Source organism: Maniola hyperantus, chromosome 8, assembly GCF_902806685.2.
Source record: "Maniola hyperantus chromosome 8, iAphHyp1.2, whole genome shotgun sequence".
Classification (NCBI taxonomy): Eukaryota; Metazoa; Arthropoda; class Insecta; order Lepidoptera; family Nymphalidae; genus Maniola; species Maniola hyperantus.
In genome coordinates, this window is record NC_048543.1 from 521364 (window position 1) to 593452 (window position 72089).

Consider the following 72089-nt stretch of genomic DNA (forward strand, 5'->3'; position numbering starts at 1 on the left):
ATGCCAAACTTTTATGACGTCACATCTATGTATTTCACACAAGCTCCCTTACAAAGCAAGTGTTTTGACATTTGACAAAAAGTACGTCGCCCGCGTCCCATCCTTCGCCTCGTCCACTGTGTCCTCTGCCAGTCAGAGGGACACGCGGAGAAACCTTCCCCCTGCCAGGCCATTAGCCATAGCCAACAATGTCTCCCCGAAGAGAGATTATTAGCCATGTTACCGGGGTGCACCGGCCCGAATACTGCTCTTCCCCTCGGACGCATCCAAAAGGGACCAGCAGCACCCAGGCACACTGGGAGGTTACCTGGCTGGCACCCCGTTAGGTTGAGCTCCTGAACTATAGACAGTGTCGACATGCCGCGCAAATGAACTAACTGCAATTAACTAATTTAGGCGACAATAATACTTCTCTTATTTAAAGTTAAGATTTGGTTGTTGTTTTTAAGCATTAAGGCAAATTGACAGACTTAAGATAAAAATATCTCACTTATGGACTATAAGAGCCAGCGTGTCTGGTACACCTTCGTTACTTTATAAAACCTGTAAGTTTCTCTGCGTATTGTCCCCAAGACAGGGAGGAACGTTTATTTGGATGTTTGTTTGGATGCTGGTCAAAACACAACTCCTCCTTTTTGAAAGTCGGTTTAAAAGTAGGTAGGTATCTTAAGTTTCTCCTTGGTAAATTCTCTACTTGTCTGTGAAAGTGCCGTCAAAATAGGTTCAGCCGTTCCAAAGATTAGCCCGTTCAAACAGACAGACAGACTGTCAATTTTTTAAAAAACGTTTGATTCAGTTATGGTACAGTTCAATTGACCATATGAGCTTAATTTGAGGTAGTTATTTCAAATTACAGACAGACACTTCAATTTTATTTAATACTAGCTAATGCTCGCGACTTCGTCCGCGTGGACTACACAAATTTCAAACCCCTGTTTCACCCCTTTAGTGGTTGAATTTTCAAAAATCCTTTCTTAGCGGATGCCTACGTCATAATAGCTATTCTGCATGCCAAATTTCATCCCGATCCGTCCAGTAGTTTAAGCTGTGCGTTGATAGATCAGTCAGTCAGTCAGTCATTCAGTCAGTTAGTCAGTCAGTCAGTCACCTTTTCCTTTTATATATTTAGATTACTTAAAGATATGTAGGTACCTATAGTTCGCAACAGGTCGACATGACAATCGGGGTGGGGACGCCCCGCAAGCTCCGCGCTAACCCAGTGCGGGATAGCGCGGGTGACGTGCGGGTGTGCGGGGCGTCCACCCGTCTCATACCCAGATCGCCACGTTGACCTGTCGCCAATATACATGAATCCTGAAAACATTGCACTACTTTTTTTGGGCAGTCGTATAAAAAAGGCTACCTTGTTACATCCGTAGGGCGGGCGGGGGAGGGCGGGGAGAAGATTAGATTGTATGTCTGGAGGGCGGCTCGTCAATCACTCGATCTCCGACTCATGCTGCAGGCCTGATTTACAAACACTGTTAGGCGCAACGCTCACCGGCAGAACGGAGCGGAACCTAGGCGCTGCGTTTTTCTTGACTCAAACTAATCCTTATTTACTTAGACCGATTATGCACGGTCGACCAGTCGCCCATGCGTAATGCATAGATGTGTGGCCTATAATACAAGACAGGTGAGACGGTAATGGCAGGCGGGGGGACGCCCTGCACACCCACACGTCACCCACGCTATCCCGCACCGAGTTAGTGCGGGGACTGTGCGGGTAAAGTAAAGTAAAATATTATTTATTGTACACCAAAACCAAAACAATAGCAATATAACAAAGGTGTTTAGAAAGGGTGTGCGGGGCGTTCCCACCCCGACTGTCACGTACTATGTGTACTGTACCCGTAGTACAAGATTTTACGTCTCACCAAACGAAACCAAATTCGATAGTCGAAATACTTCCGCGTTACAGTAAAATGGACCTAAACAGCTTTGAATTGAAGTCAAATATTGATGAGCGGGTCTTCTCCGTTTGGCCGGAACGGCCAAGCGGGGGTACGGGCCTCGAGGCATGGCCTCCTTACCCGGGTGGGGCGCAGGGCAACTTTGTGCCCTGGTGACTGTTTTTAAGTCGGAATTACACCGACTTGGGCCTGCCAATCTTGGCTTATGGCCCTAGGGGACTTGTTCTGTTTGTTTGTTCTCCGCGCGCGGGCGGCGGCGTTCGCACTGTCGCGCGCGGAGATGTTTTCGGTCCAGGGTCGTCAATCCGAGGTCGGTCTCCGCGCGACGGCGTTAAGTTCGCCGTCGAGCGCGGAGACGAGGTCAAGTCCGGTGGGTCTCGCGTCGTCGTAATCGTCGTCGCTTGGATCATTTGCGTTCTGCGACAATGATGGCGATCGCAGGAGCTCACGAGGTAGTTGACGCCCGGTCGGCGGTCTAGGGATAAGTGGAGCGATGCCGTGGAGGTGCTCGTACGGTCCGTTGTCCGCGCGCGCAAACATGCGCCGCGCGAGTGTGCGGACGTACTCCTCCACGGTGGGCGTCTTGAGGTCGCGGTGGATGACGTCGTTCCTCACGTACCTCGGAGCTTCCACGATTAGGCGCAGGCACTTGTTTTGTTGGACCTGTAGGCGGCGTCTCTGGTACTCTGAGCAGAATGAGTACCAGGCTGGGGCCGCATACGTCAACCGTGAGCGGACATAGGCTCCGTAAATTCGGAGCTTGGTCTTCGGTGAAAGGCTTGAGGCGAGGACCTGGCGCAACATCGACGTGGCTGCACGTGCCTGGTTGACGGCGTGGTTCACCATGGGAACCATGTGCAGGCTTACGTCGATATGACACCCCAAGTAGCGCACCGAAGTCTGCCACTCTATGTCCTGCCCTCGTAGACGGAGTTGACGGTAAGGCTGTCGGGCGCCGAACAGGATGGCGGCTGTCTTCCCCACGTTGACGGCCATCCTCCATTTGTCCAGCCACTCCGGTAGCAGGTCCAACAAACGTTGCAGCCGGTTGATTGCGACGATCTGGTGGTATGACGACGTGAGATACGCGCTGTCGTCGGCGTAGAGTGACAACAGCACGTCTTCCTCCCCCTCGCGCAGATGTTCGGCGAGGGTAGGGATGTCGTCCGTGTACACCGCATAGAGACACGGGGACAGGCAGCTGCCCTGTGGTACTCCTGCCCGTATCGGGCGCAGCTGGGAGTCCACGCCTTCCACGGACACTCGGAAGGACCTGCCCTCTAGGAACGATGCTACCAGCCGCACGATCGCGGGTGGCAGGTTGGTCGAGAGAAGCTTCGCCAGGAGGCCGGCATGCCACACGCGGTCGAAGGCCTTCTCAATATCGAGAAAGACCCCGACGGTGCAATATCCTCTATTCTTCTCACTGGCGATGAAGTTTAGTCCTCTCGCCAGCTGGAGCGTCGTGGAGTGGTTGCTGCGGAAGCCAAATTGTTCGGCCCGCGGGCTTGTATGCGGGGCAAGCCTTCGCAGCAAGAGACGCTCAAACAGCTTGGCGATGTGTGGCAGAAGGGTGATGGGTCGATAGCTTCCTGGAAGGCGGCGGTCCTTTCCCGGTTTGGGGATGGTGATCACCTTCCCCGACTTCCATGAGTCCGGGAAGTGGGCCGTGCGGAGGATACCATTAAAGAGCCTCGTCAGCGCAACGAGGCCTCTTTTGGGCAGCTGCTGTATTGCGGCGATCGGGATCCCGTCGTAGCCTGGCGCCTTCCTTTTGGGGAGTCGGAAGACGGCCTTCCTCAGCTCTAATGGGGAGATATAGTCATCTCCCTGAAGCGGAGGAGTCTGGGCCGACAGGAAGTTCTCTATTTGATGTTGGATCGCCGCGTGGTGTCTGTACACGGTGTCGTCTTGGGCCGGTGGGTTTGGGGTAAACTGGTCTTCCATATACTCCGCCATAATCTCTGCGCGATCTTTGGCGGAGTATCTTCGCGTACCCTGACTGTCTAGTAAAGGGTAGATGGGTGAGTCTGATCCGGTGAGCGTCTTGCACAGGTGGTATAGCGTGGTCTCAGACTCAGTTGCCGCGTCAATGGTCTTCTCCCAGTCTTCATCTTCACGGGCGATGACTGCCAGTGACACCTCCTGTGCGAGACGGTTGAGGTCTCGCTTAACTCGTGGACAGCGAGTGCGCGCCCATAGCTTGCGTAGGGCGCGCTTCTTCTCGAGCTTGTCCCGGAGCGGGCTCGGTAGCAGGTCCCGTCTTCGAGTGTAAGGCCTGGTAGTGGTGGCCTCCCTCTTGGCCTGTTGTATCGCCGATGTAATGGTGCATGCGGCCCGGTCAACGTCGGCTGCGGTCGAGATAGGTCCTACGAGCTCCAGCTCCGACAACGCGATCGCGTACTTCTCCCAGTTCGTTTTATTGCTGGGAGGCCGCGGGATGGTGAAATCGCGCTGGAGGTTGAGCGTGACCAATATGGGAAGGTGCTCTGTATTGAGGTCGTATAGAGGCTCGACACTGATAGGATGGTCCAGCCGGTAATGCAGTACGATGTCCAACACGTCTGGTTGGTGGAGGTGCGTTGTTGGTATATTGGTCGGCGCGCCCGGGCCCAATACTCCATAATTGTAGCGCTCGCTGTCCTCGAGTAACATCCTTCCGGCCGCGGAGTTGACACGCGAGCCCCAGGCTTGGTGCTTCGCGTTTAAGTCCCCCACGACTAGTGTAGGGATCTGCGACTCGAGGAGGGTGTGGACATCAGTACCGCAGAAGGTCTCGTTCGGTGGTCGGTAGGCGGCATATATGTTGAGCTCCTTGTCGCCGGCTTGAACACGCACTCCCTGTGTGCGTAGAGAAGTGTAGGGTGCGTGTTCAAGTTCCTCGTGTACTAGGTCCCTCCGCACCAGGGCCGCAGTACCTCTGTATGCGAAGCCCCGGGGAGAGACTTCGTCGCGCCGATAGACGAAGAAGTTCGGTACTCGGAGCTCTAGGTGGTTCGCGAGCTTCGTTTCGCCCAGGAGGATAACGTGTACATCCTGCGACTGGGCGAGTGTTGTGAGCTCGCGAACGTGTCCTCTGATGCCGCCAGGGTTCCAATAGATAATTCTTAGCAGGAATGGAGTCGAGTGAGAGCTGCCATTCCTGCTATTATGGCTGGTATTATTCCTTGGCCCTGGTGGTATGCCGTTAGCCCGGTCATTATTGCTTCCATTACAACCCGGACTATGGCCATGAAGTCCGGGTTAGTCTGCGCTTCCCCCTGGGTCTGTTGTGTAGCCGAGGAGGCGGAGGGTGGAGCTTGAGCAGGCTGACCAGCAGCACGTGGGACTGTCATCGGCGGCGCGGGTCGAGATAAATGTGGCTGGGTGAATCTCGGAGCAGTACGTTGGAAGCGCATTTGCTCCGAATTTCCCGCAGGCATTTCATTTCTTGTCTCGATGTTCGGCGCTTCGGGTCTTTGTGTAGATGGCATCTGCACTGACTCAACGGTAGGCTGTTGTGCGGTGGCGGTCGTCACTCTCGTCTGCCTTGGTTGTGGCGTCGAGGCGGCCGTTGGTTCGGTGTGACGTGGGCGGGGTATGCGGTTTCTTTTCCGCATCCTCCTGCCCTGTAGCGGTTGGCCTCTTTGTGTTGGTGGATTGGCCTCCGCCGTCAAGGTAGTTGGGTGGGTAGTGCTCTGAGTTGTGGTCGGCGCAGCATTAGTCGTCGATGGCGCGGTGGTAGTGGCTGACGGCGCAGTAGTCGCTGGCGGTGCTGTGGCCGAGGCTGGTGGAACTGTGGTCACACGTCGCTGTTGTGGATGACCGGCAGTAGCGCGCGGGGGTGGTGGAGGGAGGATAATGCCTCTCCTTCTTGCTTCTCGCTTATAGTAACTGCACCTGCGGTCATTGGCGGCATGGCTTTGTCCACAGTTTGCACAAGTAGGCGGGTCGTCTCGGGATCTTGTGCAGTCCCGGACAGGGTGCGGGCCGGCACAGCGAACGCACCGGAAAGGGCGGTGGCAGTTCACGGAATTATGGGAAAACGTTTGACATCTGTGACATTGCGGGGGCTTGGTTCCCCCTCTCCAAGCCTCCACTGTGACTTGCGGCATGTACAATAATTCCGTGACTTCATAAAGATCTTTTAGTTCATCTTGAGTCATGTGCGCCAGCCGCACATAGTATGTGCAGCCATGCTTGCCACGGGGCGGCGGAATCGCTCTCGCCGCTTCGGCCGGAAAGCCAAGCACGCGGAGCGCGGCGACAACTTCTTCCGTCGGTGTCTCTAGTGGAAGTCCGCGGATTGCCACCTTTGTTGGGATTTCAGAAGCCGGGCTATAGCAGTACCATGAAATAGTACTGTCTTGGGCAGCGGCCTGTGTGAGATAGCGCTGTACAGCCCGGAACTCTTCTGCAGACTTGGGCAGGAAGCGCATTCCACGCCCAAGCGGCCTTGCGTTGGGAGCGTGCCCCAAGACCCCGCGCAGCGCCTCGAAGTGTCTCGTCCAATTTGGGAGACACTCCACGACTAACGGTGGGTAGGAGGAGAGTGGCGCAGGTTGCGATGAATCCATGGCGGCGGCAGGTACAGTGGTTGGTGACGAACGTTGCGGCGCGGTTGGTGCGGCGGGTGGTGGTGAATGGCATGGTGTGCGAGGTGCCGCGGCGGCCGCAGCATAAGACGTGCTGGGCTGAGGCGACAGCATCGGCACGTCACGGCTCGTCGGTGAAGCGAGTCCAGCGTAGCTAGTCGAGTCTTTCGGCCAGCTCGCAGACTCGAGTGACTGTGCCGAGTGCGAGTGAATTCCATGCATCGCTGCCTCGGCGGAGTGCGAGTAGGATGGTGAGTGCGACTGCATTATGGGTATATTGCAGTGCGTGGCGTCAGGGGCGAGGGCCTCTTGTCGCGCGAGGTATGCAGGACTGGGTGGCTGGGGGAGTGCCTCCGGTGGTGGGGAGTGACTGGCCGGACTCGGCGAACACAGCGAGATGGAATGTACGGGCTGTGGTGTGGGCAGAGCTAAGCTAAGCTTAACCCTCTTGTCCTCTTGGTCTTCGGAGGAACCAGAGGATGATGTGTAGGGACGAGCGCGTTTGGCTGATTCGGGGCCAGGGGTAAACATTTCGCCATGACTTCCACTTTCCTCGGGCTCGGAGGAAGACGATGGCCGATTGCTGGTGGAAAGACATTGTATCACCTTCTTTGGTGCCGCTACGTATGTTTTGAGCGGCTGTGAAGGTGGTGGTAGGGAGCTTCTCGGTGGTGGTGGAAGAATCGCTGACGGTGATTGTGTCCGTTGGTATCTGTCACCATAAGCCGATGGGTCGGAGGTCGCAGGCCTGGAGCGCTCATCAACTTCTGCGCACGATGTAGGCACAGCTACATCTGCAGCGAAGGCATCGTCGGCTTCCGTGCGTACCTCTACGGTCAGGGGGGCAGCTGTCGGCGGTAAATCAGCGACCGGTTGATTAGTCGTCTCACGCCGAACAATCGACCGGGGAATTCCGGTCCGAGCTAGCCTTCTCCTGCTTCTTGGGTCTAAGGGAGGTGGATCGCTCTTATCTGACATGTTAAGTCGGTCGTAATGGACGTATAGTAAGTAAGTGCTACCCTAATTGTAAATGCGGTAAGTATGTTATTCTCTCGGCGCGTGCAGCCCTAGCCAGGTGAGACCCAGGTGGGAGGCCCAGCACGAGTCAAATATTCAATGCCACTGATTTTAATTTCACAATGTTTCCGCTTGGAGCGCTGGCTGTAGAAGTGTAGACAAACTTGAGCTTTAAAACAAGGCATTTAAGATCCAGTTTACTGTAACGCGGAATAATTTCGACTCTCGAATTTGGTTTGGTTTGGTGAGACGTAAAATCTTGTACTACGGGTACTGTTACGTGTACTGTCACGTGTATTGTGTCAGCACATACGAAAAGATCGCGCAGGCTAAGCAACCCCGGTCGGCAACTGCATAGTTGGGAACTTTGGGTATCCGAACTTGGCCTTTTTGTTCCCGGTTATTGTCACTAACAATAATAAGTTAAAACAGTAACGCAGCGGCGGGACTCAGTTTGAGTCTCCTATTCGTGTTTTGTTTTCAGTATGTACCTATACCAATTTCAATCGTAGGTCTATATGCAAAAAGCTGAGATTACGTTTATATAAAAAATAACCTCAACTTTTAATGACTCAATTCCACTCTGTCTGTGTGCGCTGACCCTTAGCGAAACCCGCCTTGCCTTGATGGAATAACAACGTCGAGGGGAAGCTTGATCATATTTCTTAAGAATATGAGAGTAAAAGTTAGATAAACTGTTTATTTAGGTCCGCAATGGTTAAAAGCTCATCATAAATATCATATTTTACTAGCTGATGCACGCTACTTTGTCCGCGCGGAATTAGGTTTTTTAAAAATCCCGTGGGAACTCTTTGATTTTCCGGGATAAAAGTAGCCTATGTCACTCTCCAGGTCTTTCAAATCGGTTGAACTGTTTGACTGTGAAAAACTAGCAGACACATTTTCGCATTTATAATATTAAGTATGGATAGGTAAATCTGTAGGTTGATTTCGTAAAATCTGCATCAATCATTATTAAAATCTCAATTGTTCTAATTGGCTGAATTTGTGCAGTTCTTGTTGCAACAATGCATTGTAGCCAATAGTGAGCGAGCGTCAACCAATCAGAGGTGTTTGCGATTGTGACAATGGAGCTGTCATTCTACCGCAATCGAGCTACCGATCTCAATAAATAAAAAAGATAAATTAGTATAACCGTGCAAAAAATCACGTCAATCCGTTGCACCGTTGCGACGTGATTGAAGGACAAACCAACAAACAAACACACTTTCGCATTTATAATAAGGGTACTGAACTACTGACTAGATGATAGCTGTATCAATAAGCAGTGAAAGCCGCGTCGATTTAACTTTTTCTAAACCTATTTTATCTCTGTGACAAATTTTATCAAAATCAGTTAATCCGATAGACTTTGGAAAGGTAACAGCCAGACAAACACACATTTAAATTATTTTTTTATTGATCAAAAACATACATAGGTTACAAGTACATCTGCATATTTAAAAGTAACAAATACATGCTTATAATAAGATACCAATTTTGTTAAGTATACAGAAATACCGACTGTCCCTAAGCTAGGTATATACCTGTGTTTTAGGCGACAGCACTCTCCTTAAAATTCATGACTCATTTTATAATAGAAAGGAAATGAAATCGGCATGTAAGGTAGATATAAAATTAAACATATTTACACTAATAAACATTTATTATGTTTGTACGGATTTATTATTTTTCTTTTATTGTACTGAGTTGGTTCATTTAGTGGTAAATGTGCATGTTTTCACCGCATTCGTTTCATTTCATATCGCATACAGCATTACATTTACTTCCTCACTGCATATTTCCCCTGGGAAGCTTTCTCGTCGCCGGGAATTCTCCATTTTCATACTATTAATTAGAGTTTCATCACCGTCTTTTCTGAATTAGAAAATTGAACTTATTAAAAAAAAAGCTAGCCTTATCTAATTACTGTACAAATCATGCCCTATAGCTACATTTCCGCACTGGATAGCCAGACTAATCCTTTGCGCAAATAATGAGGCAGGCCTTCTGTCACGATGAGGCTAGAAATGTCTCGTAAATCTTTTACGTACCAACCGCCGTACTCAGAGTCGCTTAATCGTTACTTAAGTTTAAATAAAACGAGACTGAGCTATATATCTCACATAAATCTGTCTCGTTTTAACTCAATCTTAAGTAACGATTAGCGACTCTGAGTGCGGCTGCAAGACTCCATGGCCCCAGGGTAAACCGGAAAACGGAACAAAAATGTACCTAACCTAACTCTCGATAAAAGAGGCATACTTGCGCCCCTTAAAGGTGTCAGTCAGTACACCACTACGCCACTGAGGTCATTATGGTATTCATCATCATCATCAACTACCGATAGACGTCCACTGCTAGACATAGGTCTCTTGTAAGGATTTCCACAAGCCATTAAGGCATTAATCATCCCTAAAAAGGAATTAAATAAATATTAAATTATTTTACAGAATTTCTGTTTTAATAAATATGAAATCCTGTGACGAGATTAATCAGGTAAATGGAGTTGTCGTCCCGAATAATATTCCTTGATGCAATTAACGAGGGATCAGTGAATCGAAAGCCGTGGAATCTAAATTTACTTAATTAATTATATTTTAATACAAAAGAGAATGTAAACATTCACTCGAATACGGAAGGATATTATTTGTGTTTGTTGGTCCTACGCGGACAAGGTCGCGGGCATCAGCTAGTACCTAATAATTAAGAAACATAATACCTATACTATAAAATTGTAAGTTTGTTTGTAGGAAGTAATCTCTGGAACTACTAAACCGGTTTTGAAAATTCTTTCACCAGTAGAAAGCTATATATTTTTTTTTAAATTAGAGATCGTTACGAAAATTGTAATAAACTACCCTAGTTAGGTATTTATGACCCTAGGATCGTTAGTTAATTATATGGTCGAAAATGTATTATATTTTCTATTATTATACATAATTATACACAAATATTTTTCTATTATACGTCTACAATTATACATTTTCTAGCGCATTTCCCCAAAGATAACTTAAGTAGGTATTGGCTTAGAGTAGATTAACAGGGTGCATAAAGTTGGGGATTAATCACAAAATGGCTGCTCTTAGCGCAAGTGCACACTAGCGATATGTCGCTAGACAATAAGTTACGATATTTCTGAAATACTAAAAATAACTAATCGTATCGAATTACTCGCTAGACTGCACAATAAATAAATAGAAATAGAAAAATATTTATTCGTGGTATCATAGAGGTACATGAAGCAATATCGTCTTGTGCAGCAGTGCAACACTTCGATCAGGTAGGCCACTCAGCTTGTGTTGAAACGTAGGGCTTCTCAGACCTCTATGGCGAATATCTGAAGTACTTAGACGCCCTAATGCTGACTTTCATACAACATTATAACACTATCAGGCAACTTCAGAGCCACGACATTGGATGAGACTGATTGTCTTGTTGTGATGCTAAACACGTAATGAATGGAGATCTGTAGTCTACTGAAATCTGACTTGACTGTAGCTCTCGTCGCCTCGAAGAATTACGAATTAGTTCTAAATTCAAATCTTGTATCGAACCAGCCAGCTTATATATTCCTTACTGGCGGATGTCCGCGTGGATTTAGGTCTTAAAAATCCCTTGGGAACTCTTTGATTTTCCTGGATAAAAAGTAGCCAATAAACAAATAGGGACAAACCAATAAACCAACAAACAAACACATTTTCGCTTATTCATATATTAAGTATGGGTAGGTAGTGATTATTTGCGGTCATCAACACGTGAGCAGCGAATACAGGTGGTGTATCACCCCTATAAAACGACGCTGACAAGTTAGAAATGTTGTAACAAAAGTCTATAGTGTGCATTAACCCTTAGTCGTAAGCAGTGAGGAGTCCCAGCTTTCTCGTTAGGTTAGCGGTTATTGAAATTTACGAGGAGGGTTATGTGAAGGGATTAGTCTGTCAAGTATCGCCCTGATACCTATATTTTGATCGCATTTCCCACGTTACCGCGATTTTCATCTTATATGCCTTAATTTCAATCCCCTTAGCTTACGTGCGTTTAATTATCCATTCATTGCAAGGGTAATGTTAACTACCTAACTAGCTTGTGCCCGCGACTTCGTGTGTGGACTACACTCTAACACGTGTTTAATTTTTAGCGGATGCCTACGTCATAATTGCTACCTGCATGCCAAATTTCAGCCCGATCCGCCCAGTAGAACTGTGCATTGATAGATCAGTCAGTCAGTCAGTCAGCTTTTCCTTTTATATACGTAGAAGATTCCGGACTTAACACGACAACTTCGGCACAAGAAGAAGGATTTGCCTGCGACTGTGTATACTTACTTGGGGAAAGACCAAAAGGCAGACCAAAAAAGCGTTGGGTGGAAGCCTAGAAAAACTGACGAGAGTGGGTAAGTCCAAAAACTGGAGACGGCAGACGAAGTACCGCGTTAAATGGAAGAAGACACAGACTGGATGATAAAATAAATTAGACTTTAGGTACTCTGAACTCTTTGGTTCATCGAATTAGGATTTCTTAATAACTCTACATTTTTAATTGATTTAAATGAAAATGAAGCTTAGTTAAGACGTCCTCCTCTCGTCCACCTCTAACTATAAAACAATATCACTCGCCTTAACGGTAAAGAAAAATATCGTGAAGAAACCTGCAAGCCTGAGACTAGTTTTCCATAATAACTATAAAACTTTGCTGTTTATGATTGCAAGTATTATAGTGCGACAAGGCTACCTTAGCGCGTGGCGAAAATCGGAACTAACGTTGCCGTCAAGTGTCCCCTTTGTTCTTGTTTGAATAAGCCTTTGTTCTCCAACAGCGCCCCCCTGTCAATGTCATTCAAGTGCCAACAGAGCCTTGTCGCACTGTATAGGTAAAGCCAAAAAATTTTGGGACACGATGTGTAAAGATTTGACAATCAGCGAGAAATGTAAAGATGCATTTTGCATGCAAATTCTTATTTGACAACAGACAGACAAAAACTGGCGCTCGGAGCTATAACGAGCGTTAGGCGGGGGCGGGGTGAGGTGGGGTGGCAGTGCACGCGGGGAAAATAGAATTAATATTATTATTTCACTTCTCATACTCTTCTTTAGGTGCACGTGAGTCGGTGTTTTATCGACCTCCATGCAGGCCCTGATGCTTAGAGGACTGTCGGTGACACCTACAACGAAGCATTTCATATCCAATTTTAGTATGATATATAGCTAGCTGAAGCCCGCGTGAATTTACGTTTTTAAAATCCCGTGGGAACTCTTTGATTTTCCGGGATATTAAAAATATTAACATATAAAAAAATATCCTTCAATCACGTCGCAACAGTGCAACGGATTGATGTGATTTTTTGCATGGGTAGGTATAGATAAAGTCCTGGAGAGTGACATAGGCTACTTTTTCTCCCGGAAAATCAAAGAGTTCCCACGGGATTTTAAAAACGTAAATTCACGCGGACGAAGTCGCGGGCATCAGCTAGTTTCTAATAAGGGTAGTGATAGTATGATATATGTATGATAATGAAAAAAAAAATGGCAATTAAAATCTCAAGTAGGTATAGGTAAAATATATCAGCCCCGCTTACAAAGGCGCGTTGGTGCGACGGTAATCTAATCCCTTGGTGAAATTTTAATATTATAATATAAAAGAGGCGCCCGATGGCTGCCTCGTCACGCCTCGGACGGTTTACACTCACAATGGCGTTTTGTTTAGTGCCTACTTTGTCGCCATAATATCCTGCTCCAGAAAACGTATAAAGCTTTCCGCCGCTAAATTAAAAACACTAAAACGAGAAAGTTAACAAGTAAATTAATAGAAAACCTTTTTACTTTGTTTTATTTTACCCAGAATATCTATTCTATCTTCTGTTTATACCTATGTATAACAGGAAAGGCTGACTGAATGACTGATCTATCAACGCAAAGGTAAAGGAGTGGACTGAAAACGGAAAGGTCGACGGTTCAAACCCCGCCCGTTGCACTATTGTCGTACCTACTCCTAGCACAAGCTTGACGCTTAGTTGGAGAGGAAAGGGGGATATTAGTCATTTAACATGGCTAATATTCTTTAAAAAAAAAAACGCAGAGCTCAAACGGAAGGCTCGGGCTGAAATTCGCCACGACGCGACGCGGACGTACACTGGAATTCATAGTCAAGATAGGGGCTTCTTTAGAGGACGGTTCAAACGATATGTGTCATATTTAACCTCTATTGCAATGCATTAAGGTTGTGAATGACACGTGTCGTCTGAATCGTCCTCTAAAGAAGCTCCTATCTTGACTATGAATTCCAGTGGTGGACATTTTGAAATTTGTGTAATCCACGCCGACGAAGTCATGGGCAAAATTTAGTCGATCTATAAATAAATATTATAGTGAGCGCTGATAGCTTAGTCGTTACCTACATTCTGTTTGGCAGGTTCGATTCCGGACATATCACTAGCGTTCCAGAAGCAGGCTGCTTTTTATTCCGGAAAATCAAAGAGTTTGGACGGGATTTTTAAAAACCTAAATCCACGCGGACAAAGTAGCGGGCATCATCTAGTTTGTAACTAAAGCAATCGATAAACCCTTCAAGTCAACTTTACTGGCAATAAGAAGTTTATGAAGGGGTTTCTTAGATGAAAATGAAGACGCCCCTTCGCTGAAATGTTCCCCGGAGCGGTCGGCTCCTTTAATGAGGTACTTCTCAAAGTTTTATTATTCAAAGTTGGGGGACAGTTTTAAAAGACGGACGGAGGTGATTTTTTATGTTGGTTAGCTGAACTGCTTCGGCTTTGGTCAGGTGAAGTTTCTGAAAATGACCTTAAGAAATGTGTAGATACTAACTTATCGGTGAAAACTTTACTGGCCCATGTAATAATCTCGTCGAATTAACTTTAGTTTTATGGTTATGCCGTATATTTACTTTTTGTAATAAAAAAAAAATAGGTACTGTCTTCGGAGGTCAGGAGGGAGTCATTAACTGCAAGTTAATGACGGACTCGGTCTAGAAGTGATTTAGTAAATTAATTTTTTCGTGACCATTTAATTTTTTTGTGATTTAGTATACCACAAATTCACGGTTTTCGGATTTTCCCTCTACCTACTTGTGCTATAAGATTTACCTACCTACTATTTCATGATTCTAGGTCAACGGGAAGTACACAATAGGTTTTTTCGACTGACAGACAGACAACGTCAACGTAGCGATCCTATAAGGATTACGTTTTTCCTTTAAGGTACGGAACCCCAGAAATGTACCTATATCTATGTACACGCATAACTACCAACTTGGTTAATTCTCTTTTTGTTGTGTTTATAATTTCATTATTGTCAGGACAAGGTTCGTATGAAAGAAAATTTTCGGAAAATCCACGGGAAATAGTATATTTCATTACAAGTGTGGAAAGGCTGTTATTGCAAAGAGTTCCGACAAATTCCGGTTGACAGTCGGAACAAGTTGCAATGACAGTTCCGCACGTGTACTGAACGACTATTTTTAATACAGTTGCGAAAAAATGAAGCAATTTAATAAAATAATAAAAACACAATAAACTCACCTAACTTAACATGATATGAAATGAAAATGAAATTTAATGAGATGAAAAGAAATGAAACCTAACCAAACTCATTCAATCAAATCATTAAATCTGATATTGAAACAAATTAGTGCTTCTTTTTATAAATATACATACTTGCATGAATCAAAAAAACTTCTATGATTTTTTTTAGTAAAAACTTCATGGTTGGTTTTTCTTTATAATGGACATTATTTTGACAGTAATTGGGAAAGAGAACGCACGAGTTCGGGAAAGGTAAAAAGCACGAGTATGTAATAGCCCACATCCCGAACGCTATACATCCCTGCAATACGCCACTTTTTGAGCAACTGTATTAAAAAGACAGTTTCCGCATGACGTGAACGAAGTCGCGAGCATCAGTATAGTGTTTGAGATATTTTGTCAAGAATTGCTGTTCTTTCTGATCACTGGTCCCCGATTACAGGATGCTCATCGCGGCTCATCAATCAAAGCGTATGATTAATGAGCTCGCCCACTCTTGGAAACTTTCTTCCGGCGCCGCTTACCTTCGCCTTAAATGATTCACATCGAATTGCCCAAGTTTCCTCCCATTTCGAAAAACTGGAACGATTTATCATCACACTGGAGGAAATTTGCTTAGAGTTTTATTTGCATTCATTTCTCACGACAAAATGACGTTTACAATGAACCAAAAGCTTAATCCTACTAATATTATGAACTAGATGATGCCCGCGATTTTTTAAAAATCCCATGGGAACTCTTTGACTTTCCGGGATAAAAAGTAGCCTATGTCCTTCCCCGGGATGCAAGTTATCTCTGTACCTACCAAATTTCGTCAAAATCGGTTGAACGGATGGGCCGTGAAAGGCTAGCAGCCAGACATACAAACAGACACACTTTCGCATTTATAATGTGGCGGTTGCCACACTAGAAACTAGATGGCGCTGTTCAATCGATGACGTTGTCCCGAACAACCGCCGACAGTACTCGCACCAACAGAGTGTTCGGCAATCGGCTGAACGGATTTGGAATGGAGATAAATTATACCCTGGATTAACTATATACTTTTTATCCCGAAAAATCAAAGAATTCCCACGGGATTTTGAAAACGTAAATCCACGCGGACGAAGTCGCGGGCATCAGCTAGTTTGCTGTAATCTGTCCAATCTGTATGGTGCAGCATGCAGCATGCGAAATTCACCGCCCACCCTCCCACTGCTAAACATGCAGGAAGAAGCAGCCACAAGGCAGGCAATATGCACCACCACACAAATCCCAAAACATACTCGACGCACGTTTCGCTCCGACACTGGAGCATCCTCAGACATGTCCTGAGGATGAAATGAGAGATCTCTATTATCTACCAGTGACCCGTGGGTGACCAGTGCGAGAGGTTGTAAAGGGAGTAGAATATAGGTACAAAAAGAAGATAGAAAGATTTTATAGAGATTTTGTTTTCATGCAAAACCTTGTATTGGTATGCGTATACTCTTGAGGTTGAATTCTCTTTGCCATTTCTATAGCTATTGAAGTGTGTGATATCGATATGTAGGGCAGTAAGTCACCGCAACTCGTCATTTCCCATTCCGATGTTTGCCCTCGCTCAATCTGTTGTCGGCTTGATTGTGTTCCCAAGCCGCTGTTTGTGATTGCATCCTGTCTTAGATTACGCTCAGATCGACATAGTTTAACATAATATTTATTTGATAAGAAAACGGCCGGACTTTTAAAACTTCTTCACTTTATAATCCACTAGCTGGTGCCCGCGACTTCGTCCGCGTGGAATGAGGTTTTTAAAAATCCCGTGGGAACTTTGAATTTCCGGGATAAAAAGTAGCCTATGTCACTCTCCAGGTCTTTAGCTATACAAATGAAAAAAATCGCGTTAATCCAATGCATCGTTGCGACGTGATTGAAGGACAAACCAACAAACCAACAAACAAACACACTTTCGCATTTATAATAAGGGTACTGATAGTCCATACTATTCATACTGATATCATAGGTCACGACAGTTAGGGAACTTCTAACAAAATGTCGATGCTTCAACATCACTGGCAGGCGTCAAAATGTTAGTACATTCGATGCACCTGCACCCCTCAAGTAACCCAATTTTTCGCCGATTTTAGAATTTTACGTCTAATATTTGACAGAATATCATCGTCGATTCAGGGTCAAACCGAGAGTTCCCTCACACTAGTTCTCCTATCTGTCTGTCTGTTATATTTTCATGGCCCATTCATTTAACCAATTCTGACTAAAGGTGCAGAGATAGCTTGCATCCAGATTCCCGAGGCAAAGGTTATTTTTGGTCCTGGAAAATCAAAGAGGTCCAATGGGATTAAAAAATCCATTCTCATATATGTACTGAGTTGCGGGCATCATATTTAAAAATACACGGAAAATTAATATGTAGTTATAAAGTATCTAAAAAGCAACCGTACGAGTTAGCAAATAATAATGAATGTCAGGATTCATAATAATAAAGGTCGAAAGGCCATGGGGACCTACATCAATCACCCGCACACCCGCACACCCGCACACCCGCACACCCGCACACCGCACACCGCACACCCGCACACACGGTACGCGGCCGCAAACTTGCCTCTCTGTAATTGATTATACCTACGGCCTTAGATAATAATTACCTACTATCTCATCTTAAACCGATACACATTTCCGGTGCGAGGTCGCTATTTAAGGCCCTTGGGACCCCAATGTCTATCAGTTTTCAAAACACGTGCTCTGCCAATTGCCGCTTCAACTTTACAGCCGTTGAGCTATGTCAGTTACTCTGGTTCTCCTACGGTTTTTTAAAAAGAATATTAGCCAAGTTAATTGCTGACTAATATTCCCCTTTTCCCTTGGACGATCTAACCTAAGGACGCGCCTCGCATGATTATTCCCCTCTGTCAATAGTAATGGATTTTTAATCCACTGCGTTTATAAACACTGTTTGCGGAATCGATTTTGTCATTGTCAGAATCGTTTTCGATGTGTGACGACGTCTTAGGTTAGATCGTCCAAGCCTTTTCCCCTCCAATTAAGCGAAAGCTTGTGCTAGTAGTACGACAATAGTGAAACGGGTGGGATTTGAACTGGCGACCTTTCGGTTTTCAGTCCGCTCCTTTAACCGTTGAGCTATCGAGGCTCTAAGTATGAACATACAGTTAACTTAGCATAGGTAATATTATTATTTGATAGTATTTTTAAGGTAGGGCAACAGGGTAGGGCATTGCCCCACAATGCCTCCCCCCCCCTAGCTACGGCCGTGGTCAACATTGCACAGTTCTTTGCAAACAGCTCTCCCGACCATAGCTATTCTATTCCGGAACACTAAAAATGGTTTATTTAAGCTTCTGTCCGAAGGAAATAAGATAAAAGTGAATTTTTATTCCAATCTCGCGGGATATGAAAACACAGGCAATTAGGTTAACGAAGAGTAATAGCTTATTTGTGACTCGGGACAATGGATATCCTAGCTCGAATAAGTGCAGCGGGATTTCGAAAGTGTGCAGTTAAAAATGTGACTTAAACTTTGGTATTGACTTTACTCTTTTAAATGGATACTCCACAATTGTATTATTTAGTCCTTTATTCTTTTAGTCCGCACACTGTTTTCAGAACTAAGTAAAGCGTATTTTCAGTTTACGTATCCTGATTTTATTTGTTTTAAGGCCGGTTAACATTATTCAAGTTGTTAGAACCAGTACTAGGAATTTGATATACTTAAAATCTGAAAAGAAGAAATTCGCAAGTGACATCCCAAGGTTACTGACATTGCCCAAACCAAGCTATAAGCAAGCTAAATTGGCAGTGGTGCGATGGCTGTTGAAGTCAAAAAATTCTAGAATAAGCATAACCTGGGGTAGATGTCCTTCGACATGATTGACTGAAGATATAAAGAGGATGACGGGAAGCGGCTAGATGAGTGAGGATGAGGACAACCCACCATCACCCCACCCCACCAACCTCGCGGCTCTTTCCCGGGACGCCTTCTTGACTCCTCACAAGTTCTATTCTATCTGCTTCCTTGTCCCTATCAGGTCACTCTCCCCATTCTGGAGCAGACGTTACAGATACGGGACATTCCCTTCGCCGATCGTGGTGTCTCCTGTTACCCACATCCTCTCCTGCTAAGGATGAGCACAGAGCGTTTTGAAGTACTTTCCTTGCTAGTGAGCAGAGAAGAAGGGAAGACCTGTGATCAACAGTGGACTTCCATAACTCCACACGCCACAGACTGATATTATGATGACGATCAGTCATCAGGAAACTTACACTGGAATTCATAGTCAAGATAGGGACTTCTTTAGAGGACGAATCAAACATTACAATCGACGACAACCTCCCTGGCACAGTTGTAAGCGCTGTGGTCCCGGGTTCGATTCCTGGCATTTGGAATTTTATCATTTCTAAATTTCTGGTCTAGTCTGGTGGGAGGCTTCGGCCGTGGTTAGTTACCATCCTACCGGCAAAGCCATGCCGCCAAGCGATTAGCGTTCCGGTACGATGCCGTGTAGAAACCAAAGGGGCATGGGTTTATTAAAAACTGCCATACCTTACTTACCACCAGGTGAAATTGCAGTCAAGGGCTAACTTGTATCTGAATGACAAAAAAAATCGTATAGATAGGTATGAAATTCATTTTGTGTAGTAGCGCATTAGGATAGTAAGGTACTAGCATACGCCACTGGAATGAGACGCCACTAGAACAATGTGAACTAGCTTTAACTCCATGAAAGATAGGTACCCACTGCTAAGAATTTTACCCGTGTCTCATCCTACTCACAATTCGACATTTCGTATTCCGCGGCCGTACGTTTTAAAATTTCAAATATGTCTCTTTGAAGAGCTAAACTTTGACATCATAAAATTTTGTTTCTTGGAATCCATAAGATATATCTAGAGAGTCAAGATACTGGAATGAGCAGACGACGTTTGTATAATGTTTAAACTTTGAATACCACTCAAAAGTTGGATTTTCTTGATTCCATTTCATACTTTTACGCCGCCCAGCCCCGGGTGCAATGTGATTATCTCTAGGTATATATGTATAAAAGGAAAAGGTGACTAACTGACTGATTTATCAACGCACAGCTCAAACTACTGGACGGATCGGGCTGAAATTTGGCATGCAGATAGCTATTATGACGTAGGCATCCGCTAAGAAAGGATTTTTAAAAATTGAACCCCTAAGGGAGTGAATCAGGTGTTTGAAATTTGTGTAGTCCACGCGGACGAAGTCGCGGGCATAAGCTAGTTTTGTTATATATTTTCAAAAGAATAAGACTGCATTAAAATTATTTTGTTTTTGTTTTTCAGGATGTCTAAGAGAAATAGGACAAACATGTCATGTTATTAGAATCAGTATGCCAACCCGTTCAAAGCCGCAGAGAGTTAGTTAGTTAATGATAAGAAAATAAGATGTTCTTAGTTTCTTGTATACAGCTGGTGTAACCTGAACCAAAACGAATACAGGTGATAGTACTGATGATTACTGATATGATATCTACCACAGTCCACAACAAACTCTAACACGACAAAAATAAAAATAAAATCCTATATGTATTTTGTAAAGTCCACGATAAATTGCAAATAAAACATCTGACTGACGCTAGAGGTTAACGAACGTTGCGTAAGTAGGCCACTCGGAGTCAATGCCGCGTCGAAAGTGGGGCATTGGCCCGAGTTTTGCACGCTATACATTGCGGGTTTGAAAAATACTACATCACTAAAACTACAAAATGAGGCAAATGGTTATTGTTATTGGATTGTATTTAGGTAGTACAACAATAACGCTAAGCTTTTGCTAGCGTTCTGGTTACACCCTGTAGTTTAACCGAGACTCCTTTTATAGTTTATTACCGAGTGTAATGGTAAAGTACTTACATTAGTCTGCTTAGCGTAAAATATCGGAGTGACTCGGTAGTCGGTACCCGGTAGTTCGCTTTATAGCAGAATTTTCTTTGCCTCTTTTATTCCTATTTTATGTCTTAAGCCTTGCTTCGTTTATTTCCGTGATTCCCTTTTATTTATGAAAATGCAAACTCATTTTCATGCTGTCTTGCATTTTTATTCGCGTTGAAACATTGTATACAGTTAGTTAATTTCCTTGCAAATCAAGTATTTTAAAGCGTGAAAAACAGACGTCGCTTGCACGGCAATAGAGTAAGTAAGTATAACAAGTTCTGCATCTTATCAAAGTCACAGAATTTATTTATTTATTTATTATTTTATTTATTCAGATACAAGTTAGCCCTTGACTGCAATCTCACCTGGTGGTAAGTGATGATGCAGTCTAAAATGATAGCGGGCTAACCTGGAAGGGGTATGGCAGTTTTTATTAAACCCATACCCCTTTGGTTTCTACACGGCATCGTACCGGAACGCTAAATCGCTTGGCGGCACGGCTTTGCCGGTAGGGTGGTAACTAGCCACGGCCGAAGCCTCCCACCAGACCAGACCAGAAATTTAGAAATTATAAAATTCCAACCCCCTGCCAGGAATCGAATAAAATATGATATAGGAGCAGGTCCTCAGGACGAAAACGATTCAATTTAAAAAAGCAACTTTATGGGAAAATCAGAAGAAGAATGAAAAATGTGACATTTTCATAGTTTATGGAAAACGAGCTGATGCCCGCGAGTTCGGCCGCGCGGTCCGCGTTCACAAACTTTCGCCTTTATAATGTTGATGTGATCTAAATATGTATTTAAAGTCCACTAAAGCGCAAAATAAATCTTCACCGTTCAGTTGATTGGATCAATAACAAAACTGGCTTTTAAGTTTTCATCATCATCATCAACCAATAGACGTCCACTGATGTACAAAGGTCTCTTGTAGGGACTTCCACAAGCCGCGGTCTTGCGCCACCTGAATCCAGCGGCTCCCTGTGACTCGTCTGATGTCGTCCGCTCACCCAGTAGGGGGGGGTCTTCCAACGCTGCGTCTTCTGGTGCGAGGTTGCCATTCCAGCACCTTGGGACCCCAACGTGTACGAACTATGTGCCCTGCCCATTGCCACTTCAGCTTCGCAACCCGTTAAAGTTTTAACCTTGTGAAAATCGTCATGAATTTATAATTTAGCCATTTTTGTTAGTTTAAAATAATGGCAGGAAGTCATTCTAGTACTACAGCTAAGTTTATCAGTCATATTTTCAAGAGAAATATAAATTAGTTAAAGAATACATGAGCATGAAGTTTTAAGTACCCATTTACTTTGGTACTAAAAACAGTAATTATTCTAGTTGCATAGATAAAAATGAATGAATTACCTACCTGCTTACCTATTTGATAAAACATTCACAAAGCACCAACACAGCAATGATGCAGCCGACGACGCTCGTCCTCTCTGCAATCCTCATCATCAGCATTCACCAAGTCCTTTGCGTAGCATCTGAATTCTTGCCTGAAGACTCCAAGTTGAATACCATTGAACTAGCTACAAAATACAAGCATGTACCGGTGCAGTTCGAAGTCGTCACCAAAGATGGCTACATCCTAGCTCTGTATAGGCTCCCGGGCAGGAGTAGGATCCCAGTGTTGCTCACGCACGGTCTAGGAGACTCCTCTGACACCTGGTTGCTAAGAGGAAGCACCTCCCTGGCGATCACTCTCGCCGACGACGGCTACGACGTCTGGCTCGCTAACGTCCGAGGCAACAGATACTCCCGGCGACACCAGCACCTCGACCCTGACAAGGACCCCGAATTCTGGCGCTACAGCTTCCACGAAATAGGGTACTATGACCTTCCAGCTATCATCGATACTATTTTAAGAACCACAGCCGCGAAGAGTTTAACCGCCATCAGCCACTCGCAAGGTACCACGGCTTTTTACGTGCTCGGATCTCAAAGAAAAGAGTACAACTCGAAGATCAACGTCTTGATATCCCTAGCACCGGTAGCTTATCTGCACCACGCTTCTCCACCGATATCCTATTTGATAGAACTCGCTCCAGTAATCGAGCTAGTGTTCGAGGATCTGTGTATACATGAAGTGTTTGGCGACAACACTACAGTTGGCAACATCCTTCACAGGCTATGTCCTTTACCGGTTATAGGATACTTCGTGTGCGTGTATGGTTTCGCTTTTCCCACGTCTGGTTTTGATCCTCCAGAACTAGAACCCAGATTCAGTCAAGTATCTTCTGCACACTTTCCAGCGGGAACTTCTTCTAGAAGTATTGTCCACTTCTTGCAAGTGGGATATCGAAAGGAGTTCGCGCAGTACGATTACGGAAAGGAGGCGAATGTGAAGTATTATAATTCTTCAGAGCCTCCGGTGTACCGACTGGATCGAGTGACTATGCCAGTAGCTCTGTTGGTAGGTGCCAATGATCACTTGTCCACTGTGCCCGATGTGGAGTTACTGAAGGAGGAACTGGCGAATGTGGTGTACTTTAACGTGAATCCTCGGCCGTTGTGTAACCACTTGGACTTCGTGTGGGGCCGACACATGAGCGATTACTTGTACCCGCACATATACGAAGTGCTAGATAGCTACAAGCACTTTTAGAGCCTACCATATTATTATTCGTCGTATAGCCGAGTTTCTTGCTGGTTCTTCTCGGTAGGAAAGGCATTCCGAACCAGTGGTAGATGATGCATCCGACTATTCGAAAGTACTTGTAAAAGTTTTTTCGAATAAAAAAGATTTTTATTTTATTTATTTAGGTATTTATTTATTATCCTGTAGAGCGAAATCTAGGTTTTATGATCATAGTTGAAGAGACGCAATATTATGTGAAGCTAGTCATTTTTGATTTTATTTTTATATTTAACTCAATAGACAATACATACGTTACTCAAAATGGTCATTTTGGACTTGGTGATTTTTCGCTCTCCTAAAGAATGTGACCCGGAATTCTCTAAGGACCTTGATTTGTGCTAATGAATTATAATTAATTAAAGCATTAAAAATAACCTAAAAGATTTTTTTATTCTATGATCATCACCATATGGAGCACGGGTCTCCTCTCAGAATGAGTATTTTCAATTTTCAAAGTAAGATAACTATACCAAGTGGGGTATCATATAAAAGGGTACCTATAGGTACATTCTAAAACATATTTTTACTTATTTTTATACAAACCTGTGTTTGATTTATCGTGCAGAATGTCGAAAAAATACGACTGTAGTACGGAACCCTCGGTGCGCGAGTCTGACTTGCACTTGACCGGTTTTTACATTATTTTTTGTTTTTTTGGCTGAAAAAGGATATATATTAGTATTATTACTAACCACTAGGTTATCAAGTAGGCTATAGGAGGTAGGTGGTAGCAAGACGCAATGCCAATCAGATAAGGATTAATCAGTAATTCCAGCCCCAATCCTCTTGGAGCGCGTCTCTGTAGGCTGCTCTACACGGGGTGTATAAATGCGTGTAAGGCCCTTAATCTGGTAGCGTTTCGGATAAATTAGAATAACGTTAGATTACATGAGTTTTAGCTCTAAAATTATTTTAGAGTGGAGGACGAAGGAGGGGCATTTTTTTGGTTTTATTGTAATCTTTTCATTAAAAAAAATTATCACCATTACATCATTATCTTTTTTTTTTTTTATTACAATAAAACTTAAAGCTAGCCTTATCTAATTACTATATAAATCATGACCGCGTGGAATGGTGCCAAGAATACTGGCTGCATTTCCGCGCTGGACAGCCAGGCTGATCCGTTGCGCAAAAAATGAGCCAGCCCTTCTGTCACCAGATGAGGCTATTAATCGCGGTGAAATGTCTCGTAAAAAATTTTTAGCACTAAGACTCCATGGCCCCAGGGTCTCCACGGCAAACGGCACAAAAATGTAACTCTCTATAAGAGAGGCATACTTGCGCCGCTTGCCGTTTTCAGCTGTTTCTGCTGCGGCTCCATTATCTTACAAATTCAACAATGTGCAAAAATATGTAATGTGAAAAAGTGTGCAGAGGTAAAGGCAGACGAAGTCACAAACAGTTGCTTAACTTTTTTTTTTTTTTAATAGAATATACTTATGTTAAATGTCTAATATTCCCCTTTCCTCTCCAACTAAGCGTCAAGCTTTTGCTAGGAGTAGGTACGACAATAGTGCAAAGGGCGGGGTTTGAACCGTCGACCTTTCGGTTTTCAGTCCACTCCTTTACCGGTTGAGCAATTGAGGCTGTATAAACTAAATCTAATTTATGTTCCAAGTATGTACACTATTGGCTGGCTGTCGCGAAGGATTGGCAGCGAGGTCGTGTCCCAATTCCCGGTAGAACTGTACACTCCGCACATAGAACTGTATACTCCGCACATAGAACTGTGTACTCCGCACACACAGTCGGTAAATAGCGCTAATCCGCACCGGACAGGCTCCGCTAAACGACTGTCACGGTATATCCGATATATTTGATACCACTATATCCCTTCTGAGTGCTTCATAATGATCTAGGAGCCAGCAACAAAACCATATAATTGGGTATTTGCCTACTTTTGAATTTGATAAATATTATTACTTTATGATAAACTAGGATAAAAATAATGACGTACGCTGAAAAAAATATTAAAATCCAACAAAGATTTACAAAGTTACAGGCATTTTATTTTTAGTGGGAGGGTCTTCTATCCCTTTCTCGCAAAACGAAAATTTGTATGAAACCGCACGAAGCTACTATGGCATTAGTAGGTGTGACGTCAAACTGCTGTATCGCTATCTCTGTCTAATCAGAAATATTTAAATGCTAATAACTTTTTTGTATTTGATCGATTTAATTAGTTTTTTCGGTTTACGTCATTACTTTTATTCTAGTTTATAATAAAATACTTAATAAAAAATTGGAGTCAAATACCCAATTAAACTTCGGATGAAAACACTTTTTCTTCCTAATCCGGACGTTTTCGGTTCACCGAATAGGACCTGAATTGATTAACTGTAATTAAATTGATTTCAAACTTTTCCAAAAGACTAGTAACACCACTTCGATGATTCCAAAGTTCGTTCATCATCATCATGATCAACCTATCACCAGCTCACTAACTGCAGAGCACGGGTCTCCTCTCAGAATGAGAAGGAGTTTTGGCCATAGTGTACCACGCTGGCCATGTGCGGATTGGTAGACTTCACACTGTAATTTAGAAGGCGGACGTCCTAACCACTAGGCTATCACTAGTTTATAAACTTTAAGAGGCGCGACTTAGCCTGTAAGTATTAATAATTTAAGTTAAACATTATAATATAACGTTATATATGTTTTGTAAAATATTTATTGATAATAAAGAATTTAAAAAATAAAATAACTAGGCTATCACAGCTTTTAGAGCATGTAGAGAACCATAATATAATGTTTTGTCTCTAGCACTCAGGGCGCTTTCTAATTAGAGTCCCTTACGAAATGTTAGATCTCAGACGGTCCCCCATCGATGTCAAATATCCTATGAAAGCATTATTAAACTGAATTAGTAAATTGCGAAATCAATTAGTCCGTTAATCTTTGACGAGGTCCCCCCTGAGGGGGCTTATATTAATTAATAATTAAACTGATCTAGGCTCTTGCTTAATTATTTCATTTACAGAGTAATCTGATTATCTAATCAGATAATGAAGACTAGACTTCCATTAGACGATAAATAAATCTATGATGTAAGTATATAAAAGAAAAAACTGACTGACTACTGGACGGATTGGGCTTAAATTCGGCATGCATTCTTCTCCCCTGTCTTCTTCTGCGGAGCGCGAGTGGGCGTTCGCAGAAGAAGTACCTAGTCGTTTCCGATCCGTGGCATCTTCCATTGTAAGACAGTTTCACAAATGCGTGACTCCCACTCCTGTGACTCTCGACACCTCGGGCCTGGCGCGTATGTATCCGTGCAGGATCGACTCGCTCTTTCATGCCTCTTTCTTTATCATTGCGATGAATATAAATCTAGACACTCCATGTCTAAAACTCGTTTAGGAACACAGTATTAAATCTGGCACCTAAGTTTGCCGCGTCCTTAACTCTACCAAACCTTGTTAGGACTTGTTTCGAGACTTCATTCATTAGTACTGAGACTATTGATTCAATGTAACCTTTAGAGGTCAGGGGCACAAGTACAAGCGAGGTCTATCATGTTATACCTACTACATAACATCTTGATTAAATCAAATTAGGTAAGTACATGTTTCTTCGAGCGACGTTGCTTGCTTCTAGAGATATGAATATAGATCAGTACCCATATTATAAATGCGAAAGTGTGTTTGTACTTTGTTTGTTGGTTTGTTGATTTATCGGTTTGTCCTTCAATCACATCGCAACGGAGCTACGGATCGACGTGATTTTTTGCTACTTTTATCCCGGAAAATCAAAGAGTTCCCCCGGGATTTTTATAAACCTAAAGGCGCTGAGCGCTGGCTGCAAACTTGAAGTTACGACTTACGTCGAAGTTAAAAACACAAAATCACGATCACGAAGTATATCCATCCTCCATACTAATATTATAAATGGGAAAGTGTGTCTGTCTGTCTGTCTGTCTGCTAGCTTTTCACGGCTCAACCGTTCAAACGATTTTTAATGAAATTTGGTACAGAGTTAGCTTATATCCCGGGGAAGAACATAGGCTACTTTTCATTCCGGAAAATTGATGAGTTCCCACGGGATTTTGAAAAACCTAAATCCACGCGTACGAAGTCGCGGGCATCAGCTAGTAATAAAATACATACGTTCTCATGTCATACGCAATACACGCGTGCTGAAGCTACGTGCTTGTAAAAACAACAAACAAATAAACACAACCTAAACAGATTTTATTTTAAGTATAGTTTTTACAATCTATAAAAACTGTAGGTACGCTTAGTACGAGATTTTATGTCTCACCAACGTTGATAGTATTCGAGTGTAGAAACACTTCCGCGTTAGAATAAACTGGATTTTAACTTCCTTGTTTTAAAGCTCAAGTTTGTCTACACATATACAGCCAGCGCAGCGCTCCAAGGTGAAACGTTACGAAATAAAAATCAGTGGCATTGAGTTTTTGACTCCAATTCAATGCTATTTAGGTCCATTTTACTTTGACGTTTTGTGTTTCGACTCTCGAATTCTAACAACGTCGCGTCGGTGAGATGTAAATCTTTATACTAAGCGTACTGTTACTGCTGTTAGGAGTATCCTAAAAAATTTTTTTTTAAATTTTCAATTCGTCTTCGTATAGAAATAACAAGATCCTATAACTGTATTGAACAACTTCATAGCTTAGTAACAGGATTTTACTGTGCTAAATAATTTATACTGGGCTATTTTTAAAAGGCTGCGGCAATAAGGCTGAGATCTGTAGAGCGCACTTTGATTTTGCTCAGACATAAGATTGAGTTGAAATGAGTTACCATCTACTTGGTACAAGGATAGCTTGTATTCTGGAGACGGACAGACTACTTTTCTTCCCGGAAAATCAAAGTTTCCACGGGATTAAAAAAACCCAAAACCAACGCAGAAAATGATAATAACAGTGTTTCAGAAAACGGTAAAGCTTTCTTTGCAGAAAGCATGACGTCTTTATTGTGAGGACCGAGGGGCCGGAGGACTGAGGGGCCGGAGGACTGAGGGGCCGGAGGACTGAGGAACCGGAGGAGTGAGGAGGCACAAAATAGAGGAGTTCCCGCTGCTACGGCAGACAGCATTGTTGTCGGGAGGACCAGATGTCGACTCAGCATTATTTATATTATTTGCTTTGCCAAATAAAACGTTCAAAATAATAAATCTGTTGTTTTCAAAACGTTTTTGCTATAATAGTGCTTTTCTCTAAACACACTCACATCTCGTTGGTCTAATGGTTAAATTATTCATATTTATAATAAGGGTACTGAAATGAAGGGTTATCAGTACCCTTGTACTGATAACGCTCATCATTGAGCCAAGGAGGTCGTCAAAAGTCCTATTCTTATTTGCATGCATTATAGGTATGTATCGATACAGATATACATCGGTACCGTAACGTCACTACATCAAAGAGGAAGGCTCATTAGTCGCAACCTGACGCCACCCGCGGCAATGTGACAAAGTGGCGTCACGCGTCGGTGACGCCACCAATCAACATCAGTCAGGATTCAAACAGCGGCCAATATTGTGCGACAAAATAAAATAGTCGTGCTTTTGCCAGCTCCGTGAATTGCCTTGTGAATTTTGTCGAGTTTTTTTTCAGTTTATAGATAACTAGCTGATGCCAGCTAGGGTTTTAAAAATCCATGGAAAAGTAGCCTATCTTTTCTAATAATAATATCAATAATATAAATGTGAAAGTGTGTTTATTTGTTGGTTTCTCCTTCAATCACGCCGCAATTGAGCAACGGATTGACCTGCAGGTCGATTTTGCAAAACCTGCATCAATCATTATTACAATCGCAATTGTTGTAATTGGCTGAATTTATAGTATTGTTGTTGCAACAATGAATTGTTGCTAATAGTGTGCGAGTCTCAACCAATCAGAAGTGATTGCGATCGTGACATTGTAGCTGTCATTGTAGCGCAATCGAGCAGCTGATATTTTACATTTTTATTCATTTATTCAGATACAAGTTAGCCCTTGATTGCAATCTCACCTGGTGGTAAGTGATGATGCAGTCTAAGATGGGAGCGGACTAATCTGGAAGGGGTATGGCAGTTTTTTATTATTATTTTACCCTTTGGTCACTACGCGGGACAGTATCGGAACGCTACATCGCCTGGCGACACGGTGTTGCCGGTAGGGTGGTAACTAGACACGGCTGAAGCCTCCTACCAGAGAATATAATATGTAAGTGAGAGAGACCTAGAGACCTAGAGAGACCTTTTTACCCCGGAAAATCGAAGAGTTTCCACTGGATTTTTTAAAAGCCTATATCCATGCATACGAAGTCGCGGTCATCAACTAGTTTCTAATAATGAAATCCTTTCTAATCGTGTAAAATTATGAAGTTTGAAGGTAGCTTGAACTTTAAATAGGTCTCGAGAAGGGTGAGTGTGTCTGACAGCCGCCTGTTTCAGCGCGGCCGTAGAAGGCATTTCGTGTAAATAATATAAACGGTGTCACAACTTTGTTACCGGTTCGCAACTGGGGGGAAAAACGAAACAAACGCCTTTGTTGAGCGGCTCAGCCACTGCTAACTACAAGCGAAATTATATTATACAGCCATTACTAATTACTAAGTATAAAATATAGGCGTGATAGCCTAGTGGTTAAAACATCCACCTCCCGTATTACAAATTGTTAGGCAATTTACTTTACGGCTGAGTTTGTTTGTTTGAGAGTCGACTTGTTCTCAGACCAGTAGGGCAATTTCGTAAAACCTGCATCAATCATTATTACATCTCAATTGTAATAATTGTGATTGGTTGAATTTGTGCTATTCTTGTTGCAACAATGCTTTGTAGCCAATAGTGAGCGAGCGTCAACCAATCAGAGGTGATTGCGATCGTGATCGTTTTAGTTTTAAGTTTAAGTTTGGTACTGATTCTGAGCTCAAAAAAACGCAGATATGTAGACCTTAATATTGTACAATCTACATTTCCTGTACAAGTGTACAGGTCACACTGCGCGATTACGATGCACAGGTGTGGCCGTAGCTTTACAGTCATGTTTATGTATCAGACAGATCGAGCTCAGAAGCTGGTTCAAAGGACTCAATCTAGCTACACTGATGACATAATGACACTGTCCAATCTTACACACTGTCTCGATGTCATTGTCTCAGCTATCTCCGTCACTGTCTCAAAATGCTATCTCAGCAAGCAATAGGTACCTGCCACCAATGTATTTATAGTACACGACAGGCCGAGATGGCAACTCCCTTCCGCAGTGGTAAGTGCTGCATGTGGGGTGTCTTCCATCGCTGCGCTTTCCAGTGTGAGGTCGCCATTCCAGCACTTTAGGACCCCAACGTCGGTCGATCGGTTTTTTGAACTATGTGCTCTGTCGCTTCAGCTTCACAACCTGTGGGCTATGTCGGTTACTCTAGTTCTACTACGGATTACCTCATTTCTGATTTGATCACGTAGAGAAACTCCGCACATAGCTCTCTCCATCGCCCGCTGAGTGACTCTGAGCTTTCTTATGAGGCACATAGTTAGCGACCATGTCTCAGACCCATATGCTATTACTGGCAACACACACTGTTTGAAGACTTTGGTCTTGAAGCACTGAGGAATATTATTCAAGGGGCGGATGAATGTAAGTAGGTATTCGTTAGTTTCTTCTTTTTATCTATGGGTCTGAAGTTTAAAAAATCTTTTTACTTCCTTTTCTAAATGACAGAAGTTAGAGCACTATTAACGACTCTAGAGTCTAGTCTAGGGTTCACTTTACGAGGTAACTTTCGATATTTTATAACTGAAGTTTTTTCATAGCTTAAATTCTAAAGTAGTTATCCGATATTTTAGTTCTTTTAGTTCTGCCTAGTTCTGAGTTAATTATCCATACCTAATTATAATAGAATTGTAACTGGACGACTTTTGTAAACATTTTAAGCTTTATAATAAGACTAAGCAGAAAATTACCAGTAAACATCACAATCGTTCAAAGTGGTAATAGATAGCTGTCATGGGAGTCCGGGCTTCGATCCCGGGCACGCACCTCCTTTTCGGAGCTAAGTATGTGCATTTTGACCAATTAAATATCACTTGCTTTAACGGTGAAGGAAAACATGTGAGGAACCCTGCATGCTGCATGCTCCACAATGTTCTCAAAGATGTGTAAAGTCTACCAATCCGTACTTGGTCAGCGTGGTGGACTATGACCAAATCGTTCTCATTTTGAGAGGAGACCCGTGTTCAGTAGTGAGCCAGCGATGGGTTGATGATACTGATCACAATCGTGTGAAATCTCGAAAAGTCACTACAATTTTGACATCCCTGCATTTTAGGCCGCATCATCACTTGCCAGCAGGTCTGATCGCAGACAAGCGCTAGTTCACGGTTTTTTGTTCTTTTACTTGTGCCAGAAGACTTACCGACCTACCAAATTTCATGATTCTAGGTCAACGGGAATTACCCTATAGGTTTTCTTGACAGACACGACGGACAGACAGACGGACAGACAGACAACAAAGTGTTCCTATAAGGGTTCCTTTTTTCCTTTTGAGGAACGGAACCCTAAAAATCCCTGGCACAGTGAGTGGTCACCGAAAGAGTGACATATCGATAACAAATAAAAGAAGGTGATGTAACATCCCTTATAATATCATGATTATGTTATTGTTAACATGATAAAAACGACAACGTATTCAGCGGGGCAGAACATACATGATTGTGACGCTGTGTGACGGCAGTCTTGGGGAAACGGGAAGTGTCAACACGCAGTTACAAACGAAATAAGGCCTCAAACAGACAACTGACGCGACTGTAGGATTTTGCTTTACTGTGGTTAATTGGCCTTATCTAAAGCTCAAGCATAAATGAATGAATAATGACTACCCATATTATAAATGCAAAAGTGTGTTTGTTTGTTGGTTGATTGGTTTGTTAGTTTGTTAGTTTGTCCTTCAATCACGTCACAACGGAGCAACCGATCGATGTGATTTTTTGCATGGGTATAGTTTAAGACCTGAAGAGTGACATAGGCTACTTTAAGATGCCGGAAAATCAAACAGTTCCCACGGCATTTTTAAAAATCTAAATCCACGCGAACGAATACACGACCATTAGCTATTGGCAAATATTTTCACTACGGCAGCCTTACGTTTTTTCTTTTCATTCAGAAATGATTAAGCTTGTAATCCGATTACTGTGTAAAGAATGATTTACACTGTGTCTCGGCGGATTACATCGCGCCTCTATCGCTTTTCTTTTCTTCGAATAATATTAAAATTACACTCATTAATTAGGAGCGTAATCTATCTCAACGCCCGGTCTCTCTTTTTACATTACGGCAAAAGCCAAAAGGAAGGGTTATGATTTTGCTAGTATGGATGTATGTAGGTTTGTATTTATGTGTGTTCCACTGTAGCGCCTAAACTACTGGCCAATTTTGATGAATAAGGTGTCAACTGATTCGTCGTTTTGGTCCGGGTGACATCCTAATCCTAATATCCTAAATAATAAATGGGAAAGTGTGGATGTTTCGATGTTTGTTACTTTGTCACTTTGTTGTAATCACGCAAAAACGGCTGAACGGATTTGGATCAAATTTGGAATGGAGATAGATTAACCCTGGATTAACACATAGGCTACTTTTCATCCCGGAAAATCAAAGATTTCCCGCGGGATTTTGAAAAATGTAAATCCACGCGGACGAAGTCGTGGCCATCAGCTTATAGGCTATATTTTTAACCGACTTCAAAAAAAGGAGGAGGTTCTCAATTCGTCGGAATCTTTTTTTATTTTTTTTATTTTTTTTTATAGGAACAAAATTGATCTGACAGATATTACATCCAAAAAAGTGAGCCGCCCCACCTTCCCCATCCCCTGCACGACTTACCTAATACCCCGATTGCCATGTCGACGTGTCGCGAACAATACATAGTTATGCGTTAGGTATGCAAAATGCTAGTCAAATTAAACCAACCCGCTTTTATCAAATAGCCCAGTTTAATCTGGGACTATCCCTGAATATGCAACACAGAAAAAGACAATTAAATTCACTTTAAAGTAGTCACGGTCGGTGTTTAAAGCCCCAAAAATAAATGGCGACCTCAAAAAAATTACACTGGATTAACAATTAAGATAAGAGAGGAATAATGGAATGAAAACAAAAGGTGCCAGTTAAGTTAAACCGGGAGGGTATTAAATGAACCTTTTTTTGGACATTTTTATTTTTAAATTAACCTTTTTTGTATGCTGATTTTTCTCTATAGCTGCATCGTTTCGTGTCGTGATTCGTGACCTCTTCCCATTTTCTATAGTATCTACTTATAAAAGACATGTCCTGACTGACTGACTGACTGATCTATCAACGTACAGCCTAATTAAACCGCTCGGGTTAGAAACTTGGAATAATAATGTTCCTTTTATGACGTAGGCGCCCACCAAGAAAGGATTTTTAGAAACTCTATCCCTAACGGCGATTACGCACTGCACTTCTGTCATCCAAGTTCTATCCGTCATCCGTGAGAATATCAGCGATTATCTAAGACATATGTCATAAGCTCCCATACAAAACAAAAAGGAACGTACCTACCTATTTTCATGAACTCGGATCGGATGAGTGCGTAACCGCCGTAAGGGGGTTAAATAGGGGATTAAAATTTTGTATGGATGTCCGTCATTTCCAAAGTTCCGTACCCGAAAGTTGCCAATGGGACCGGAGAACATCTGAAATGCCAACAAAACTTAAGTTTCTAGAGCCAGCGCGATTGAGAATAGGTTGATATGTCTGTCAGTCAGTTTCTCCATTTATAAAGTTAATAATAACATTAAGATGATGAATTTTTATTTTAATAAAAATTACTGAAAGCGAAAATTGTACAGTACGTGGCCGAAAGTGATGAACATCGGCCTTTAGAATGACATTTCTTCTTTGTAGAGCGTCGTCTCTGTCACTCATACCCATATGACGTTTTGTCGGCCTCAACAACCGAGACGGTGCTCTACAAATCTGCTATCTCCTTCTAAAGATCGATGTTCATCACTTTTGGCCGCGTACTGTACTACTTGTACAGATCGTTCCCCATAACTTTTTTTATTATGTTGGCACCATTGCAAATCACAGAATAAGAAACCTTAAGTTCTAAGGAATAAAGCAAACAAAGCAATGATGCCAACATGACGGCACGGGACAAGTTATAGTGAACGGTCTGTACATATGTACCTACTATACTCTACGAATAAAAAGCGCCCAGGGCGGGATATTTCAAAGGCTTTATTAATTACATTAAAAAGCCAAACAAATGACAGTTTATTATAGGTCTAGAGTCTAGCTCCCATTGAAAAGTTTTGTTTACTCAAAAACATATACTCGAAACTCAGTTTAAAAACCAATGAATAGAGTGAACCTGAATAAAATTAATAAATCAATCAGAGGTAGGTTTTCCGGACTTCAATTCTGAAAGTGCAACCAATTGCATTTATTGGTAGTGACCGTCGATCCCACGGCGAGTGGAAATATTAAAACACACAGAAAACAACATATTTTGGAAGACCCTCTATTCAATAATCACTGAGAAATAATTTATTTTTGACACAGGCGAATACCCAATAACGGAAAATTCATGGAATTTTCCGTTTTATTGAATCCTTGTTGGGGACGTCGCGTTTTATTAAATATTTATTTACTTTTCTCATTATCTAAAGTGCCGCCAGCTGCTCTTGGTGGATTCAATATTAATGATATATCAATCGATCTATTTATCTACAGATTTTCAGGGTTCCATAGCAAAATAAACTTAACCAGTCTATAAGTCTGTGATACAGCCATTTCAAAAATCCATCCATATCTACTATTATAAATGCGAAAGTATGTAGCTTTTTACAGCTCTGCTAGCTTTTTACAGCCCAGCTGCTTAATCGATTTTTATGAAATTTACTACTTTTGATTCCGGAAAATCAAAAAGTTCCCACGGTGTTTTTAAAAACCAAAAGTTACACGGACGCGGGCCTCACCTAGTAAGTATACAATATATATACTTTAATATTAGGTATAAATGTGAAAGTGTGTCTGTCCATCTAACTGCTAGCTTTTTACAGCCCAGCCTTTTAACCGATTTCGACGGGTACAAATACAGGTCGAATCCTGCGGAAAGACATAATACTTTTGATTCCGGAAAAACAGAGTTCTCACGAAATTTTTGAAAACTTAAATTGACACGGACTAAGCCGTGGGTAAGACCTAGTAAACCATAAGAGCTATATGTTTAAAATTTATAGTAAAACTAGCTTATGCTCGCGACTTCGTCCGCGTGGACTACAAAAATTTCAAACCCCTGTTTTACCCCCTTAGGAGTTGAATTTTCGAAAATCCTTTCTTAGCGGATGTCTACGTCATAATAGCTATCTGCATGCCAAATTTCAGCCCGATCCGTCCAGTAGTTTGAGCTGTGCGTTGATAGATCAGTCAGTCAGTCAGTGAGTCAGTCAGTCAGTCAGTCAGTCACCTTTTCCTTTTATATATTTAGACTAGACTAGACCTGCGACTTAATCCGCGGGATTTAGGATTTATAATATCCCAAGGGTACTCTTCTTTCCGGGATAAAAAGGAGCCTATATCCATTATCTATGGCATTCATTAGTTCTATGGCAAAATTTAAAGCATACTATCTTATCAAGTAAATCGGATCAATTACCTGAACACTTCGTAGACGCTGATGCAATAAATGCGCATTTTCTTAACGTTCCAGGTTCAAACCTAGTTTCTTTTTCTCAGTTAACCTATTTTGAGTTCAACAAACTATTTAACAATGATTTCTCACTTAAAACAATTACTGATGCTGAAATTTTAAAAACACTTAAACAATTACACTCTAATGCCGAGGGAACGGACAAAATTACCCTTGATATGCTCCTGATGACGCTCCCTCAAAGCATAGCTACTTTAAAGGACATCATTAACACTTCCATAGCAACCTCTGTTTTTCCATCCATTTGGAAGGTTGCTCTAGTCCGTCCACTACCGAAAATTCCTGAACCACTAACGCCAAAAGATCTCAGACCAATAAGTATCTTACCTTGTTTATCTAAAATATTAGAAAAAATTGTTTACTCCCAGGTTTCGGCATACCTCGAAATGCATCAGGTTTTGCCGGAGTTACAGTCGGGCTTTAGGGCAGGCCGTGGTACGGTAACGGCCCTTTTAGACGTTACTGATAATATTCTCGTGGCACAGGACACTGGGTTGTGCACCTTGTTGGTGCTCCTTGATTTCTCTCGAGCCTTTGACAGCATCAATATTGCACTCTTGTTATCAAAGTTATCCTATTACGGTTTCAGTATTGATGCTGTCAAAATGGTTTGACAGTTATCTATCTAACCGGACTCAGTTTGTAGAGGTAGTTCACGATAATGGAAGGAAGCACAGCTCGGCGACTGCTTTAGTTCCCCGAGGTGTTCCTCAAGGATCCGTGTTGGGACCATTGCTTTTTATATTGTATTGTGCTGATATAATTCAGCAAGTTAAAAACTGTAAATACCACCTTTATGCTGATGACTTACAGCTCTATTTTTCTTTTAAACCTCAAGAGTTTCAAGCTGCTGTAAGCCTTGTTAACGATGATCTTCATCGTATTTCAGAATGGTCAAAATGTAATTCTCTCGTATTAAATCCAACGAAATCTAAGTATATTCTGTTCGGCACTAAACAGCAGTTAAATAAAGTTGTTACGCAAGGTGACGATATAAATATAAGTGGCAATGCTTTGGAGCGTGTCTACCTAGCGCGTAATTTGGGTTTGCTAATGGACCCCGACCTGAGGTATGAAGAGCATGTAGCGGAGAAGGTTCGCAATTGCTTCTATCGACTGAAGACAATTTACAAAGTCCGTCATTATCTCTCACAGGAACTGCGTATTCAGTTGGTGGAAGCGTTGGTTCTTTCAAAACTAAATTACGCAGATATTGTGTATGGACCCCGGCTATTATGTAGGACGAAACGGCTCATTCAACGGGTGCAGAATGCGTGTGCACGTTTCTGCTTTGATATTCCTCCGCGAAATCATGTCACTCCTTTTTTGAATAATCACAGATTACTTAAAATGAGATCGCGGAGGAAACTGCATCTCGCTGGCTTACTTTTTGGAGTAATTAGGCTGGGTAAGCCGTTTTACCTTGCTAATAAGCTAGTCTGGGTCGCCGATGGTGAATCGGATCGTCTGAGAAGCTGTCGTAATCGGCTCCGGGTTCCAATTCATCGTACTGCCGCTTTTAGAGGATCCTTTACGTACTCCGCAACTAAGTGCTGGAATAATATTCCTCCACCAATCAGAGACTCAAAAACTATTTCTACTTTTAAATTAAAACTAAAAAAATACCTTTTAGATAAGCAAGTGGAATTCCAGGATCATGTGGCGGAGTTCTCATTTCTGTAGTTTCATGTATACAAGTATTATGTGTATATATTTATATATGTGTATATGTATGTATATATAGCTGTGTTTTATATATTATATACAAACTTAACCTGGTGTTAACATTTATATTAAGATATAATATTTATATACCTATAATATAATTATGTATGTGTGCTTAGTCTTTGTTTTAGTAATAACTAGTATAGTTACAGTCTGTGTTAGTGTAGTCATTAATAAGTATAGTTGTTAGTTAGTGATTTTTTATTTTATTAATTTTTTATGTTTCCGTGTGTTTCATTAGTTTAGTTATCATTAGTTTATAATCCGTGGCGTCACCCGGTTCAGGGTACCAGCTGAAAATCAGCGCTGTATGTCCTTGTGCAACAAGGCATACAGCATAATGCTGAGCTGGGACCCTTTTTTCGGGTTGTGCCACACAATATAACAGTTTGTTCCGGCGCTTCTTTTGCTTGTTCTCAGGTGGAAGAAGCGCCGGAACAACCAGCTCTTAGCTTTAAGTTGTGATGTGTGGCATAATTTGTATTAATAAACGTCTTTTCTTTCTTTCTTTCTTTCTTTCTTTATTATCCGTGTCCGGGATGCAAGCTGTCTTTGTGCCAAATTTCCTCTAATACGAATAAGCGGATGGACCGTGAAAAGCTAGTTGACAGACAGACAGACAGACGCACTTTCTCATTTATAATATTACAAGCAGATGCCCTATGACTATGTTCGCATGGATTTAGTTTTTTAAAAATCCCTAGGGAACTCTTTGCTTTTTCGGCATAAAAAGTAGCCTATGCCAAGCAAAAAAATCACGTCGATTCGTTGCTCCGTTGGGACATGATTAAAGGACAAACCACCAAACCAACAAACAAACACACTTTCGCATTTATAATATGGGTAGTGATGGGTCAGGATATTATGGGTTATAGTTTTTGTTCTCCATAGACGTTTCCTGTACAAAATCCTGTAAACAATATTCGGATTGGTTTCCACACGTCCGCACGAGTGACGGCCATCACCCGCAGTGAGAAGGGTCGCCACGAGGAGGTCCTCTGTCACCACCGATTGACGTGACCAAGCCATTTAGTGGGTAGGAATTTTACTATAATAACCTATCTATAGGTACATATAATTATGAAACCTAACGTGGTAGGCCGAGGCGATGTTGGCGTGATGAATTAGACAAGTTTACAGTATAGGCGGGGTGATTATGTAAAACGTTGCAGTAGCGACAGCAACGCGACAGCAGTAGCAATCCGACAGTTCATTTGCTGTCTCTCTTCTTCTTCTTCTTATCTTGCTTTGTGGCTATTGCTGTCTCTCTCTAGCCGGACGTTTGACAGAAATGATCGCGAGATTTATGCCTGTCGCAAGCCTGTCGCGAGATACGAAATCACCCCCAGGGTATGGTGGAAGGGTCGGAGGGTGGGCTTTCCCCAGACGTGGGACAATACAGTACCCGTAGTACAAGATTTTACGTCTCACCAAACCAAACCAAATTCGAGAGTCGAAATACTTCCGCGTTACAGTAAACTGGATCTTAAGTGCCTTGTTTTAAAGCTCAAGTTTGTCTACACTTCTACAGCCAGCGCTCCAAGCGGAAACATTGCGAAATTAAAATCAGTGGCATTGAATATTTGACTTCAATTCAAGGCTGTTTAGGTCCATTTTACTGTAACGCGGAAGTATTTCGACTCTCGAATTTGGTTTGGTTTGGTGAGACGTAAAATCTTGTACTACGGGTACTGGCTGATTTAGATTAGACATATAAAACCAGCCAAGTGCGAGTCAGACTCTCGTACTGAAGATTTCGTACTACAGTCGTATTTTTTCATCATTTTGCACGATAAATCAAAAACTATTATCTATAAAAATAAATAAAAATCTGTTTTGGAATCTACAGGTAAAGCCCTTCATATGATACCCCAATTGATATACTGGGGTCATTCAATAAGTAAAGAGACAAATGGCTATAGCTCAAAAACGGTTTAATTTGTTCTGAATGACATTGTGAACAGTTCCAACACTTACTTGAACTTGCTCAGCTATCATTTCAACAGTAATTCTTCTGTTATCATGAATAAGTCCGTCAATCCTCGATTCCAACGAGGGACCAGAAAGTTCCACTGGACGTCCACATCAGGGTTCATCACCTACACTTGTTCGGCCACTTTTAAACCGTACCCACTTGTAAAAATTCACACGGTTCATACAACTTTTACCGTACTGTATCAACATTCTAGAAAAAAAATCACTTGGTTTTACACCTTCTGCGACTAAAAATCTAATGACTGAGCGCTGATCTTCTAAGGTGCAATCTTCTAGTGGACTAGCCATGGTGAATTAATTTTTTTTAGGTTATGTTGACATAAAATGATGAAACAGCTGATAAGAGCATATCCCAAGGTTGCCAACTAACACCCCTGAAAATATTGGACACATTCATTGAATAGTTTTAAAAATATAGAATTTGTCTGTTTACTTATTGAATGACCCTCGTATGTAATTGCAGTCCCGCGCATTACTGAAGAGAGCTGCGAGTCGAAATTATTAAATTACAACCTTTTATTCTTCTAGATATGAAAGGTTAATAGGAATTAGAGCAGTCGGCGTAGCTGCCGTAAGTCCCCGTTTATTGCACAGAGCTCCTCTTTTATTATCGCCACTCGCCGGATTTGCGCTAAGCGGCATTTCATTTTTCAGTAGGTACATAATATCGCTTTTTTAACCGACTTCAAAAAAGGAGGAGGTTCTCAATTCGTCGGAATCTTTTTTTTTTTTTTTTGTTTTATATTTTTTTTTATGTATGTTCCCCGATAACTCGAAAACGCCTAGACCGACTTTGAAAATTATTTTTTTGTTTGAAAGGGTATACTTCAAAGTTGGTCCCATTTCAATTTGGTGAAGATCTGATGAACATCTTCGAAGATAGATACTGGAACTCCTCAACGGATAAGAGTAAATTGCTCGCGATCAGTGTACTAGCTTAGTAAACAGTAGACTTTTAACCAGTCATAGCATAATTCCATGGGGCCACTAAAAATTGTGAAATAAAATTTTTTTACAAAAAAAATAAAAACCGACTTCGTTACACAAACACTAAAAATTGAAAAATAATTTAATTTATTACCGAATATATTATGTATACAAGAGTTAATATAGATAGTGTATACAAGAGTTAAGAGTTAATAGTTCCATAATAATATTTTTTGGGGTCGGTGTCAATGAGGTGCCATTGTGGAGTCCCATAAAAATATGAAGTCTAGACGATTCGCGCAGCTAAAGCTAATTGGCACCGGCACCAAAAAATATTATTATGGAACTATATTAACTCTTGTATACATAATATATTCGGTAATAAATTAAATTATTTTTCAATTTTTAGTGTTTGTGTAACGAAGTCGGTTTTTATTTTTTTTGTAAAAATTTTTTTGAACGGTTCTAAACTATTATGAAATAGGTCATGTTTCCTTCTTGAAAAAACTGCCCTGCCAAAAAACTTACTAAAAAGTTTGAAAATACATACAGCCAGCATATTGAAGTTTTTTTTCAAAAAAAATATAGAATGTCACACCCGTCCCTCATTCTAAGAGGAGACCCCGCGCTCCCTGCGTGATTCTGGATCCATGATAATGGTGGCTAACTATGGGTCTCATAAAAAAGCTCACAGTCACTCAGATGGAGAGAGCTATGTTTATGCTTAGAGTTTCTCTATCAAGATCAAACCATTAATCCGTAGGAGAAACTAGAGTAACCGCCACAGCTCAGCGGGATGCAAAACCGAAGTGGGCAAGGCGCATTATAACTAGTTCGAAAAACTTAAATACGTCACTATAGACGTTGGAGTCCTAAGGCGCTAGAATAGCGACCTCGCACTGCAAAGTTGGAAGAGTCCCTCACTAGGTGGGCAGATGACATCAAACAAGTCACAGGGAGCCACTGGATTAGACGGCGCCAGACCGTGGCGTGGAGAAGTCTCTACACGAGACTTATATCCCACAGGGTACGTTTATCGGTTGACGATGATGATGATGATGATTTGGCAAAGATACTTTTAAAAAAATTAAGATACAAATTAGCCCTCGTCTGCAATCTCACGGTGGTAGGTGATGATGCAGTCTAAGATGGCAGCGGGCTAACCTGGAAGGGGTATGGCAGTTTTATTATTAAACCCATGCCCAGTGGCGTGCAATTCATAGAAGCATAAAAGTGCTGCTTACCCTAGTTGAAATGACCAGTGCCCATTTTTCTTTAAGACCTGCCATTCAGTAGGTCTATATAAGGTGTAACTAAGGCCTATCATACTTATGCTTACCCTGGCTTCGAACTCTGTGCACGCCACTACCCATGCCCCTTTGGTTTCTACACGGCATCGTACCGAAAAAGCTCATCGCTTGGCAGCACGGCTTTGCCGGTAGGGTGGTAACTAGCCATGGCCGAAGCCTCCCACCAGACCAGACCAGAAATTTAGAAATTATAAAATTTCAAACCCCTGGGAATCGAACCCGAGACCTTGAACTAATAAGACCATACTGCTTACCACTAAGCTAGGGAGGTTGTCAAAGGCATGTCGTACTCGTGGCCTGAGATCTATAGAGCGCATTTTGACTTTGCTCAGACTTAAGATTGAGTTAAAACAAGACAGATTTATGTGAGAGATATAGCTCTGTCTCGTTTTAACTCTTTCTTAAGTCTAAGCTAAGTCAGAGTGCGCCCTAAGTGGCCCGTGCGTGCATAACCTTACAGTTCAAAGTGCCCCCAAGTTTAGGGGCCAATAAAGCACGGCCACCGCCTTGCTTCGGTGTTTTATTTCATTCGGCTCTTAACAAACAAATAAAGGCTGCTATTTCATGAATGTGTAATTTCGCCCCGGCTTATCTGTAGGGTTGGTATGAGATTATACATGCCCCAACGATGGCGATGGTAGAATTCGAGCGGCGAAGCACAATATTGTCAGAGCAAAATGTACCTAAAGTCCTTGTGTTAAAGACAAAAATCAAAAGCACCGATTTTGAGTTTATAAGGTTTCCGCTTGGAACGCTGGCTGTAGATGTATGGATGAACTTGAGCTTGGAATTAGGTAATTAAGAACCATTTTCCTTTAACGCTGAAGTGTTTCGACACTCGATTTCTATCAAAGTTAATGAAATGTAAAACTCATACTGCTTTTAAAATAGAAAATAATATAATTCATCAGCACAAATCAAGATCCATAGAGAATTTCGGGTCACATTCTTTAGGAGAGCGAAAAGTCACCAAGTCCAAAATGGCCATTTTGAGTTACTTATGTATTGTGTCATCCAAATCCTTAAATATGTTTTCTTCCTGTCTCAATGCCATATCAACAGATCTCAGTTTTTATTTCACAAAGGTGAAAAAACCGGCCAAGTGCGAGTCAGACTCGCGCATTGAGGGTTCCGTACTACAATCGTATTTTATCGTCATTTTGCACGATAAATCAAAAACTATTATGCCTAAAAATAAATGAAAACCTGTTTTAGAATGCACAGGTTAAGACCTTTCATATTATGATACCCCACTTGATATAGTTATCTTACTTAGAACATTGAAAATACTAATTATTAGTTCATGGCCACAATTTAATTTTTTTTTGTGTGATGTAACCACAAATTCACGTTTTTCAGATTTTTCCCCGAATGTCGGCTACAAGACCTAGGTACCTACCTGCCAAATTTCATGATTCTAGGTCAACGGGAAGTACCCTGTAGGTTTCTTGACAGACCAACAGACAGACAGATAGACAACAAAGTGATCCTATAAGAGTTCCGTTTTTCCTTTTGAGGTACGGAACCCTAAAAACAGCTTTTAAAATAGAAATTCAAAGTCTTTTTCATCAGCAAATCCCTAATAGGTAATACGATAAAGGCGTTTAGTTCAAAATTAACTTATTCCTAGAATCCGAAGGAGCAGAGGGAGGGACGTAAGTTCCGTCGCTGATAATAGCTCGAGAACATCGCGGCGAAGCCCTCCCTAGGCGCTTAGGCTAATCTTGTTTATTCTTACTAGGGATAGCAGCTGAATTTTAAAATCCGTATAAACCTGAAGATGCTTTAAAAATAAAGCCTTATTTACATTGGAGACTTTTTCACTTAATTTATACTTAACAAATGGCATAGAAAACTGACATAGATTATAGAGTAATCACTAATTAGGAGTTTAGCTTACAAAACAAAAAGAAATTAATAGTATTCAGAGTTTGTCTGTTAAAGATATTATAGATTAATAGTATGGTGTTTGTATGGTACTTATTCGCTTTCAACTTTCAAACTTCTTAGCATCTTCTTAGTACCTACATTTCAATGCAGGTTTCCCCATAATACATAACATAAACATATTGTCACTACCCATATTATAAATGCGAAAGTGTGTTTGTTTGTTGGTTTATTGGTTTGTTGGTTTGTCCTTCAATCGCGTCGCAACTGAGCAACGGATCGACGTAATTTTTTGCATGGGTATAGATAAAGATCTGGAGAGTGACATAGGCTAATTTTTATCCCGGCAAATCTAAGAGTTCCCACGGGATTTTTAAAAACCTAAATTAGCTAGTATTTTAAATATTTTCATCTAGAGAATAGGTAAGTCGACCAAATTTCAGCTTGAAAGAGTGACAAAAATCAAAACTTTCACATTAAATTATTATTAGTAAGATAAGAAAATTTGCAGTTTATTGAGAGCTCATTGCTGAAACCAAATATCTTCCTTCGCCTATCCGCAATCGGGTAAAGCAGTCTTTGAATACTTAATTATTTAAATTACAACCACTCAAGAGGTAATCGCTTCGTACAACATTTAAAATGCAAATCTCGGAGTCTGCTTAAATAATAGAAATTACTTGTATTTAGGTCTTTGGAATTTCTCAGGAGGATTTCATCCGAGCTTTGGGATTTTCTAGTTTCTACGTTAAAACAATATTTTATTTCTTCGTGTTCCGTACCAAAATGATAAAAAAGGAATTTAACCTAAAAACTTAACTGATATACCTACAGGATGTAATCAGAACACTAGCAAAAACTTCGCGTTATTGTTATACTACCTAAACACAATCCAATACCAACTAAGCATTTGCCTCATTTTGTAGTTTTAGTGATTTATTATTTTTCAAACCCTCAATGGGTATAAAACGTGCAAACTTGGGTCAATGCCCCGCCTTCGACGCGGCATTGACTCCGAGTGGCCTACTCACGCAACGTTCGTTGACTTGTAGCGTCAGTCAGATGTTTTATTTGCAATAGGTATATTGTAAGGTTTTACAAAATTATAGGATTTTTTAAATATTTTTTTCGCGTTTTTTTTATCATATCAGTAATCATCAATACTATCACCTGTTTCGGTTTTCGCTAGCGTTCTGGTAACATCCTGTATGCGAAGATAAAATGACCTCATCATTGCTCTGTTCCTCAGAAATGATAGTCCTCATGCACAAGACTATCTCACAAACAACTTCCAAAGCGGAGATGAGCGGAGATGTGTTTATCAGACGACATAATAATTATTATAGTAGGCACTATAGTGCACAACAGGTCGAAATAGCAAACGGGGTGGGGACATCCGGCACACCCGCACTAACCCGGTGCGGGATAGCGTGGGTGACGTGTGGGGCGTCCCCCTGTCTTATATCCCGATTGCCATCTTGACCTGTCGCGTACTATACGTGCCTACGTGTAAAGAGTGCTGTATTGTGCGAGTAGGTAGCCTGCGAAGTGTCCTCTCACTTTATAGCACAATAAAAACATGGCCTTTGCTCTGAGGGATTTAATTTCGTTAAGCTTTAACGGAGGAATAAAATCTGGTATTCCATGAATGCTTAATACTGTTTCGGTCCGAGCGGCGTTTATATTGTACGTGAGTAGTTAGAAAAACTTTTGACGACCTGCCTGGCGCAGTGGTAAGCGCTGTGGTCTTATTAGTGGGAGGTCTCGAGTTAGATTCCCGGCAGGGGATTGGAATTTTATAATTTCTAAATCTCTGGTCTGGTCTGGTAGGAGGCTTCGGCCGTGGCTAGTTACCACCCTACTCTCTGTGCGCGAGTCTGACTCGCACTTGCCCGGTTTTTTTTGGACAGTATTGTTAAAACGAGTAGCAGCCCGTAAATATTTTTTTCGGCCTGCGAATAAAAATATTTTTCTTTTCTAAATCTATTCATAGAAAATGACCCATCCTGTGGGGACCCACTAAGAGGTCGTCGATAATTGCTAATTAGAGAGTTGTAGGTTGTAGGTAGCAGCAAAACTGTGGTGTTGTGCGAACGTGCACAATGAACAGTATCCACACGAGAGCTCTCGCCGCGAGGGCCTCGAGGACGGAGCTAGGACCTCCTCTTACATTGACACCGTTTCATGGTTTCACTATATTTCATGTAGGCTACGACTATAGAATAACGTCAGACTCTCTGGCATTGAAATGGTATGCGCAAAATGCATTTTGAAAATTGAATTATGAATTAAAACTTATATAAATAACAAACAGTCCCCGGCGGACTCTATTTTTCAAGCATTTGTCGTTAAATAATGCTGCGGAGATACGGATTGACGTATTTTTTTGCATGAGTATAGTGTAGAGAGAAAGAGGTCAGCCGCCGAATCCAACTCGGTTGGGCAGCGTTCAGTCTTCTTGTACAAAATTCCTTAGTGCTTTAAGACCAAAGTCTTCGAACAGTGCGTGTTGCCAGTGATGACATATGGATCCGAGACATGGTCGCTAACTATGGGCCTCATAAGAAAGCTCAGAGTCACTCAGCGGGCGATGGAGAGAGCCATGTGCGGAGTTTCTCTACGTGATCAAATCAGAAATGAGGAGATCCGTAGGAGAACTAGAGTAACCGACATAGCTCAACGGGTTGCGAAGCTGAAGTGGCAATGGACAGGACACATAGTTCGTAAAACCGATAGACGTTGGGATCCCATGGTGCTGGAATGGCGACCTTGCACCAGAAGACGCAGTGTTGGAAGACCCCCCCACTAGATGGACGGACGACATCAGACGAGTCGCAGGGAGCCGCTGGATTCAGGCGGCGTAAGACCGTGGCGTGTGGAAGTCCCTACAAGAAACCTATGTCCAGCAGTGGACGTCTATCGGTTGATAATGATGAATAATAGAATAAGAATAGAATAATTTTTTATTTGCATAATGTGGTACATAAGATGTTAAATCTAAGAAACAGTCCAGCACATTAGCCATGGCGGCGTACAAATATAGTTAACAGTTGTGATTATTGAGTGTGACTAAATATTTGTTTATAAAATACAGGCAAATCATAAAATTAAACTTAAACCAAAATGTCAAAACCAAGCGAATATAGGCACTGTAATAAGCTTTTTTTTTTTTTTTTTAAATAATGTCCAACAATAGAATGTCAAAAACGCTTTTTATCATGTTGGAAAAATTCTTCTAAGGAGTAAAAAATTTTCTCTTGCAACCATTTTTTCATGATGATAGTAGAGCCCAAGTTTGGATGAGGTACGCATAACCACAGTTCCGTGTGACCGTAAATAGGTCCTAACCCTGCGGCGAGGGCATTGTTGGCGAGCCGCCAGCGTCGATATCAATTATCAGTTTGTGTGCTCATGTTTCACCTACGTTTATCAATATAAAGCTGCGTACATAGCACCTGCCGCAATTGCGACGCGACGGGGCTCGTGGGTGGTAAGGCTAAATTTTGTCACTGCCTGGCAAACGACTTGCACATTACGTGGCGTATTAGAGGGAAGATGACGAATCCAGAAAGCAAGGGTCAACTTCCCAACCAAAGGCGTGCACCCGCCATTCGACAGCCATCACAGCAAAGCTCAAGTTGTTTGCAGGGCACTGCACTTACGACAAACAGTAGTTCTTTTCTTTTTAAATAGAAATAGCGAGCAAACGGAGAGCCGGCTCATCTGATATTAAGAGATTACCGACGCCCATGAACAAATCTGATCTGATACAAATGCAGCATCAGAGGAATTGCCGATGCGTTGCCAGCCTTTCATGAATTTGTTGGTCCCCTTGAATAATCCCATGTTGTAATCTGGTGGAACACCGCCACTGATGGGAGTTGGTTTCACAGTACATTTCAGTCGCGTTTGTCGCAATTGCATGGCCTGCCTAAGAGCGCGTTCTTACTCTGTCGTAACGACATAATAGTGACGCTTGTATATTTGAATGAACGTGTTCACATATAGGATGGCACGACCAACTGTCGTTCACGACTTTTTGTCGTGTTAATGGGAACAGCTAGCGACAACAGTCGTCCAACGATAAATTTTCGGTTGCGACAAAGTGGGAACGCGCCCTAATGGAGCCTCGGCCTAACTACACCGATCGGACAAAATATGCGGTCTGTTAGACCACAGTGTAGATAATAGCGAAATATGTTTCCATTTGCTGCTCTGTGACTCTGTGTTTGGAGCTCCAGCCCCCCAATTGTGTAAGAATAACCATTTCATGGCTATCGTAATCGTCAAGAATTCTGCCCTTTGATTGGCTGTGAAAAAATGTAAACAGCGAATCGACCAATCAAAGGGCAGAATTTGTTGACGATTGCGATAGCCATGAAATGGTTATTCTTACACAATTGGGGGGCAGATATTGTGTTGTTTGACACATACAACTCTAAATAAAGGAAGAGAATCTTTTGTCTTTAAAAAACTCGGTCAGGTGCGAGTCGGCCTCGTGCCTATACGAAGGGTAGATAGGTATTAATATTTTTTTCTGATGTGTAAGTAATCCGTAAAATTAAACTCCTTTTTTAATTTTAATTTATTTATAATCAAATAGGATATAGGTAGACGATATTTACATTTGTTGACTCTCGCCAAACTGGTGAGGCAGTTTGTTGGCAAGCTGCTGCTCATAAAAATAATTATAGCCACGCGCCATTTTAACTCTTTGTATTAAATTTCATGTCAAAAGTACGATTTTAGTCCTTATTTTAAAGGTGGTTGTACGGAGGAGCTACGGATTGACGTGATGTTTTGCATGGGTATAGTTAAAGACCTGGAGAGTGACCTAGGCTACTCTTTATTCCGGGAAATCAAAGGGTTCCCGCGGGATTTTTAAAAACCTAAATCCACGCGTACGAAGTCGCGGGCATCAGCTAGTTTTACTATAATTTTAAAATAAATGTTAACTATCTGTAGTGTTTGGTCATGGTTCGGTATGCGTACGTATTGTCCCGAATTCATGGAGTCTTCAATTTTTTTATATGTTGTAGATCACAAAAAATACGCGCCAAATATAAAACCTTCGTCTTTGGAAGTCGGGTAAATATAAATATTGATTTAGGAATGGTTTCCAAACAAACAACAGTCTTGAAACAAGTAGGTATTGTTGATAATTACAACCGCGGAGGAATTGCTCAAACACAACTAACGAGAGTTACACGCGACAAGATCACAATTAACATCAAGATTCAAGACGGATATGGTTATAGTCCAAGAACTTGTAGAAGTTCTATGCCCCTATATTTTGCACCCAAAAGTCACAGAATGCATAATAGTAAAGGTACCAAACTATATAATGAACCAAAAGCGTAATTTGCTATAATTCGCTGAAACAGATCAAACCTGTATGGTGCAACATGCAGCATGCGACATGCACCGTCCGCCCTCCCACTGCTAAACATGCAGGAAAAGCCAGCCAGCAGGCAAGCAATACCTGCGCACCACACGAATCCCAAAACACACTCGACGCACGTTTCTCCCTCACGGAGCATTCTCAGGAGATGTAGACCTTACAATCCACAATTGCAAAACAAAATATCAATTTACAATCGGCAGTGTCTTATGTACACATTTTTAGGTCAACCCACCACTTGCCATAGCCCCAATAGCAGCACACCATCCCATTCAACATCTTGCTTCGGAGGTCCTGCTACAAGCTGCACTCCCACAGGACATGGCGCGCATTCTCTACACTCTCGTCGCATTCACACGTACTACTCGCAAACCCCATGCCATCGGGAGCATCCGCAATCCGCAAGGATCTGCGAAGTTTCATAGTCCAGAGACACCCCTGTCCCCTGTTGCCTTATGAGTCTCTCTCAAATCGGGCTGAAATTTGGCATGCCGATAGCTTATGAGTCTCTCCGACACCGCAGGGGATGAATCGCCGGAGAGAAAAAGACAGAAGGGACCAGGAGAAGGACCGAGGTGAATAATTAATTGTAGGGAGTCAAGAAGGCGAAACATATGTGTGTTCCAGTGTAGCGGTTAAACTACTGGACCGATTTTGATGAATGAGATATCAATTGGTTCGTTGTTATGGTCCGGGTGACATAAGCTACATTTTAAATAAATAAAATCAATATGGCGGAAGTTAAAGATACCCAAAAAGTGGGGGTCTCAAAAATTTTGAGTTCATAAATATAAATATAATAGAACATTAAAATATACCAAGCGAAAGAAAAACAATTTTACTAAGTATAATATTTCAGCGTTTATTAAGACGATCGTCGTCGGGTTTTGGTTTTCAACTGTTTATTTGCATAGATTGAGGTACAATAGATGTTATGGTTATGGGTACAGTAGAGCCTTTAACCGACTGGTTAGTGTGTTATGTCACCAGCTCTGCGACTATATCGTGTTATCTCACGCGCGTCCCATACAGTACAAACACGTGAAAGTTTCATCGCAGGGAGGCGACCGCAACCGCGTGAATAGTTTATAGTTATGGAACCGCACACCCTTGCCATGGGAGATGGGGGACTCTCATAATTCATACACGCGAGGGTGTCTCTTTGCCCTATTATAGAACCTTTAATTTCGTGTCTGTGTCGGTCGGATTCGTTAGATATTAACCCTAGTGACTTCTCAAGTAATTTTGAAAGGACGAGGTGCCACTTGCCAGTCAAGTCCTTTTAAACTAAACGAGTTAGCCTTGCATGGGTAGGTAGTTCTTCTCTCCCGTATGCGAGGAAACAAAAGGAATTCAAGAAAAACTTACATTGCTGCATGAATACGCTCATGGATTGCAGTTTCTACAAGTACACGGCAGAAAATAATTGACCTTTAGAAAGAGGTACTTTTTTTTTTTTTTTAATTCAGATACAAGTTAGCCCTTGACTGCAATCTCACCTGGTGGTAAGTGATGATGCAGTCTAAGATGATAGCGGGCTAACCTGGAAGGGGTATGGCAGTTTTTATTAAACCCATACCCCTTTGGTTTCTACACGGCATCGTACCGGAACGCTAAATCGCTTGGCGGCACGGCTTTGCCGGTAGGGTGGTAACTAGCCACGGCCGAAGCCTCCCACCAGACCAGACCAGAAATTTAGAAATTATAAAATTCCAAACCCCTGCCAGGAATCGAACCCGGGACCTCCCACTATTAAGACCACAGCGCTCACCACTGCGCCAGGGAGGTCGTCATAGCGGTTACTGCGGCACTTAGCGGTTTTGTAGCGCATTGTCTCTGTCGTTGAGACCGACATTACATCACATAGGTATGAGTGACTAATGAAATTTCATTCTAAAGGTCTATCATTATTTTTACCTCATGCTTGTTAGAATAATAACCTACTTTAAGTGGCAAAGATACGAAGCGCTGACCTCAAAAAACATAATATAAAGGAGCGTTCAAATGAAAGGAGCCTGATGTTGACCTGTTGACGAGTCAAGCACCCGCAGGTTCGTGACAGAACTTGGCTCAAAAATTTACACACGTGTGGACTCTATTAGGTATGTGATAAAGACTATATTGCTGTGCGAGATCAGATTGTGGTTCTATTGAACCACAAACTTGCATCTTTCAGAAGTTGGTGCTTGGAACTGAATAGCCTGTTTGAAGAACTCTTTGGCGCAACGGTTAGTGCTGTGATTTTAATGTGGGCGGTCCCAGTTTCGAATCTTTACTGGGTCAATTTATGAATTTTTAAAGCTTGGTTAATTGATAGAAGGGACATGTGACCTAGTTGCGACAGTACATGTCAGTAGATTGTGCTGTGTCAGTAGGTTAAAGCAACGATAACCTAAGTTGGTAACTGGATGGGTGAGAAACTTTGAAAGTCCTACGGCCTTTTCGTTTCTTACTAGAATAGAATAGAATATGTTTTTATTCAAGTAGACTTTTTACAAGCGCTTTCGAATCGTCGGGTAGTTTTAATTTACCACTGGTTCGGAATACCGTTCCTACCTAAAAGAACCAGCAAGAAACTCGGCGGTTGCTCTTTTTAATTTTTCAATTTACAATGTTATTATATCATACTATACAAGCCAATTGCAGCCCCGTGCATTGCTGGAGCGAGTCAAATCCAATACTTGTTACTATAACTAACATTCTGGTAATAATAATTAGACCTAAGAGTCGAAATCGTGTACTTTTAGTAGAGGTTTATGCAGACGGACTAGGAATCCATCTTGTTATATTATTATCCCAAAAAAAATCCTACCATTAAGTATATGAATTCTGATAAAAGATCACGACTCTCAGCAATGACCAGACTAGAGAGAGACTTAAACACCTGCTATGAACTTTCAGCTCGCCTTGTGTGTTGACGTCGGTTCAAGACGTTTACATTCAGTTCACAAAGCGCAAATCCCGTGTATTTGCCGTCGCAATGCTGAGCACACTTCATTTACATCACACAAGTCTTCATTCATACCGTAGAGGAGCTTTAGTACTGAAGTCGTGTTTTGTTGCCTTTCAATCCAATTTCAATCGTATGCTAAAGTAAATAAGCTAATTTTCAGTTATCTTCTTCTTATATATATATAAAATTCAAAGTCCTGACTGACTGACTGACTGACTGACACATATAACAACGCACAGCCTAAACCGCTGGTCCTAAAGACTAAGACAGGATTTTTCCTTCATGATTCAAGTTATTTGCATGAAAATTGGTATTTGGGTTTTCTGTCACAAATGAAGAAATACGTGTTGTAGGATTTTTGGAAAATTCGCCCATAAGGGTGGTAAAATAGGGGATGAAAGTTTGTATGGGACAGTTTTAATTATTGAAATAAAAGGTTTTTTCTTGGGGTTAGGTGTCAGCTAACCAGCAGCCCAAAAGGGATTAAATGGGGGTTGGAAGGTTATATGTGTTATTCGGTGCTGATGCAGGGTGCGCATCCTGATGTTATAATGTTTGTTTCTGAATAAAAAAATGCCATTTGTTTCCTGTAGGCCACGCGGACGAAGCCGCGGGAAGTAGCTAGTTCCCTATAAGGGCGCTTCGCCAGCACTATGCGGGCGTACTTAGGGCTCTGTCAAGGGTCAAATTATCAGAATATTTATTGATGAAATATAAAGTAGTCTATGCCACTCTCCAGGTCTTTAAATATACCTATCCATGCAAAATCACATCCGTCCCATGTTGCTCCATCACATGATCAACCGGTCACCGGCCTACTACTGAGTAAGGGTCTCCTGTCAGAATGAAAACGGTTTAGGTCATAGTCTGCCATGCTGGCCCAGTGGTGATTGACAGACTTCACACGCCTTTGAGAACATTAAAGAGAACTTTATTGTAAGTTTCTTCACTATATTTTCCTTCACCGTTAAAGTACTTAAGTGATATTTAATTGCTTAAAACGCACATAATTCCGAAAAATTAGTGGCATGTGCCCGGGATCGAACCTCCGACCTTCGGAATAGGAGGTTGACGTTTTAATCACTAAGGAGGCTATCACATTTGCATTGTTGTTAATATTAAAATGTAAGAATCTGATGAAATTCAGTGATTTAGCTGCTGAAAATAAACCATCTCACAGGCGATACCTATCATACAATGGATGCCCAGCATTAACTACCTAGATTATAATATCAGATTCTAGCCCAGTTAGCAACGTCTAACTAGGTTTCAGGGTAAACTGAAACAGAAGTTTAGCTTGTGTAGTATAAATAAAGAGCGCTCAGGATTCCGGCGCATCGCGTCAGATAACCGGATTTCCGGTGTTCGGGAGTTTTACATGCTTTCACACTGAATTCCTGACTTAGCTCGTTCCCTTGTAAACGTTGTGCGGTGTTCCAAACTACAATTTTGCGTTTCCGAGATTAGAATCTCTGTATTATCCACGAGTACTTATATTTATTTTATCCATCTTAGATACATTATTATTATTATTTATTTATTTATTTATTTATTATAAATACTATCTGTCCCGGCTTACTCACGTGTGTAGTCGGGCTAACGTCGACTACACACGTGAGTAAGCCGGGACAGATAGTATTTCTAATGGAAATCACTCACGGTAGTTTAAACGCTAAAATATTTATTTATTATTTAATTAGAACGGCCATAAAGCCAATTACACTAATTAAACTACGAGTATAAACTAACATAAACATACTTACAAAAATTGTTAAAATTATAAATTTTAAAAAGCAAAATTATAAATTTTCACAAAAGTGCAAGATCTGACCCATGAGGTCAGCCCATTTGTCAGCAAACTATAGCGTTTCACAGCCCAACAGTTGAACCAATTTTGATGAAATTTGGTACAGTGTTAGCTTACGTCCCGAGGAAGGACCCAGTCTATTGTTATCCCGGGAAATCAAAGAGTTCTCACGGGTTTTTTAAAAACGGATTTTTAAAAAATAGTAATATTATTACCGAAATGTCATGCTAAAGGCCGAAGCAGATGACATTGATGCCGAGTTCTTCGAGAATGGACTTGTTGGTACGAAGTTCGGTCCAAGATATTCCCAGCAATGTTCTCCAGCACCACATCATCATCATCAACCGATAGACGTCCACTGCTGGACATAGGTCTCTTGTAAAGAATTCCACACGCCACGGTCTTGCGCCGCCTGAATCCAGCGACTCCCTGCGACTCGTCTGATGTCGTCCGTCCACCCAGTGGGGGTCTTCTAACACTGCGTCTCCGGTGCTAGGTCGCCATTCCAGCACCTTGATACCCCAACGTCTAACTGTTTTACGAACTATGTGGTCATTGCCACTTCAGCTTCGCAACCCGTTGAGCTATATCGGTTCTCTAGTTCTCCTACAGATCTCCTCAATTCTGATTTGATCACGTAGAGAAACTCCAAGCATAGCTCTCTCCATCGCCCGCTGAGTGACTCTGAGCTTTCTTATGAGCTTCCAGCAACACATATCGAGACAACTATTAGCTTAGTTACTAGTTAGAGGACAAACCATATACCTACCTATATATATATATATATATATATATTTTTTTTTTTTTTTAATACAATAAAACTTAAAGCTAGCCTTATCTAATTACTATATATATTTGTATATTATAAAGTATGACAAGTTCGGTCAATAAATCCCGTTTTTCGGGCTTTTCAAATATCGGTGACTCCATCAGTAAATAGACCCAAACGCAATCATCCGATGTCATCCATGTTTACTAAACTGTCAGACTAATTCGACTATTAAAAAAACGTGATGAATGCAGTCCGTGTTGTATGTGTGAATTGAGACAAAATCAATACGTATCGTGTTACTTTTTTTCTCTTTTATTTTTTACAAGCTTCATATTATTACCAAATATGTGCGCTTGTGTTTAGATTTTTAAAAATCCCATGATTTTTTTTAATATTCCGGTATATCCTAATCGGAGGTCGACGGTTCCATCCCGGACACGCACCTCGAACTTTTCAGATTTATAGTAATTAAAAATCACTTGCTTTAACGGTGAAGGAAATTATCGTGCATGCCTGAGAGTTCTTCATAATGGTCTCAAAGGTGTGATAAGTCTACCAATCCGCACTCGGCCAGCAGCGTGGTAGTTAGTGTTCGTGCTCCGTAGTGAGCCGGCAATGATTTGATCACAATAATAATGATGATAAAAAGTACTTAACCTATGTCTGAATCCGAAATGTTATCTTTATCAAAATCGGTTAAATAGAAGGGACGTGTTAATTTTATCATCTCTTTTTCCAAAAATCTGATTGGTTAACACAACATGATAGAGTACCTAAGTACCTACCTATTTGTATATTTTACCTCTACCTCCTATATATAATTTTATTTGTTAGCTATAGTGACAATAGAAATACACATTCGGTGAAATTTTCAACTCTCTACCTATTACGGCTCACAGACAGACAGACATACGGACGGACAGCGTAGTCTAGTAATAGAGTCCCGCTGGCACACTAAAAATAATAAATTCTCTCAACTTTGGTCTCTACCGAATTGCCATAATAATTAGTCTTATCCAAAAAGAACACGATCGATGCAGTTAGTTAGTTATCGACAAAACTCCACAATGTTGTTATTGTAAAACTCCCATAGAAAATACTGTTTCTTTTTCCAATGTGTGCACACCTTAGAACCAATACCTCTAGAAGTAGCCCTATTGTCTGTTAGAGCGAGATAGCTAAATTCATTTAAGCTCTTATTAGAACGTGACGAAATGATCATTTTTGTCCTTATTACCGTGGCTACTTTTTTTTGTTTGTCAGATGTATTTTGTACCTGAGATCTTGACAAACAACGTGAAGTGAGGATGTTATCCCTCAAGTATTTTAAAGAAATAATTGATTTGTTTTGTGATTTGAATACAATATTTCTTTTGGAAGTTATTGTTGGCAACACCAACAAAACTTCATCTGTAACGTATGACAGTCAGTCAGTTAGACATTAATTGTCACTCTCTTGCATCGCTGCCATGCAAACAGGTGTCCATCGCTTTCCATAATAATTAAAGTGTGGCGCAAGTCATTTTCGTGGTTTTATTCATACGAAACACCTTATTTAGACCTGTGCCTAACACTCCATCAGTTATTGTGTTGTGTTTATTATTATTAATGGTGGATTTCGAGAGGATGAAAATTGGAAACTGGAGATTTTGTTTAAACACCTTTTCAGCGAGGCGTTTGAAGGTGGCATGGCCTCGTTGCCATGGTGGATTGTAGTATACTAGGCTACAATAGCCAAAGCGAACTTAAAATAAAAGGAATACGCATACTAGTCAATATAAAAATTACAGACTCATGTCTACCTCATTTCAAAAAATTAAAAATTCTTACCCTACCTTCCATATATTATATCCTCGAAATATGCAAATTTGTAAAAAAAAATATACACTTATACACAAAAAAAGAAATCAAATCCCGTCGATTTCCCGAAAGACATGCAAATAAATTAAACCTTCCGCAATCAAAATTAGTACTGCATACCTCGAGTCCCTACGTAATGTCTATATAAAGATATATAATAATGTACCAGACTAAATTCGTAACATAAACAATGAAAATAAATTCAACAAAATATTAAAAAACTTTTTATTAGAAAAGGGCTACTATGCCGTAAATGATTTCCTAAACGACACACATAAAAATAAATAATATCGGTCTCCCTAACTAAGGTCTAAGGACCAAATTGCGACACCCAAACTGGGTATCCATAATACTTTGTACATACTTAATATGATGTAGTTTATGGAAATGCAATAAATGAAAATTGAAATTGAAATTGAAATTGGAATAACATTTCACAAGTAAGTACCCCTGCTGGAGCGAGAGGGAGTATAGGGACCACGCTAGTTGCATATCTGTAGGTATATATCTGTGGTGCACACCAATGTTCGAGTACCTCCCACAGAACTAATAATGAAAAAACGTGGAGTGTAAATTAAAAAGTTTCGCGCGCGGCTCGAAAACATTTCAGGAGCGAATATTTGTTGCCGCTATAGGTACTACTTACTTTTTTAATAATCGCAACTCGCCCTGCGGCAAGCGTTTTCGGCCATTTCAATTTTGAACTTTCACTTTACAACGAATTCTAATTTTAGGTTTCAATCTTGTAGAGAGAGAGCCAGCGCGTGCCAGACCTTCCTTATTTTATAAAAGCTGGAAGTTTCTCTGCCTATTCTCACCAATTACTGGAAGGAACTTTTGTTTGGATTATGGTGGCTTTTGGAGATAACAGATAATAAAGGTGTAAAAAAACCTTGCGTCAAAGTATAAAGTCTAATTTTTTTATATTTTCTTCAAAGTAGTATCAGATATTATTACCTATTTTGAATAAATTTTGAATTTTGAATAAATCATTTGATATCACGTCATGAATTGCCAGACACTTAGTGTCGTGGGAACCCCCGCCAGGCACCCTTAAATGTTAATAATTTATTAAAATTTAAAGGTGTCTGGCAGGGGGTTGCCACCATACTAAGTGTCTGGCAATGCGCACCCGCGCCACACGAATAGAAATTGTAGACCAGTACCCGTAGTACAAGATTTTACGTCTCAGCAAAGCAAACCAAATTCGAGAGTCGAAATACTTCCGCGTTACAGTACACTGGATCTTAAATGCCTTGTTTTAAAGCTCAAGTTTGTCTACACTTCTACAGCCAGCGCTCCAAGCGGAAACATTGCGAAATTAAAATCAGTGGCATTGAATATTTGACTTCAATTCAAGGCTGTTTAGGTCCATTTTACTGTAACGCGGAAGTATTTCGACTCTCGAATTTGGTTTGGTTTGGTGAGACGTAAAATCTTGTACTACGGGTACTGGTATATCGTAAATTCTGGTAACGTGTAGGCTGTAGGTGTCCGGGGCGTCCCCCCACCTCATACCCCGAATGCCACCTTAACATGTCGCGGACTATACATTCTACGGCGTAGCCCTCTACGGCCGTAGAACTACTATCCTAATCCTAATCCTAATTAACATTGTAAATGTGAAAGTGTGGATGTTTGAATGTTTGATTCTCAATCACGCAAAAACGGTTGAACGGATTTGGATGCAATTTGGAACGGAGATAGATTATACCCTAGATTAACACATAGGTTACTTTTTATCCCGGAAAATCAAAGAGTTCCCGCGGGATTTTGAAAAATGTAAAGCCACGCTGAAGCTGTGATAGCCTAGTGGTTAGGACGTCCGCCTTCTAATCGGAGGTCGGGGGTTCGATCCCGGCACGCACCTCTGACTTTTCGGAGTTATGTGCGTTTTAATTAATTAAATATCACTTGCTTAAACGGAAAAAGGAAAACATCGTGAAGAAACCTGCATGCCAGAGAGTTCTCCATAATGTTCTCAAAGGTGTGTGAGCAGTAGCGTGCACGTCATAGTGGCATAAATGCACTGCTTACCCCAATTGTACTAGCTCAATGCATATTTTTCATTATGACCTGCCAGTAAACAGGTTCCTACCTAACTAATGCCTACCCTGGCTTCCAACACTGTGCACGTCACTGTGTGTGAGGTCTACCAATCCGCACATGGCCAGCGTGGTAGACTATGGCCAAAACTCTTCTCACTCTGAGAGGAGACCCGTGTTCTGTAGTGAGCCGGCGATGGGTTGATCATGATGGTGATGACCTTTAGGTAGGTATATCAATGAAAACAATGTTCTGTTTTTGTGCTTACTTTGGGATTCCTGTAGGTGCCTATATTTGGACGTAAAAAGGTTTCTGTAACATCCAATCGCGAAGGGATGAAAGGGAACAAATGTCTTTTCGTGAATTATTCAACGTCTTTAATGTGATTCAGGGTATTTACCTAATCTAACTTCAAAAAGGCTGAATTTGAAGAACCAAAGAGATTGGTATTATGCCTATATATGCCTATATCATCAGGTAAAACAAGTAATTAAACAAATTAAAAACATGACTGACCTACTAAAAAACTAATTAAAAGTATTTTTTAACATTTGAAAATGGCATAATACAACCGCCATATTGAATCTTTTTCAAAAACTTAAAGTTGGGTTGATGTAAGAATTAATCTAACGATGCCCCATGGCCAATACATCCAAATCTGTTCTGGCATTTAGGAGTTATGGTGGAATAAAAAACTCACATGATACGTGTAGTACATGAACCCTGAAAACGACAAAAAATATTGGACCCATTAATACAGCGTTGGAGGGGGGAGCTTTATAAAGTCTGACTTTTATACCAACATCAGGCCAAGAAGCTACTGGGCCAAGTTTGGTATAAGGATGCCGAATTCATTTATGGGATGATATTATGATAATACTAGTCCCTCTCCAGGTCTTTGACTACATCCATGCAAAAAATCACGTCAATCCATTGCTCCGTTGCGGCGTGATTGAAGAACAATCCAACAAACCAACAAACCAATAAACCAACAAACAAACAGGGTACTGATACAAAGAATAAGGCCAGATTTATTGAGATTCCCACGGGAGCGAAGCCAAGGGCGGTTGCTTAGTAATTTTACAAGAGCAATAAAAAAATTTGAATGCATCCGTGTGCCATAAGAATAACGAAGTACGTCTGTTTTGCGATATCAGCGGAAAAAATTACAGTAAAACTTGGTAATTACTAAAGTTTTGCGAAAATATGTCTCCAGGCGAAATTAGTAGCAGTCGGATTTAACGGAATTAAATTCGGGGATTCGGACTCTCGGAGCCTCCGGCCCCGGCCCGCAGTGAAACGACCTAAAACGACTAAACTCTACCAGTTCTTTTCAAGACCCCTTATTCTTAAGGCCAATCGTTTGTTTTGTACATTCGAAGACTATGTAAATGATAAGAAAGCTTGGATTTGACTCGCTCCAGCAATGTAATATGTACGAATTGTCAGTTTAAACGTAGCATGTTCATATTAGCTGTAACATAAAAATGCAACTCCTCAATATATCGAAGTAGGTTGCTTGCACATCGGATTGAAAGAGAGGTGATGCAAAATTATGTAGGTTAGGTCGTTAAGCAATAAGTTTAAAACAATAGTATGTAAGATTTCTTTATTAGTATTGTTAGTCCATAAGCGAGAGTAGATCATAAGCCGGCTCTCAATAAACATCTTTCACCGTTGCCGCATTTAATTATTACCATACGGCCACAACATATCTCATGGCGACCCTTGCCAGTCGGTGCATGCCTAATCTAAGTGCGTGCACCGGCTGGGCACCGATCAAGAAGAAGACTACACAATTTTCAAAAGAATATCAAGATTCAAGACTCAACTAAAACAAAAAGAAGAAAATAATTCCACGTCCTGTATGAAACACTAACATCAAGAAATAAGTTCAAAAATGAATCGCTTATGAACAGAAGACAATCTCAAGCTTCATTGATCGGCCCAGCATCATCGTGCGTCCAGGGTTACCCCGGCCACAACTAGGAGGTGTCCAGGGTATTCCCGGCCCAGTTCGAGGAGTCCAGGGTGTTCCCGGCCCATTAAGATGCAGTAAAGAAGAGGCGCAGACTCCAGACCTCCGGACCTGATGACCAAAACCAGTCCTGACGACGACGGCGACTACACGGCGGTCACGAAATTGATTGATAAAATGCGTCGCTAATAGTTAAAGTAAGTGCAATTTATCTCTCGTAATGGGCAAATAGGTAGAATGTGTAGGTATTGTAATTATTTTTTTGGGTAGATAATTTAATTTTGTACGTATAGATTAGGAGAATATTGGTAATTTTTTTAATAATAAATAATACTTGCTCCACTATCTACTAATAAGTTCCGTTCGTGCTTTATTTGTAAGATTTTATATAGTATGTAGGATAGTTTAAAATAATAATAGATAATTAATAAATGAATAAGTAGATACTTACTTCTTTCGTAAATATTCGGTGTTAAAATCGAAATATAATAATTCAGAGAATTATAACGGTGTCATCGCGTGGTCAACGACACACGCGTACCCGAACATTTTGTATTGTTATACGAGACAATGGTTTTGCTCGAGATGCAATTTGCAAATACAAGGAAATGAATATGAAATAAGGTGAATTTTTTCCTTACAGACGTTTTTCGTCTAGTTTCGTGCTTGTTTTGACGATTTAAGACTTTATTCGGCTTTAACAAATTAGGACTCTGCAAACCAAAGGCTTGATCACCCTTCGGCTGTAGAAGTGCTATAGGTATAAAATATACAATATTTATATTGGATTGAGACATACTGACGTAGGAATCTGATTGTTATTTATTTGTTTAAACGCGATGTTTTGCGCATATTTAGTACCTCCTCATTCAACTATATATTTGTCTAGACTCTTGATCATTATCTACCGCGCTGGTGTTAGTGAAAGACCTAGAATTTTTATGAAAAGTTGAATGTTAGTGAAATACTTATTGAAAGAAATAAGTTTGATGAAGATTATAAGTGTTATGAAAAATGCTCGCAAGCATGTTATGTTAAATATTAATTAGGAGAGTACGCGCCGCGTTTATTCATTTGTTTATTTATTTGTATTATGTGAAAAAGTAACTTGAAAGGAAGATGAAGACTAGGAGAGGTTTATTTTGACTGTCCAGGAAATATAAATACCTGAGATGTTTACTTAATAATAGGTATTATTATGGGTTTTAGAATAGAAACCTTATATTTACCGTCTTACGACGATGCTATACGACAGCTGTATACTTATGATGACGACTATTTGATAGGTCAAAGAATCTTTTGAAGTTGATTTCTGAAATCGATACCTCAGCTTATACATATCTAATACCTATGATGCTATTTTGAGATTATTTTATTACCTATGATGAGATTATTCGAAACTTTTGTAAAAGTTAAATCCTTGACTGCACTTAATAGATTACGATTTTTATATTTATATAAGTAAGGTTAAAAGTATGCCCATACGAAGTAAGAGATAAGATAAATTGCACTTTAAGCACAGGAAGTAACTAAAAAAAAATGTTTCCTTACATAATTTAATTTTATTTAGCATTAGATTTTATTTTTGTGATTGTCATCATCTTTTCTTCTGATTCGATGTAGCGTCTAACATTTTTTTTCTTTTAAGGGGAGGGGTAACCGCATACATTTTCAGGGGAGTTGTAATATGTACGAATTGTCAGTTTAAACGTAGCATGTTCATATTAGCTGTAACATAAAAATGCAACTCCTCAATATATCGAAGTAGGTTGCCTGCACATCGGATTGAAAGAGAGGTGATGCAAAATTATGTAGGTTAGGTCGTTAAGCAATAAGTTTAAAACAATAGTATGTAAGATTTCTTTATTAGTATTGTTAGTCCATAAGCGAGAGTAGATCATAAGCCGGCTCTCAATAAACATCTTTCACCGTTGCCGCATTTAATTATTACCATACGGCCACAACATATCTCAGCAATGCTCGGGGCTGCAATTGCTTGCACAGTATGATATAATAATATCGTAAATGGATCTCTTGAAAAGAGCAACCGCCGAGTTTCTTGCTGGTTCTTCTCGGTAGGAACGGCATTCCGAACCAGTGGTAAATTTAACTAGTGGACGATTCAAAAGCACTTGTAAAAGTTTACTTGGATGAAATCTATTCTATTCTGAAGTAACCAACTTTTGTATAGAAGCAGACGTTACTTTGCGGAAATCCATGATATACAATGAACCAAAAGCTTTAATTTGCTATAATCCACTGAAACAAGTCGAATCTGTATGGTGCAACATGCAGAATGCGACATGCGCCGCCCGCCCTACCACTGTTAAACATGCAGGAAAAACCAGTCATCAGGCAAGCAATACGCACCACCAACACGCAGCATCACACAAATTCAAAACACACTCGACGCACGTTTCTCTCCGACACAGGATCATCTTCAGGAGATGTACATTGTACACCTTACAAGCATTGTGAGTAAGTATTTGCATAAACCCTTTTTTAGCGGATGTCTATGTTATAATAGTTATATCTGCATGCCAAATAAAGCCCCATCCATCCAGTAGTTTGAGCTGTGCGTTGGTAGACCAGTCAAGTCAGTCAATTAATCAGTCAGTCAGTCAGCTTTTCCTTTTATATATTTACATTAATCTTGGTTCCTTGTAAATGAGGAATGTGGCGCAAGGAGAGAGGATAAATAACGAACCTCTAGTTTCAATACAACAAACAAAACAAGCTATCAAGCTTAGAACAGAGTTATTCTGCTATCAAGCCAAGCAACTTAACTGATCGGTGTTCGGGCAAAGGTCTAGATTTCAGGCGTTTCCCAGCGGCTGTTACCCGGAGGATTATGCAAATCGCTTGACTTACGCTTCAAGACACTAACAAACAGTAATTTTGTTAACCGCTTAACTAATCTTGTTGGTATCAAGCTGTTTGTATGAAGTGGAGAAAATACTTTGAAGTGAAATCAAGGACCCTTATAATCTCGTCCAGTCTGTCTGTGTGTCACAGCCATTTTAAACATGAGCCGTAAAGTTGTTTAGCATAGTTATAGAAACTTGTTATTACAACACAGAGGCAAATTAAATTAAATTTAAAAAAAGATTTTTCAAGGTACATAACTAATTATCACGTGAACATGACAAGTGAGAGTCGAAAAAAAATTGAAACACAACAGACAAACACATTTTCGCATTTCTGTGGCTAGTGACTTTTGTTAGTATGGATATTAGATATTCTGTGATATTAGTATGGATATGGATGGATTAGGTAAACAAATGTTACCAGAGCCGTTGCAACTTTGTTCCGAATAAATTAATGGACATTTCGGTACTTTTATCCCGACCCTTTATTGGATGATAAATTTTAAGGACTCACACCCTTTTAGCCTGACAATTTGAGCTGTCATAAAGTTTGCGGATGCCACATTTCACATCATTAGGCTGGTTCGGTAAAAACTTTGGGCCAAAAGGCAGTGGTCCGACCGCCGACGATGACCGAGAAACGAGTAGAACTAGAAACTATCAACGAGTTGGCGATCAGCGGGAAGCGAGTGTGTAGTTTCAATAGCTTTGTCGCCGGGATATTACGAGCGATTACCCGCGCCATTCGCCCGCGGTCGCTCAGCTCAGTCCTGTGCAAACATGCGCGCGCGTTACACGTGTTCAAGCGAGCGAGCATCGCAGAACGAATATATCGCTGAGCGAGTTTATTTTTGAAAGCTCGTCGCTCAGCGATAAAACTAGTAAAGCGAGTCGTCGCCGGCAGTGTGAACAGTCAGAGAGCAACTTTTGATATATGCATCTCTTTCGTTTACACGGAATGTACATTTATTGTGCGTTTCTTGAGAGAGAAAATCGCCGATAGTTAGTCCTTTTTTTCGCCGGCGCGGCGGTCGGACCACTGCCTGAAACTTGTCACAAAACTAGTTTTTGTGGAAAATCCTAAATAGTGTAGCGAAACAATGCTGCGCCCAGCGCCGTCCTTTTGCCAAAAAAGTAGGTTTTGACTTATCGCCAAAAACGCATGAACTAGTTAAAAACATTGACTTATAATATATAAGACTAGATATATACTTCGTAAGAACAGGGCCATTGAACAAGTAAAATGGCACCGACTCATTGGTCCTAAAATGTTTATTAAGCACCAATGCAGCCTCAGTGACGTCTGGATTTCAAACGGGTCGTTCATTAGGTGACGCTGATTTATTTGGTTCCAAAACCGTGAAAAATTTTGTTCGCTTGGGCATTTCTTGTCATTTATATCGATGGTTAAAAATGTTTTCACAATTCTGACGACTGACACTGTGATGTGACTTTGCACTGTGATCAATTTATGCATAAGTTGAATATGAATAATTTTGGAACAATAATATAAATAATTTTGGAATGTGATGTCCATATTGTAATAATTGAAGAATGTTTTTCCACATTTGAAAATGCTGTCATACATGATACAGCCGCCATGTTGAATTTATCCCAAAAAATGTATAGCCAGTGTCACCCGCACCGGGGTAGCGTGCGGGCTGTGCGGGTGTGCGGGTGTGCGGGGTGTCCCCTTCCCGATTGTTATTTCAACCTGTCGCGTACTATATTATTTACAGGAGATTATTTTAGTGCACAAGTGTGTGCGCAAACACAGATGCATTTATTCCCTCTCATAATCCGATGGGACGGCAACCCGACACGAACGGAGATATATTAGACTTTATTTAACCCTAGAAAGATAACCTACGTCGCAGAGGCGCCCGCGCGAGAAACTTATTGTGTTTACTTTTTTTCCAACGTGCGTATTTGTTTGTGCTTCATAGCCAACTCGCACCTAGGTCTACTCTTTCGAGGGACGACTGTTTCCATGCGGAAAGTTCTATAGTTTTTCTGATATGACGAGTTATTGCGCTCGCGAGGCGTATGTTTATCTTTTGTGTAACTTGTAAGTTTACTTTGGTGATGAAGTTTTAGCTATGTAAAGTAAAGATTTATACGTTTCTGTTTGTTTTTAGGAACTATTTGATACGCAACCATAATAGCAAGCAGGATAACGTGAACAGAATAGGAGATTAGCGATTTGATGAGCCAAAAAAGGAAAACAGCATAAATCAACCTCTGGACGCCGACAGTGAGTTAGAAGACCACCTTAGCGAACTGAACAGGTTCGAGAAGTTGATGAAACTGATCTTTTAGCTAAAAAGAGGTGTTATTGCATTTACTGCACATATAAAAATAAAACTAATGTCAAAGATGACTTGCGCTAAGAGCTAAAAGACGTTTGCAACAAATGCCTATAAATCCCAGCATGTTTGTATTAATTACTGTTTTCAGACTCATTAGACTGTAGCCAAATAGTTTATGAGGAAAAACAAAATTTTTACCAGACAACTTATGTGATTTAGTTGATAAAGTAGAAGGCTGTTGATTTTTGTAAATTTTTCTAGAGGTCCGATTTATTTAATTTTTAACTCCATAAAATAAACTAAATAAGATTTAACTGTATTTTTTTCTTAAAGCTATAAATATACCTTCTAAGATAATAAAATAAAATGTCTACTATAATGAAATTAGGTAAAAATATGCATTTAAAAAGCAAGCGCCTCTAAAGCGTATGGTTATCTTTAAAGTATGTCTGGCTATGGTTATCTTTCTAGGGTTATGTCAGACGTGTAGGTAAAACGTCCTAAAACCATGTTTTTACCATACCTAATATTATGGTTCACACAGTGAAAGTTTACGTAGGTAGGTTTTTAGCTATTTTTAGTTTCAAATGTGATGAGGGCTCGACTTTTCCACTTTAAACGGGCATAATGTTGAATGCTGGATTAGGGTTGCCAATAAGAAGAAATTTTTAAAATTGGTTAATGTAACAGATATTTTAATATTTTTTAAATTGCCCCACAGATTCTTCAATCACTATGGAGCCTGAATCGCTAAATATTCGGACCAGCTAACCCTGGACATGAGATCAGTCTGAAGGAAGATCTTCCTATTGTTACGGTCAAACCCACATTACCTGCTCGGGAGCATTTAATGTGGGTAACAGGTAACTAACATGAGGTAACTAAAATGACATATTTTATTCAATTCATTTTAGGCTTTAAGGATCCCATTTGAACTATTCAGATTAGTTAATTATGACGTAATAAAGTGCAATTCAGTTCGCATTGCGCTGCGGCCTATCTTCTCTTATAAAAACGAATCGCTGAATGTGTTGCTGATCGCAAATTTCGAGAACAGCTTAACCGACGAGGATGGTTCTTACGGAGAGATTTTTTTTTGTAAAATCCAGAAAAAGAATCGACTGTTAGGCGGTATGAAGTTCGCCGGGGCAATTAGTAATTTAATAAACGCCTTGGTTTCTATTTCGTAAACTCTTATTTCTCTCTCATAATGTGAGACAGATATATATTTCTCATGTCATTTGACCTAACTCTTTGTAGATTTGGTCTAGTTGTGGCAGCCCTACAGTAGCGGGAGCAGAGTAAACACATTTGGTGCTTTTATCTTGATTACTATACTAGCCGGGTGTTTTATAACTTCAGAGAATGTACTCGGAAAACAATAGTTATATTGAAGTTTTATTGCTGTATAAGTTACTCTATCCTACAGAGTCTGTCCAGCTGTGGGCGTAATAAATACCTACTGCAGTGTTTGTAGGCCTATTATGAGCATAATAATATTCCCATTTCTCTCCGACAAAGTTTCGGATATGGCAGTCAATCTCAACCTCAGCTTGGTGACAGACGGACAAACGGACGGAGCGGAGTACTAGTAATTGTTATATATTATATAAAAGGAAAAGGTGACTGACTGCCTGATCTATCAACGCACAGCTTAAACTCAGACAGATCAGGCTGAAATTTGGCATGCAGATAGCCATTATAACTTAGGCATCCGCTAAGAAAGGATTTTTGTAAATTCAACCCCTAAGGGGGTGAAATAGGGGTTTGAAATTTGTCTAGTCCACGCAGACGAAGTCGCGAGTATAAGCTAGTAGCATTATATTATTAGAACTATTTGTAAGGAGGAAAAATTGTCATTTATCTTTGTAAACAAAAATTAATAAATTGAAAAAAAAAAAGATTCCGACGAATTGAGAACCACCTCCTTTTTTTGAAGACGGTTAAAAATAAAATAAAAAATAGGGTCCCGTTTTATCCTTTGGGTACGGAACCCTAAAAATAACGATTAATAAAACATCTTCATTGACCAATCGACTATTGAGCACACATTACAGTGTTATGGTTGTGACCACTTACACGATTCAAACGGTCGTATATTTTATGTTTCTTGGACATGTATTTTTATTGAGACATATTTTTTACGATCTAAGATCTAATGGGGGGTACCTTTTTATACCGATATTTTACAAACAAGCTCTTATCAAGGGGCAGAGATAATTTAATTACATTAAGGGGTTACCAAGTAATGTATAGCGGAAATTTTATTTAAATTACAACACTTACTATCTGATGCCCGCGGCTTCGCTCGCGTGGATTTAGATTTTTAAAAATCCCTTGGGAACTTTTGATTTTCCAGGAAAAAAATTAGCCTATCCTTAAAGGCTGAGGAGTTCGGTCCTCGAGTTCAAAAAGTCGTAACTTAGTAGGTAGGCTTCCAATATCAAATTTACAACCGACTGTTTTGAAATCCCATCAGTTTTCGTGGTACAGCATCAGGATTGAGGAGTTGGAATCCAAGTTCTTTATATGACAATTTTACAACGTTTTTACTACACTACTGAGCACGAGTCTCCTCCCAGGACGAGAAGGGTTTAAGCCATAGTCCACCACGCTAGCCCAATGCATATTAGGGAACTTCACACACCTTTGACAAACATTATCTATAGAGACCCGCCGGCTCACTACTGAGCACGAGTCTCTACCTGGATGAGAAGGGTTTAAGCCAAAGCCCGCCATGCTGGCCCAGCCACATTATCAGTAGAGAACTCTCAGGTATGCGGGTTTCCTTGCCACGTTTTTTTCTTCACCGTTAAAGCATATTTAACTGCTTAAAACAATACATTCGTAAAATTTATAAACAAGAAATGTAACAAGAAAATGGCGGATAAGGGAAATCCACGACATACACAAGTTTAGCTTAAGTGTCAAAGATCAGAGCACCGCGCAGTTCGGTCACCTTATATCAATATTCGCTGACCCTTGGGGCTCCCTATAGTCCCTACCTGACCCTCGCCGCACACTTTATTTTACTTTACTTACTAAACCTTTTCGTATGGTCCAAGAACTCATTATTTGCATAATATATAAGCACTAAATTTTATCTAAATAGGTATATAAAAGGAAAAGGTGACTGACTGACTGACGGATCTATCAACGCACAGCTGAAACTACTGGACGGATTGGACTGAAATTTGGCATGCAGATAGCTAAATATGACGTAGGCATCCGCTAAAAAAGGATTTTTGAAAATTCAACCCCTAAGGGGGTGAAATAGGGGTTTGAAATTTGTGTAGTCCACGCGAACGAAGTCGCGAGCATAAGCTAGTATTATATAAGTGCGGGCAAGCGCGGGTGACGCGCGGGTGTGCGGGGCGTCCCCCCGCCTCACACCCCGATTGCCAACTCGACCTGTCGCGTACTGTATCTAGGCAAAGTTAACAACGAATAAAGGATTTAAATAACAGTTACAGTACGCGACCGAAAGTAATGTACATCGACCTTTAGAAGGAGATAGCAGATTTGTAGAGCGCTGTCCCTCATATAGGTATGAGTGACAGAGACAATACTCTACAAAGCCGAAATGTCATTCTAAAGGCCGATGTACATTACTTTCGGCCGCGTACTGTAGGTATATTAATGCTATATATTAGTACTAGCTTATGCTCGCGACTTCGTCCGCGTGGACTACAAATATTCAAAACCCTATTTCACCCCCTTAGGAGCTAAATTTTTAAAAATCCTTTCTTAGCGGATGCCTACGTCATAATAGCTATCTGCATGCCAAACAGCCCGATCCGTCCAGTAGTTTGAGCTGTGCGTTGATAGAACAGTCAGTCAGTCAGTCAGTCATTCAGTCAGCCAGTCAGCCAGTCACCTTTTCCTTTTATATATATAGATTAATCTATTAATGTTAGTTTGCCACAATAATTCATAATTTATAATTCATAATTCATAATTCATAATTCATAATTCATAATTCATAATTCATAATTCATAATTTTTTATTGCAAAAAATACACGTGTAGTGGTGTTACAATATTTTTTTGGAAACAGTGTATTACCAAGTATGGCGTGCAATGTTATTAAGTAGGTACAATAAATGTCAATAATATATACCTAATTTAAATAAGTCATCAATAATTAGTATTTTAAAGGAGAATATTGAGTACGAAACAAAATAAAATATTGCGATTACAAAATGTCAATCATTAAAATTAATAAAATATTGTGTAAACAGACATCAAAAGTGGAAAAAAGTATGTCAACATGCTATCATTAAAATTATTATTAGTTATAGTACTTAGATTAGTAATTTTTAACAACAAACACTTTATCCGCCAAATAATCATTCTTTGAAATTTAAGAAGTCATTAACCGAGTAAAAACAATGAAATAATAACCATTCGTGTAGCTTCCGTTTAAATTTAGTAGTAATAACTCAGTGAGTACGACATACAATCCGATGGTTTAACAATTAGGTATTCAGACAGGCGTTAAAGTATTTGTACTCTGGCTGCTTGCTGGCGGCAGTAAAGCATTCCGCTGCAAGAACTTAATGAAAATAGTTGCAAGTTGTGTCCCGACCGACAAACTTCACTTAATTAATATTGCACATTTTATTAGATTTGTTGACAAGGACGCCTGTGAAGAGTTTTATAACATTCACAGTTAGTTTATAAGTTTGTATGTACATGTAGTTCATTTTACTTTATTTTATTTTAATTTATATAATAGTATATTTTATTTTATGAATAATATGTATACTGGGTTCTTTGCCTTTAATAAAAAACTTTATTATTATACACAGTTTACAACATCAGTACCTACCCTTATTATAAATGCGAAAGTGTGTTTGTTTGTTGGTTTGTTGGTTTATTGGTTTGTCGGTTTGTCCTTCAATCACGTCGCAACGGTGCAATGGATTGAAGTGTTTTTTTGTATGGGTATAGACAGTGGCGTGCACAGGGTTTAAAGCCAGGGTAGGCACTAGTTAAGTAAGAGCCTATTTACTGGCAGGTCATTATGAAAAATATGCATTGAGCTATTCAACTGGGGTAAGCAGTGCATTTATGCCTCTATAACCTGCACGCCACTGGGTATAGATAAAGACCTGAAGAGTGACATAGGCAACTTTTTATCCCAGAAAATCAAAGAGTTTTTACGGGATCTCTAAAGCACTTAATTCCACGCGTATGAAGTCGCGGGCATCAGCTAGTAAGCTATACTTATAATAAAACTGTTACTGGAAAATTTCTGTTCGTTAAGTAAGAGATTTTATATCTCCCGAACATTGATAGAATTCGAGTGTTGAAACACTTCCACGTCATAGCAAACTGGATCTTAACTACCTTGTTTTAAAGCTCAAGTTTGTCTACACATTTACAGCCAGCGCTCGAATCGGAAACGTTGCGAAATTAAAATCAGTGGCATTGAATTTTTGACTTCAATTCAAGGCTCTTCAGGTCCATTTTACGTTGACGCTATTGTGTTTGGTCTCGCAACGTTTAGTGAGACGTAAAATCTTATACTAAGCGCACTGTACCGTCCCGTCGTGACGTTGAACTGTGCAATTGGGTTGAAATATCGACAAATAAAAACGTCAAATTAATCGTGGTATGTACGTGGACATCAGCTAGTAATAATTATATTTCCGTAAGTTAATAGAGTTACAAGTTTACTAGAGGAAGTACTTGGAAAAATGGCTTAAAAGTTAAAACTGACTGTGCGCTTTTACATGTATAGAATAGGTAGGTGGGTACTTGTAAAAGTTTATTTGACTAAAAATAATTCTAAGTATTGTAATCGTTGCTCTATATATAGTTATTTAACTCGATGGTAGATAGGTAGGTACTCAGTTACCCGCTATCGTACCTGAGCTGAACATTTTTGCTCCTGCCGGAGATATTGGATCGCAATAAACGGATCGGTGGATTATAAAGCTGCCTTTGCTCCGTGAAAGCTCTCGCGAGTGCACTTTCTTGATAACACTCGAT

The 72089-nt window shown here is 40.9% G+C and overlaps 1 protein-coding gene across 1 annotated transcript; it reads left to right on the forward strand.

Annotated features, from left to right (window-relative positions):
- Positions 1-22346: 22346 nt before the first annotated feature.
- Positions 22347-23553, forward strand: LOC117984396 (lipase 1-like). Its single transcript, XM_034971024.2, has one exon. It carries the CDS (start codon positions 22347-22349, stop codon positions 23538-23540), a length of 1194 nt encoding a protein of 397 aa, XP_034826915.1. The 3' UTR covers positions 23541-23553.
- The last annotated feature ends 48536 nt before the right edge of the window (positions 23554-72089 follow it).

What these genes read in the sequence shown, in the direction of transcription:
- LOC117984396 (XM_034971024.2), top strand. Translation starts at nt 22,347, where the DNA reads ATGATGCAGCCGACGACGCTCGTCCTCTCTGCAATCCTCATCATCAGC.